At 52.6% G+C, this 59,199-nt stretch overlaps 1 protein-coding gene across 1 annotated transcript; it reads right to left on the bottom strand.

Annotated features, from left to right (window-relative positions):
- Positions 1-4,413: 4,413 nt before the first annotated feature.
- Positions 4,414-54,034, bottom strand: HTRA1 (HtrA serine peptidase 1). The gene is given in 10 exon segments (XM_082722703.1): positions 4,414-5,117; positions 6,460-6,555; positions 7,908-7,965; positions 9,045-9,159; positions 10,527-10,559; positions 11,570-11,764; positions 26,774-26,978; positions 27,395-27,494; positions 53,387-53,930; positions 53,933-54,034. Coding segments are annotated over 10 exon segments (1,566 nt in total). The 5' UTR covers positions 53,984-54,034; the 3' UTR covers positions 4,414-4,948.
- Between the last annotated feature and the right edge of the window lie 5,165 nt (positions 54,035-59,199).

Here is a 59,199-nt window from a genome sequence, read left to right as displayed (position 1 = left end):
CCTCGTGGTGAGAAGTGAGGATTCCGGAGCTAGAAGCCCGAGCTCCGACTCGACAGCTTCACCTCCCTCCTCTCTGTGACCCCCGGCTGGCTACTTGATGCTCTGGGCCTCAGTGTCCTCGTCTGTAAAATGGGGATTGGAGCAACAACGGCCTCCTCAGGGGGCTGGGAAGCGAGACGCATACGGCAGAGTCCTGTGGCAGGTGGGGTCAGGGTGGCAGTGAAGACCGTGGGGGTGCACGAGGAGGGGGGGCAGGAGCAGGAGGAGGGGGAGGGGACGGCCTGACCGGGGAGCAGGCAGCGTGTGCATAAGAGCTTACCGGGCTCAGTGAGACCCATTTAACAGAAACCCGTTTCCATCAAGAGTCCGAGTTGCTTTGTATTTGTTTTTAACTAAAAATGCTGTCATTAGTGTTTACTTCATCTGGCCTTAGCTGCTTCTTGGCAGGCACCACACCGAGGCCACCACTTTGAAAAGGGCTAAGAAAACCCCTGCCCGATGGCAGGAAGGCCACGCTGTGCTCTCCACCTGCGGGGTGATGGAAGGGCCGAGGGCCACGGCCAGCCCCCTGGGGGAGCCCGTGTGGGCAGCCATGAGTCTGCCCAACCGGGCCCCGGATGCAGGACACATACAGTATTGGTGGCTTGTGTGGCTCCTGTGGCTCCTGCGGGACTGGGCCTCGCGCCCTGCAAAGCCCCGGGCCCTCTGGTCAGAGCTTCTAACAGGCAGGCATTGCTTGATTCCAAGAACTGGCCTCCTGCTTAGCAGCCAGACTCCCCTCCATGAGCTGTAGCTGAGCGCATGGGGGTGGGGGACGGACAGGGACATGTTGGGGGTGCCAGGGGGTGCTCTGAAATGCAGCCCACAACACACAGCGTGTGTTTTAAAACAGGGGCCTGGCTCTACAAGCCAGCATCCTGATGGTCCTCTCAGATCCCAGGTGGCAGTCACGTCTCCTGACTCAGTTGGAGCGAGAGTTCTTTAGAACTGGGTGGGCTCTGGCCCTAGCAGGAGGGCTGAGGAAGGGCGTGCGGCCGACGCTGGCCTTGGGAGCCAGCTGCAGAGGTGAGCATGGAGGCCAGGAGGTCTCAGGGTGAGGAGGAGCTGCCTGGAGGTGAGGGGCATAGGGCAGAGAGCAACTGGGAGAGCAAGCTCACCCTCCAGCCATTCCCCAGGATGGTCCAGGGTGACACCCAGACACAGGCCTTACCGCCTGCTCAGCCCAGGGCTGCGGGCAGCTCCTCCCCATTGCCCCACACTGGCAGAACACAGTAGAAACTTCTGTGCCATCCCGGTGCTGTCCTACCTCTCACCTTGCCTGGAACCACCTTCAAGGAGAGGCCAGCTTTCTAATAGTGACCTTGAACCTGCACTGGGCCATTTGCCCATACATACACGCCTTTTTGCACTGACTCAGGCCAGCTCCCTTTAGAGATGTTTGCTGAAATGGGCCAATGACCTCGCTAGCCAGTCAACATACCACTGCCCAAGTCTCGGGCCCGTTGGAGGTCCTGACTGGGTGAAGACAAGCACGGCGCACGTTCTACTAAAAACGTGGCTGCTCCTCCCCCCACCCACCAGACGTGAGCCTTCCTCAAAATTTGCAGATGCCGAAATGGAGCCAGAAAAGACTAGGACACTGTATGGTTTCTGGGCACAGCACCTGCTCAGCTGGGCCCCAGAAGATATGGCAAGGAGCCCCCTTCGTGCTGCGGCCTCTCTCCTGGCCCACGCATCTAGAGAAGCATCTGGTAGGGCTGGATGGGGGACCTGCCAAGCCATGCACATGTGCCGACTGGTGTCACTCAAGGTCTCACAAAAGCTGGAAGCAGGGACTGGAGCCGTGGAGCCGAGACTGGGAGAAGTGTGGGTGAGCAGGAGTTCTGCGGGAGACAGAGAAGGGGCCGCTGGCCGCCCCCCGCCAAGCCCTGCACCAGCTATGGATGCATCTGAAAGGGTCTGGAGGAACCCCACACTGGGCAGGCTGCAGGCCCCCATAACCAGCTTCTTGAAGTGGGGATGGACCGAGACTGGCTCAGAGGTGGACAGGCTGGGAGTTATCACCCTGCAAGAGGGGCTGCCAGCCCTGCACACGGACCAGGCGCTCAGACCGCATGGGCTGATGTCCCAGCCCCCGCTTATCAGCTCCGTGACTTGAGCAAGATGCTTAATTTTTGAGCATCAGTTTCTTCACCTGTCAAAGGGGATAAATATAGCATCCAGCTCAGGGCTGATCAGAGAATGGAACAGCGAATACATGTAAAACGCTAGGCGTGACCTCTGACGTGCGGCAAGGCCCCACAGGTGTTCCTATTGAGCCTGCCAGCGGAGGAATGAGGACAGGCTGATAACAGCAGAAACAATGCAGCTGCACGTCTCTCCAGCCTGCGCCCTCGGGGTCAGCCTTCACAGCTCCAGGGCAAGGGGGGACACTTATCAGTCCCTCTTTTACTGAGGGGGAAACTGAGGCTCAAAGACGTCAGTGAACATCCATGTCACTAATGTTTATCAAATGCTCACCACACGCCGTGTATTAACTCATTCACTCTCTGCAACAGCCCTAAGAAGCAGATGGAAAACAGGCACAGAGAAGTTAATTAACTTGTTCAAAGGTCGCACAGCCAGTAAGATGCAGGCCATGTTTTGGGTTTTGTTTTGTTTTGTTTTGTTTTTAGGGTGGGAGGGAGACAGAGAGAGGGAGAGAGAGAATCCCATACGGGTTTGGGTCCCACACCCACTGCAGAACCCGACGCGGGGCTCGTGAGCCAACATCGAAGAGTCAGATGCTTAACTCACAGAGCAGCCCAGGTGCCCGCAGACCATGGACTTGAACCCCTGTGTGTCTAACTCCAAAAGGTATGCTTTCAACTCAAGTCTGCCTCCAGGCTGTGAGGCTCCTTTATATTGCAAAAGTCTCCATCAGAACCCAAAGCAAGAAGAGGAAACAATGGTCCTAAGACGGCCTGAGAGAACCTGCCGTGGGAGCGTGGGGTGCAGCCAGCTCAGGACCCTGGGTGCCACAGGTCAGGGTGGCCATGGCACCAAACACAGTGTATCAACGTGTGCCAAGCTTCCATCTTCGTGGTCTTGCGTGCGACCCCACATGCAGGCAAAACCCCAGGCCCCCCGGAGCCCCGCGCCCCACAGGAGGAAAGGATGCTGAGTGTTTACGGAAGGCTGAGCCTGTGATCTCCAGGCTGCCGGCTGCCAGCAGAGCCTTCCGTGATCTCCCAACTGGATGACAGCTGGAGCCAGATGGGCTCTGGCCGGGGCTGCCTCTGACCTCAATGCCTCCCGGTGCTCCCTCCCCACCTGGGCCAGCACCTCGGCCCCGAGAACCACCAGAGCAGCAGGCCCACGGGGAAAATGTCTCAGGATGGAGCCATTCTCTGAGTCATCACCTTTGGTGGAGAGGAAAGCCATGCAAAACCCAGGCCCCGAGTGGAAGGAACTGGCTTCTCCCACCTTTCCGAGATCATCTAAGCAGAGAGCAAAGGGAAGCAGCAGGCATGCCAGGCCCCCAGCTGCTGTGAGGGCCTCGCTTAACTGGATGTCCCCTACCCTGAATTTGGGCTTTTGTCCACAGCCTCTTCAGTTAGGAACTGGACCTTGGCGATCTACTGGTCAAGGAAGGATTAAGCTCTCAGTCTAGAAAACTGTAACGCACCCCCGACCCAAGGCCCCCCTTTTTCCTCAAACATGTGAAAAGCTTTCCCCTCTGCTCCTGGTGTAGGGCCTCCTCTCCGGTGTGTGCTCCCCACAGGGACAAAGGCCTGCGCTGACCTTCAGGCTAAGTTTCTGCAACAATCTAGCTGGGTCCAGCCTCCCAGACTCCTGGAAGCTTTTACAGAGACCAGGGTATCTCCAGCTGCTTAAAGCCGCACCTGACTGAGGGCATGCCAAGGGGAGCCCTGCCCTAACCTCCCCCTCAAGACTTAAGGTCTGGTTCTGATGTCAGAACCCAGGACAACAGGACTCATCTTCAGCCTGTGCTTTCTGGGAACTCAGGACAGGAGAGCTCTTGGGTCACAGAGGGCCTGGCTCCATCCTGTCCTGCACTGACCCTTCTAGACTCAGCACCAGGTCTGGCACAGAACCGAGGGTCAGGAAATCTTTGTTGACTGACTGCATGATGTATGGGGTCAACACACTCTCTTCAGTTTGTAAAGTTCCAGATGCAAGGGCAACTGTCCTCAAACCCTATTGTATGAAGCCAGAATGGGCGAGTACAGTAGTTACGAGCACTGGTAAAACCCCACGTGATGATTTTGAAACAACTGGTAAGTCCTTAGGCTTAACCCCGCACCGACACTGTGGCTTAATGAGGAACTGCTGCTGACCTTGTAATCATTTCACAAGGTGGCGACAAGCTATTCTCAGGGAACGGGGAAAGAAGCACACCAGGAAGCAGAGTATGAAGAAGTATTTTAATAGCTCAAACTCAAAGTCATTGTGCTCCCCATTCTGAAGAGCTTCCTAAAAGCGGCAACTCTGGCCATTTTGAAAGCCAACGTTCACCCACCCATGGTCTCCGGCCTCAGCCTCCTCTGGGTGCCCACTGGGAGGAAAAGCATAAATGTGCCCAGACCCATCCTGGCTCCTATGGGACCTTCCTCCATCTTTGCGCTCTACCGACTGCCTTAGTCAGACTAAGATGATGACTCGGTAAAAGGAAGAGACAGTTGTTGACTGTCTAAGCAGGAACAGTCCAAGCTGGCGAGGAAAAGCATACATAGGATACAGAAGGGCGAGCTTCTGCCTGCGGATCTACATTACATTTGTTTTGCTGCAAACTATCAAGAAGGATTCTGTTGGCCAGGTGTTTCTGCTGGACAAGCAACATGGTGGTCCAAAGTCCTGGCTGTCCCGTGCCACCAGCCCAGAGTCATCATGTGTCGTCCACTGGAGAGTCTTTGAGAGAAACATGAAAGCCAGCTCATGCCTCTACCTATGGGTCGATTTCTTCAGGGATCACGGTGATCATGATGTCTTCATTGCCCCTGCGGACAACCATGTTCAGGGTGTTTTCCTTTTTAATGACATCGCTGACATCACTGGCAGAGACCACAGACTGGCCGTTGATGCTGATGATGATATCATTTTCCTTGAGCCCCCCTCTGCAACACAAAGGGAAACACACATTTAATGCTTCCATGCCTCCTGGTCTAACTGCCCTGGGAGGTTCTCGACTGGAGGTAGACAGAGACACAGCTTAGAACCTAGAATCCCCAGGGCCAATCAGTGGGATGACGTAGTTAACTTATGCGGGGAGGCTCGAAATGCCAATGGATTGTACTATTTCCTTTGAGAGTTTTAGGCCAAGTCATCCAACATGTCCAGTGCAGAAATCCTTCCCAGAACTGGTATGGTCAGATGACAGACTGACCCCAACGGAGGCAAGGATGTGCCATGTGTCACCTACGGTGGACCATGACCGTGGCCAGCCTGCCTGTAACAGGTGTCACAAGTCAGAGGGCAGGTCCCAGAGGAGCAGGTAGAATCGTTCTATTATGAGGCCTTCCTTTGTGTTATTATGGCCATAACTTCCGCTCTCATATAGGACAGTGTCTAATAAGCTATTATGGTCCTTGATGGTCTAGCCCAGGACCAGCAAACTTTAAGGGCCAGATAGGAAATACTTGGGGCTTTGCAGGCCGTAGGGCATCCTTCACAACTCAGCCCACTGTGGGCTGTGTAGGACTATTGAGCATGGCCCCGTTTACTGGCTGGACTCCAGTCAACTTCAGTTATGGACACTGAAATGTCAATTTCATATCATTTTTATATATCATAAAAAACTACTCTTATTTAAAATTTTTTCAACTGTTCAAAAATGAAAGGCTAGTCTTAGCCCGTGGTCATATAAAATTATAGCGGGCGGTGGGCCGGACCCAGACTCCAGGGAAGGGTCTGCAGGTCCCTGGTCTGGCTCTCCTCTCGGCACAGTATGTCAGTCGAGGTAACAAACGCGGCTGCTGGTTGAGCTCCTTCCTTCCGTGTTCCTTGGATGTTACCTGGGTTATTTTCTGGAGGTGTGGACAGGTATGGCCTGACTGACAACAGACAGAATTACAGAAGGCTTCTTTGGGGGGATATATGTCCATCGGGGGGCCTAGAATGGGACCACTGTCCAAGTTATCAGGGACACAGCTCCTTAAACCCTCTATCGCCAGCCAGGCCTGCCCCAGAGATCCATGAAGAGTTTGATAATCACTCTTTCCACCTGAATGACTCCTCATGAAGTGAGGACTTTTGAAGACAGGAAGCACCCTTTTGCTGTTGAGTCCTGAGCTGAAGGAGGTGAGAAGGCCTGGCTGATGAGACTGCCCAAGGGTGTCCAACCATGTCATCAGGGATCTCCACATCCACCTGAGCCGATGTGAAAAGAACACAGCCTCCTCCCCACGATCCACAAGAATCACAAGGACATCAGGGAAAGGGAAGATAATTCTAACTCACGCTTCTGCTGGGGTATCAGGAATGACTTCAATGATATACGCTCCCGAAAGCACATCTGGGAAGTCTCGGTGGCGGTCCTTCAACTCTTTGGCTTTGCTGCTTGGGAAGAAACACACTGACTTCAACATTAAGTGAACAAGGGGACTCGCTCCGCTGAGACTCTCACCCAGCTTCTCCTCCTGTCCCGGATTCGAACAGAAAATGCCTCCAGGAGCTTTGATTCTGCTTTTAATTGCCTTGACACACATTCAGTCACCTGGCCCTCGCCACACACCCAAATGCCTGCACTGTTATCCTTGTCTTAGAGCAGGGAAACTGAGGCACAGAGGTCAAGTCATTCCCAAGGTCATAAGCCAGGAAGTAGCAGAGCTGGGAGAAGAACTCAGGAAGCCAGATGCCAGGGCCTAGATTCCTTCTCCTTACCTCCATCTCCCTCGGTTCCAAGACAAGTAACTGATTCACATTTTAGTCTTGGCAGTTCAGTGTATATTCAGGAGGGCCAAAAATTTAATATGCATCTAAATCACAGTAATATAGTCACAACTGATTAATAATAAAGTAATTGATAATGAATATAGTAACACCTATGTTATATGTTAATATGTTCTACTCTTTGCTGACATGACCTATAAGCCTTTCAATCATGCCCTTAGTCACCAGGACTCATGTGATGATACCGGACTTTTTCACCAAGGTTAAAACACCGGTAAGCTACGAGGCGGGCAGCCACACGCCGCACCTTCCACTAGCTCGGGGAAAACAAGCCCATCCGTCATCAAGGCCTGACCCGACATTCCGGTAGCTGCAGCCCACAGGCGGCAAGGCTTAGGAACGGCAGGGCGCTCTGGGCTGGAGGAGGTGCTTGGGGCACTCCTGGAATGTGCGTTTCAACAGAACAAGTGGTGAAAGTAAGGCATGAGGGAGAGTGACCAACACGCCCCACTATTCAGGGCTGCCTTCAAAAAGGAGGGCAGAATCTTCTAGAAGGAAGGAGCCACTCCAAACACACACACACACACACACACACACACACACACACACACGCACACAAAGAAGGATAAAACCAGAGGCCTAGGTTCATGGCCCTTCCTCTCTTTCCTGATGTTTCTCAATTTTATTTATTTGTTTTATTTTTTGAAGACTTTATTTATCTGAGAGAGAGCACGAGAGCAGGGGGGAGGGGAAGCAGGAAAGGGAGAAGCAGACTACCCCCGAGCAAGGAACCCGATGCAGGGCTCCATCCCACGACTCTGGGATCATGACCTGTGCCACAGGCAAATGCTGAACTGACTGAGCCACCCAAGTGCCGGTTAAAATTTCTTAATTTTAACCAGAAACTGAGATGCTTAAGGCAGCATAAGGTTTCTCTGTCAAGGGGCCAGTGGGAGCCTTCCAAAGTTCAGGTTTATTCGAATCTAAGACAGAGACACGAAGTTCTGCTTACCCACCTGGATGTGAGTGACGTCATTCGGATGCCGATATACTTCTTCTTGGTAATGGCTTTGCCTGGTGTGGCAGCAAAAGGACAAGAGGTCAGCTCAGGGGGCCATTGTCCTGGGGACACCAGGAGCTACAAGAGTCCACCCCTCAGTTGGCAGTGTAAAGCTGGGCCCATCGGGGTACCCTGAGGCTGTGGCTCGTATCTTGTTCAGAACCCCACCTGCCGCGGGACCTGGGAAAGTCCTGTCCTTTCCGTGAAGGGCTGAGAACCTGATTCCTCTGTCCTTGTCCTGACATCTGATGAGGGTTCTATCCCTCCTAAAAATCCCTCCTAAAATCCCTCCTAAAAATCCATCCCACGCTGGTGTGCATGGCTGGGAGAGCCTCTTCCCCAGTCCCACAGCTCCCACGCAGCCCCTCCGGCAGTGTCCACCCACCACGAGACACGCTTCTCAAAGACATCCACCAGACCACGAACTTGTCTGTTCCCTGTCGCACATGTGGACATGTGCCCTAAGGCCTTCACTTTGGCCACTGTGACCCCGGCTGACCTCTTTCCACATCCGTCGGTGCAGCTCAGCACGTTCCCGCACACCAGACACAAGACCCACCCGGGGGGAGAGGGGCCTTGAGGCTGTGACTCCTGGGTCTGGAATGCCAGCCCCACAACCCCGTCACTCCCCAGCTCGCCACCTGCTTCACTTGCAGGAAAACATCACTGGTTTCTGAAATCCGGCCCGTTTGTCTGCCGCCGGCAGAAGGTGAATGTCACACAGGCCCCCGCGGAGCCACGGGACCCCCAGCCTCACCCCAAGCAGATGGATCAATAGCCGTTTGGGGCATGAATGATCTCCCTGAATCTCAGTCTCCTCATCAGAGAAATGGGACCGATACTTTCCACCTGACAGGGCAAAGGAACTTAATGAAGTAAAACGATGTCTAGAAATCACCCCCAATCCCACCTGGTACGTGTTAGACTAAACCATATGAAACGTTCACAGTCAAGGGTCCGACACCTGTGACCCAATACCAGGGGCCTAACACCGTGCACCCCATCTCCCTTTCCGATCTGAAAGCCTTGACTCATGTTCAGGTGTGTGGCCTCCCCCGTCGGAACCTTCCCGGCAGGAAGAGCTGTGTTTTACCTTTGGCCTGCCGGTCGTGGGACTCAGTGAGGAACTTCTTAATCTTATCAGATGGGATTGCGAAGGAGATGCCGGCGGTCACCTTCAGAGTGTTAATCCCAATCACTTCGCCGTCCTGAAAAGCGAGATGGAAACAGCCTTCTGAATGCACCAAGGTTTAGCAGAAGATGAAGAGGTCGTCAGTGTGAAGGAAGTCTCTGAGCTCCTGAATGAGTTGAGGGGGGTAGTGGCAGGGGGGTCCCCAGCGCCGGAGCAGGGAGGTATCACGCGGGCAGCAGGACCCACCCTTAGCAAGGGGAGACCTGACACAAAGTAGGCTCAGTCCCCGGGGACCGCCATGCCGTAAAAGCAGCCTGAAGCAGGTAGTTTCAAGGTGCCCCTCCACTCCTTCCACAGGGAGCAGGTCTCAGAGTCCTTCAGGTGGCTGTCTACACCCTCCTGCTTCTTCCGTTTTCAGTGATCTTAACAGGCCTCTGCCCACAGCACAGAGGACAACCTTAGCGCTTAGAGTTCCCAGGAAAATGGCAGGAGCAGCCATGGGTGCTGCCGGGGCTGCGGGGTACGCACCCCTCCCCTCCTCTGTGTGTCACAGACCAGCCTGAAATCCCCGAGCAAGCCAGTCTGCGGGGACAGGCTTCGGTTCAAGACAGACTCACAGGTTCAGTGAACGCTACTCACGAAGGCACAGACTCCCTTCACGCTGGTCAACCATCATTTTAACCCTCCTGTTACATGGTTTGTTCGGCGCAGGCTGAGAAGGGCAAACTGCCTAGGGAGCATCAGTCCCTTCCTGGTACCTCCTGCGAGCCCTGGGAATTTGGTCCCCAACATCCAGAACCTTCCAGGAGGCACTGCTGCCTTGGGCTTTGCTAAAGACGGCCTCAATTTCGTTGAGGGACCTGAGAATAGAGCTAGGTGACCCCTGAACTGTGCGGACCTCACTCGGACAAATTCTCAGGCTTCCCTTCTGATGCATATGTATTTAAATACAGACAGAAGTGACATCTGGGGGGGGGGGGGCGAGGAGTGCGAAGGGCGGGGGGAATCAGGGGGTGTAACTCCTCATTCCAGCCAGGTCTTGAGGGAGGGCCTCTGGCCAAGACAAAGACTGTGGAGGAGCCAAGCCAGCTCCTGCAGCGGCCTGGAGACCTCCTCTGAGGCCACGACTTTCTATAACAGGCCGGAAGTGCTGACACCTTCAAAATAAAGGCCTCCTCCTCCCGCTACTCCCAGATAGGCCCTGAATTCCACCGCCCTGATTTATAACCCTGAAACAGGAGCGTGTCCTCAGGCAGACTCCAGGGGCCTTGCTCTTTTCAGAAAAGATAAGAAGGGTAATTTGCAAAGATAGAATACATTCACAGATTTCACTTTAAAAGAATTAGATAATGTGCTTTGGCAAGTTCAAGTCTGAAAAGAAAGCAAAAAATAAAAAAAAATAGCATATACAAGTATTTTAAAAGAAAAAAAAAAAGGCCTTACCAGGTTTACTAATGGGCCTCCTGAGTTTCCATACTGAAATTAAGCAAAAATTAAAAGGTTATGAGTTCCTATCTTTACATATTCCAAAGTATTTCCCTGCCTGGCATGCCCCTGGGTTCAGGTTTTCTCAGATTTGTTGCTGTCAACCTAATATTTTGCTGAAAAAAGGGATCTTAAAATTTTTCAGGGAGTTTCAGATGTGCTATAAATGAGATGTTTTGGGGGGGGGTGCGGCTCCGAAGCCCAGAGGCCAACTCTGACCTCCCGACGGCGCCCCGCACTACTTCCTTCTCTTGGCGACAGCCCGGCTGCCAACTGGCTCAAGGATTTCCAGACTTCACCGCCTCCCAGCTCTGCGACCCCTGCTTCGCTGCTGGGGCTGGAAACCTGCACGGTTTGTTCTTTTTCCATGACTTCATGCAGATCGCAGGAAAGTTTGGGAATAAAACCTACTCGAGGCAGCAAGTGCGTAAAACGCGAGGCAGCAAGTGCGTAAAACGCGTTTCGTCTTATCTATTAAACAGATGTGGGGGGTGGAGCATTACTCTTTAGAAACACCTACCCCGTGAGATGACTGCCGAAGGGAAAAAAAGGTGACTTTAAAAAAGATCCCATTGATGAGACGGTGTGGAGCAAAGCCCGGCCTCCTTAGACATCCGTCAGTAAGAGCCTAAGGCTCAGACGGTGCCCCAAGGCAGAGCGAACACCTGGGGGGGCCGGGGGGAGGGGCAGCAGTGTCCATGCCTGCATGAGCATCCCTTCTGCACAAAGCCTCGAAAGCAGCTCCGCCAAAGGGCCTAGAAGCAGAGGAGCCGTGGCCTCTGCCATGGGATGGAAGCTCCTCTGGGCTACGGACCTTGGCGTATCTGAAGGCCCCTTCACAGGAGCCCCTGGAGATGGCAAAGGCTGAGGACGGCCCCTCGGCCTCATCTGCTCTAGGGGTTCCACGGGAACTCCCTGCCCGGCACCTGGAGGGCCCTGACTCCACCCCTGTTCCCCAAGCCCAGCTTCCCGAGCGCCCGGCCCGACCCCGCAGGGCTCACGTTGATGATGGCGTCCGTCTGGATGTAGTCCATGTCCGAGTTCCGGAGCCCCAGCTCTTTGCCGCCTCGCTGGGTGGTGCTGACGATCCCGGTGGTGACTGTGTTTTGAAGGGAAAACGGGCTTCCGATGGCGACCACGAACTCTCCTGGCCTCAGCTCAGAGGAGCGGCCAAGCAGCAGGACCGGCAGCCGTCCCTGGAACCACAAGGTGGGCGTCGCTGCGGTCAGTGAACAGCACGGACCGATGCGCCACGCGGCGACAGGCGTTGCGGGAAAGCGAGGTCAGGCCCGCCATCCCTTCCAGGCCGAGGCCACACGGCCCCTCCCACCCACTGCCACCAGCATGTTGCAAGCTGTCGCGGGGCCAAGGAAAACACAGAAGGTCACGGGAGGCCGTCTCGGGGTCACACATCTTGAAGCTATCAGCACCGACTTAATGAAACCTTGAGACTAGGAGACACAGTCTGGATTCGGGGCCCGGCTGCCTACGGCCGTCTTAGAGAGTGAAGATGCGTGGAGGGATCCTGAGCTCACACCCCCCAGGGTGCAAAGGATCAGTTCCCACTATCAGAGGCACATCTGTCCAGAGTCCTGTGGAGCCAGAGGCCCTGAGGGCGGGAACTGCACAGTCCCCACTGGGTGAGGCTCCACACTGAGTACAGGGCAATTCCGGTGACAGGCAGAGGGGGCATTGGGGTGACAAGGCATCGAACCCCCCCGCCACCTCTCCACTAGCACCAAGACCCAAGATGTAGGCTCTCCCCTCGCCTGAAAAGACCCTCCATGAACCACCTCTGCTCCCTGGCCCTAGTGAACTCACTAATCCAACAAGCCCCTTCCCCGATGCCCTCGGAGGCCAGGCACAGTCAGAGGCTCCACACCAGTCTTCAGACCGGATCTAGCCAGCTGGAGCGGCCGGGGCTGAGGCGTCCATGAGGAAGGTGAGGCCCTCCCCTTCCTTTCCTTCCAGAGCCAAGCAAACCTCCCGAGTTCCTCTCGCCTTCGTTCCCCAACAAGAGGAGCAGCTGCCCCCCAACAACCAGGCCCAGGCCCAGGAGGCCAAGACCCCGCCCTGACCTCCTGCAAATAGCACTTCCAGTCCTCCTGTTTGTCCACCTCAAAAAAGAAAGGAAGAGGTGGGGGGCGGGGCAGGAAGGTGGGGTGAGTCGAAATGAGCCGTTACTTTCGCGGCTGCCCTGAGAGGGATAGAGCAGACACCCTGAAAGCAGATGAGGTGAGGTGAGGTGATCACTGGGCCCGTTTCACAGATGAAAAAATTAAGGCTCCAAGAGACTGGGTGACTTGAGACAGAGCAGAGACTCGCACCTGGGACTGTGACCCTGAACCCAGACCCATCGGCTCCACAGCACTGTGCCACAAAGACCCCTCCCCACCCCAAATAAGAAAGGTACTGGGCCAGAAAGTGCGTGGAGGAAGGAACGTTGAAGAAGGGATCTAAGACTGGCTTTGAACAGGAACGCCTCTCAGAGCACAGCCAGGGAGGGGCCCAGGAGAGCTGTGAAGAGCAGAGACCCCCGGCCAGGCTGCCTGATTAGATCCTGGCCCGAGTTTACAACCACTCGGGTCTCAGTATTCGCATCTGGAAAATGGGACTACCACGCACGGCACACCGCTCTCATGAGTTGGTTGTGAGAAGGAGGTGACAAGACCCCAACAGCCCTTGAATATCGCCTGGCTCGTGTGACGCATCCTGTCAGTGGGACAGGTAAGCGTCCCAGAAGTGATGGTGATTGTTGCTGCCTTGGAGATCTGTGCAGACCTAGTGAGGGAACCCCACCCACTAAACTCCCACAAGCTAGCCCGTGTCACCCAGCCTTCCACCCAGGAAAAGGCTGGCGGCACCGGGCTACCCTAACAGTGACCCCTGGGGTCACCTGAGGCCACAGTGCCGGTGCTGCTCTGGAAGGGGCAGGCCTGCCGCTCCACACTCCCCGAGCTCCGGCGTCCAGCGGCACGCTGGCGAGCTCAGCTCGGCCTGTTTACCCTGGGCCCATGCCAGCCACCCCTGCCAGCAATGATTTCATCCAACAGTCACAGCGGGTGGGCGAAGGGGGCCCGTGATGTGCACCAAGCCAGTCTGGGGGAGGCCTACTGGGGACCCAGTTGCTCCTTCAGGGCTGGGCAGAGGGACATGGCAAGAAAGACTCCTGGGGCTGGGTATGTCTGGCTTTTCACCAACTTCAAGGCAAGAGATCAAGTTCAAACAGAGAGGTGGGCCCAGCCCACATCAGCTCAGCCGCAATCTGGGAACCACATCAGAAAGTCCCGTGGGGCAGGGCTGTGGAGATCCTAATTAGTCCTCGCCTACCCTGGGAAGGTGCAGAGCAGGCTCCTGGTTCTCGGAATTCAGAAGCAGGGGAGCCTCAAGACAGCACCCCCAGAGCTCTTCTTTCCCAAGTCTGAGCTCAGGCCCCGCGGACGAGGCAGGGAGGCAAACATGGAAGCTGTGAGGACGAAGGAGCGACACCCCACTGAGGGGAGAGTCCCCGGGGCCCGCGAGCAGCTCTGCTGCGCTCATTGGGGAGGGGTTGGGACCCTCAGACCACTGTGAAGGTGTCACACTCAAGGGACTACATGGGCCTGGACAGGTGGACACCAGGGAGTCTCCCCAAAAACCAGTTCTCACTTAAACAAAATAGGGGACGTCTGGGTCCCAAGTGGCCAGTCAGATGCGCACCGATGGACCCCATGGGCAACATCAGATCTGCCTCGCATAAGTTTTATTCCCTCAAGTATCCCCTACATCATGAAGGACGATCAGAGACAGAAATAAGCAAGTGGACATATCCCAAGGGGGTGGGGCTTTTAATAGGAAAACTTGGTGGATGTGAAAGGAAGGCGCCTTTCGCCTCCCGGCGGGCAAAGCCTTTCATGGCCGACCGGAGGTGGGGGTGGGGTGGGGAGGGTGGGCATTAGGGCAGGTGTTCCCCATTTTACAGAAGTGAAAACCGGGACTCCGAGACAGGGCGACCCCTCCCAGCTAAGGAGCAGCCTGGCTAGAGAAGAGAACAGGCCTCCTCACGGGCCGACCTGCACTCCAGGTCCGTGTTAACCTGGAACCCAACTGTCGGCAGAAACCCTTGCAAGGGGGTGACATGGGATGGTCGTGTGGGTCAGGCCAGACTTAGAGCTCTCCAGGAAGCCGCCAGGTCTCCTCGCGGCCATCTGCCCCCTGCTCCGCACAGGGGCTGCCGGCCCCACCAGCATCAGGCCCTCCGGCTGCCCCAGGTCGGAGTGGGGTTCCTCTGGGTTTCAGTCCTCACCACGGCTCTGTCTGCTCAACGCAGCTACCCCTCTGCTGGCCAGACTCCTACTCGGTAACTGAGCATCCGACTCCATAGCTGTCTAGACACGAGCTCTGCGGGGGGCCTGGGGGACACGAAACGCAGACAGGTCTCGCGCTTGACCTCCGGATGGGGAACATGGGTCCGCGCACTCCCGGCTCCCCTCCGCAGCGCCGACCGAAGGCTGGTCCCCACGCCACCCACATCAGAGGCGCCCCAAGGCTCGCGGAGCAGACACTCTGCCCGAGTCTCCTTGTGAAGCGCCCCTCTCCTGACAGCCACTTCCCACACCCCAGCCCCTCGGTGGAGCCTGGCTCGCAGCACGCCCGTGAGGCAAACCCAGACATCTCTCCTCCACGTGGCAGGAAGCAAGGGGGTGAGCGGATCCCACTCCCACGTCAGCCTCTCGAACCACCAGGGGCCTGACAACGTGAACCGCGTGTGCACACCACGGCGGTGGGCTGGGAGAGCTCGTAAATGCCCACAGGAAATCCCCAAGGCTCCACAATGGAGAGCATGGGGCCCGAGACTGGCCCAAGTCCTCCGAGATGTTTCCGTTGTGCTGCTCGTTTTCAAGGCCACGCTCATGCCGACGAGAGCAGGGGTGGCTCTCTGAGACGGGACTCACTAACGCTAAAGGACGTCCTCACGCCACCACCGCAGAGAGCGGCTTTAAGAAAACATGACTCCCCCATCACCTAGGTTTCCAGCCCACTACCACCCGGGCCGGTGGAGGAAGACTTCGCCCAGGGGAGGGTGGGAGGTGTCAGAAGTCCTGGGTGCGGACTCCAGACTTACCACGTCTGTGTTAAATGACTACATACTACCCATAGGCAGGATACTAATTGTGCGGTAGATTTAATGCGAAAACTTGGAAGAGGATGGTGCACAGTGTGATTAAAGAAGGTTCTCCCATTCATTTAATTACAACAAACAACCAGCAGGCCTGGCAGCACCGCTCCCGTGAAACACCACCAACATGAAACAGAACTTTCTCGACAAACATCCACTGAGTGTCTCTGACAAGCCGGGCCCAGTGAACACAGAGAAGATCAATCAATCCATCTGTGCCTCTAGGCCTACTGTCTGATGGGTTGGAGTCACATGGTAGTAAAAAGAGACAAAGTCCCAATCTCCATTGCCATGGTCAGCTCAGTCCAGAATGTTCCGTAAGAACTAAATAGAGATCAGAACTAAAAATGATTTGGGTGTATACTGAGGGCGTTTTTAGCTGCAAGTAACTGAAAACCCAACTCAAAGGGAATAAACGTCCAGCTGTTCAAGGGCAGGGTTGTGCGAGGGCCAGTCACATCAAAGACTTGTGGACATCTTTCCTTAGGTGGGATCAACTTAAGCCACCTCCATTCCGGGCGTTATATAAAGACAGGACTATGCCCAGTGGCAGGAAAGGATGTCTTCTCCCCTATGAGTCTCTTTCGAAGAGCAAAGAATGTGGGGCCTAGCACCTTCTTCCTCCTGGGTCATCGGCCAGAAAGTAGTCATAAGGCTACCCCCAACCATTCTTTGGCAAGGGGAACATGGCCCCCACGATGGCCTTACCCTCCCCAGGATTCGGCTGTGTTAGGAATGAGTGGACGGACCAGGGCTGTACCAGCAGTCTGCTGTGGGTGAAGGCTGCAGAGCAGCGGCCACCAGCGGCCACCAAAGCTTGGGGCAAAGTGGTTCATTTTAGAGCAGCAATCCTAATACCTAACTGTGTTTGGGAAGGGCTCTGATAAGTAGATGCTCCTTCATGCAGGTTTTTATGGGGTAGAGATGGGAGCAAGAGGAAAAATCCTCATCGGAAAACCGTAACGGTCACAAGGGGTGCCTGGGTGGCACAGTCAGTTGGCTGTCCCATGTTTGGTTTTAGCTCAGGTTATGATCTCAGGTCATGGATCAAGCCCCATGTCAGGTTCTAAAAAAAACTGGTATTGGCCTGAGTGTTATTATTCCAATGACCCAGTATTCTCACTAAAATAAATAAATGAATTTTTAGGGGAAAAAAAAAAAGTAACAGTGAAGAAATTTTTGTGTTCATCAGTGCACGACACAAGTGATCCAAGCAGAGCCTGGCCAAACCCACCCCTCGTCCATGTGCCCTACGGGCCTCCTGCTCTGTCATTCCCCCTGCTGTTAGAGCCGGCTGCTCCGTGGGACCAATCCTCCGGCCTGTTCTGCTGCTCACGTTCCCCCAGTTAGGTGGTGGCAGTACCAGGACTAGAGTCCTCCCCATGCCCCCACCCAGGTGTCCTCTCCAGCCTCCCCTGCTCGCTGTCCGGATGCTCAGAGCACAGGACCTTTGCACAGCGGCAGGTGAGGGCAGCAGAGATGACACACAACGAGTAGTTGGGGAGTCGAAGGACAACCAGCACGGAAACCAGCCAGAGGAGGCCGAGTTCACGAGTCCCCAGGGTGAGGGCCTGGGCCGTGTTGCTTCTCCCATGCTGGGAGCCTGAATTATCCTCAGAGAAGCCCAGACTGGGGCTAGAGGCAGGCCTGTGCGGTACCACCTGCTTCGAGGACTCTGCATGGGATCCGGACTCACGCTGAAAGTGAATCACAAGCCCTGGAGCCCCTCAGGAAGAAAATCTGGGTGTGTGCTGAGTAAGGTCCCCGGGTGATGGCCTGCTTCAGGCTTCTTCTCCAGTAGCAGCCAAGGCTGGTGCAGAAGAGACGACTCAGACAAAGTCACACACATACCATATGCACACGCAGACGCATACACACACACATGCACCCAGGCACAACCATATATGCCACTTCAGCCCCTGCAGACCCCAAGAGCACCACGTCCCAGGCAGCAGGACAGCTGGGCTTGGACTTTGCCTTGTAGTAGATCATGCCATGACCTTGGGCCATTTGATTGGCTTCTTTGAGTCCTGGTTTTACCACTTCTAAAATAAGATTATTGAGGATGATGATGTCCAAGGTCATCTCAGCTCTGACAATTAAGGTCCTTTCCAAAAGACCTGGATGATTTCCAAAAAACCTATTAGCAGACGATGGTTAAATTGGTGAGATCAGAAGAGGCACCACAGTCCTTAATAGATCTCTTTTCATACAACCCCCCAGTGGAGTCAGATGAGCCTGCAAGCTCGGGCCACAAGCGGAGAGGGGACTCTTGGAATTCTCCAGATGCCGGCTCAGCCAGGAGTCGGCTAGAGAGGCTCTAACAGCGAAGGCCCATCAGTCTTGCAGCTTCTGGCCACACTGGTTTGGCCTAATAGGCCTTGAGTCCCCACTCCAGTGCTCCCTCCTTCCCCAAAGCTTGCAGAGAAGGGCAATGAAACAAACGAATAAAGCTAAAGGGAAAAAAAAAATTTTTTTTTTAGCCTAATGAGGCAAGTGAACTACTTCTTTTTCTTCCTTGGAAAGTATAAAGTACTCCTGTTACAAAAATATTTTCTGTTGCCGAATCTGCAGGAGCCACGGCCTCCGCCAGCCACCCAGCAGGCCCATTTTCAAGGGCCCGGGGCTTCCAGGCTGGTCCTGGGTGTCGCTTGAAGCTTGCTTCAAAGGCTAATGTTGCAGCAGTTGGCAGGGACTCAACCGAGTGATTCAACGTGCTTTCTGGAAACAGTTATGCTAACCTTTCATTTTCTTTTAAAAATATGTGATGGAGAAAATAGCACATCCCCCATACCCAGCAAGAAGCAGAGCTCTAGAACCTGCTTGCTTCCCTCGGAAAAGCAGACTAAGCTGGGCATCAGCATCTAAGGCTGTTCCACCGATGGCTGTGGGGGAGACAGGAGAAGTGGGGAGTCCGGGGGAGAGAGAAAGAGGAACAGAGTCTGATCGTGTACAAGCAGAAAGAGAAAAGGCAAACACGACCACCTTCGTCCTCCCTGTTTACATAACCCACCGTAATATTTCTCCTGCCAGCTAACTGTAACCAGAAACATGAGCATCTTGAAAATTCCCTTACGCTTGTTGTTTAAACCACAAAATGTCAACAGTTCTATGCAGAAGCCCAGCGGCCGGTGACTGTACAAATTCTGTGGCACCCAGAGGAGGCAAACCATGGTCTCCATCAAGAGTCACTCTGGTTTTCGTATACACCGGCCCCTCTGATCCCTCCACTTTTATCCACGGACTTCAGCTTCATGGATGCTGCTCCAAGAGATTTTGGCCAATAAATACTGGTTTTTTAAAAACTGGTGAATATGAAAATGGAAAAGGAAAGAATGAACAAGCCAGATTTTAAAAGTGCCTTCCAGAAGGGAAGGGCAGTGGTCTCTCTCTGGTCAATTCAGGGCACAATGCACAGCAACGACCCAGTTGAGATGGTCGGTGACACAGGCCTATTCTATTAAATTAATTAACATATATTTGTGGCATAAAATGGGGTCATAGAGAATATTCTCACCACAAAACCAATGGTTTCTATGAGCTGCCCAGTGGCCAAAACAAAGAGGGAAATACCATGAGTCACACACTCTTGTTATCAGATTCTGGTGCCTTAAATAACAAGAGTGACTTGATAAGCATTACTAAATGCTAATGTATTAATGCATTAAATAATCAGTTCTCAATTCACCAGAATGTCTTATTTCTCCCACGCCACAGAAGGTGGCCATGGTGATTGCAGGAAGCCAGATTTGCGAAATTGCATCTATACTGCTATGAAAAGAGCAGTTCATACAAAGCCTTTGCACCTACAGATTCTCAAGAGATTGACATAAAAAACTGGAGCTTTCCAGAATATGACCAGGAATCCCCAAGAACAAGGCCAGTAAGAAATGTAGACAATATGCACAGAAACCAGCTAATAACCGGAAACAGTAGCTTGGGCTCTGAAGGGCTCTAATAAACTCACTGAGAAATAAGTTTGCGCTTGATTCAGGGTCCAGCCTTGCCCCCTAATCTTCCCCTAGGTTGGCTCTGTCCTTCCTGTCACCCCAGACATAAGCTTCCTGCCTACACTACCTACAGAGGCCTCCCCAGCCCTCCGTGCCTCCTGCCTCTTCTGTTTGTTCCTTTTCTGTACTTGTTACACTAATATCCCATTTTTTCTGTTTCCCCCGCTTGCCTGTCGTCCCAGGGTCACGTGGCTCTTGTGCGTGGCTAATACGTGCTCAGGGCCTAATACAGTGTTTTCCCAAGACAGTGGTTCAGTAAAGCCTTACAGAATCCATGAATGAATAAACAGTAACTGAAGAAAATGAACCACCGAGACCTTAAAAGATCTTTTGGATTTGGAATTGGATAATCATTTTCAAAACATCTTGGAATTCTACTGAAAATGCAGAGAAATGAGTAAACACAAAGCTTCTCTGCTTAATCCACCAAAAGCGATGCAGCAGCAGCAGCAGCAAAGAAACACAGTTTGAGCACACGCACATGTACATGCACACATGCACACACACACGTGCATGCATGCACACATGCACCAGCCCCAAGAGACAGAGCAAGTGAATTCAGCCTCTCTGTGCTCTGCCCTTTGGTCACCTAGAGCTTGGGTCTTATGAGCGTATTTGGCCTCTAGAACACTCAGCTCCTCTAGGACAAGGTGTTAATTGTCTCACACTGGGGTTGGCAAACTTCATCTATGAAAGGCCCAAAAGTAAGTATTCTCGGCTTCATGGGCCATGTGGTCTCCATCCTAACGACTCCACTCTGCTGATACAGCACAAAAGCAGCCACAGACTCTAAATCACGGGCATGGCTCTTTCGCAATAAAACTTTATTTACAAAAACAGATGGAGGGCCAGATGTGGCCTGCAAGCCACAGGTGACCAGCCCTGGGCTCTCCCGCATTGTTACGTACTCGCTAACCTGTCCAACGGAAGCAGTGTATGTCTGTATGTCCCCGCTCCCCGCTCAGTGATGGAGACGGGAGACATTCCGGACGCAGCACCTACATGTTCAGTCCCAACAACCCGGGAACCGCTTTGTCAGAACCATAAATAAGAGTCTTAACCTAATTCCCTGACGAGAGAGCGCCAAAGTGAAAAAAGGCATTACCATATTAAGAGAAAAACACAGCCAAAGAATTTCCTTAACAATCAGCTAACTTCTTGAACCCAGGCCAGAGAACACACACGGGCTCCGGTTTTGATAGTTTGGGGAACTGAAACATTTCCACATTCCAGAAGGAGCTGCAGTCCCAGCAGAAGGGGCCACGTCCCCATCGGCCTCTGGACAAAGGCCGCGCAGAGGAATGAGGGCCGCCGCTCCGCTGCCTGGTTTACATTCCCTGATGAAATATTGATTCCCACGCCCTGAAAATGGTAAAAATCAATACAGTAACAGAAGCCTTGTAACATCAACAGGGGCCTGGGCGCCGGCAGCAAATTCAAGGGCAGCCCTCGAAGCTCCGGCACCCAGAGCACGAGACCACAGATGACCCGCACAGAGGCAGCGGGGGAAAGAACCCGAAATGGAAAAACACAGAAACGAAGTTAGAGGGTGACTACGGCAGTGCCATCGCAGCCCAGGCTCCCAGTCGCTTTACGAGGCTGCGGGACAGACTCCAGGAGATGCGAAGCCGTCTCAGCCCGGCCTCTGTGTTATCTGATTCACTCCTGGACGGCTCCAGCGGCTGAGTCAGCGGCTTCCGACAATCAGGTTGTCTAAGGAGAACGGGCCGGCGGCGGGCATGAGTCACGCCGAGCGCCGCCCCACCCCCGCCCTCGCCACCGTCCCGGGGGCCACCCGGACCCTCCTCGCTGAGGACTCGGGACAGAGTCACGGCGCACCGGGCCAGACCTTGAGACACAGGCCTGGAGGAGACAGAGCCCGCTGAGCAGCTGCTGGCACCTGCACTTCGAAGGCCCAGGGCCACCACGCCCCCAGCCCCCCGGCCCCGAGTGACCCCTGTCCTGAGCTTCAGGGATCAGAAGTGGGCTCAGCAGTAAGAGGACCCTGTGTAAACAGAGCAGCCCCCCGCCCCGCAGTCTTCCTCTTCAGCCACTTCAAACGGCTCTGGCCTGTAGGTGGCCGGCGGCCCGAAGGTGGCCGGGGACGGATGCAGGCCTGGGTGGGGAGGGAAGAAAAATACCTCACAGGCCTCAACCTGGCGGCCTGCACACGTCTCCCTGCCTGCTGGCGTCAGGGGGAGCGCCCACAGGAAACCTCCCTGCCTCGGCCGCACTCCAATTGCCCGAGACCACAGGGCTGCCGGAGCCCGGGCGAGGCCGGGTGTCCGTCCAAAGCGGGCAGCCCCGGGGATCGGATGAGGCCTGGCTGCGGAGTGTGGGCCGGGGAGGTGGGGTGGCAGCCGGCCCCCTGCGCCATCAGGCCCTCATCAGAGAAGGGGCCCCGGGCCTCCCCACTCAGCCATGCCTCAGAGCCGTGGGCCTCACTTCCTCCTGATCAGAGAGTGCTGGGGCCGGTCCTGGGACCCCGCTGTCCCGCAGCGACCACCTGACAAGTGCATCAGGCCGGCGTGTCCCTCCCACTCCAGCAGCGCCCAGAGACCTAAATCAGCAAGTAAGACAACCATCGACTGGGCTAAGTAGATGGGGGTTGGTGGTGAAGAGTGAAATGCGACTGTCCTCAGAGTGGCCGTCCAGTCCGGCGTGGGGATGTGGGGAGCTGCCCTGGGCAGTCGGGGGAAGGGCTGTCCAGGGCAGAATTTCCGGCAGGACCCGAAGAATGGGAAGGGCGGCTCTGGAACAGCTGTGGGGACACAGCCCGGGAGCCATGGCCTGGACCCCAGGAGAGCAGCTCTGGCGCCGGGAGGCCAGAGAGGAGGGGAGGCCAGGCAGAGTGGGAGAGGGGAGGAGGGAGATGAGGCTGGGAAGAGGGGTGCAGGGGTGCCCCATCAGGCCGGGCCCCCAAGGACGTGTGTGAAGGGCAGACAGCACAGGGTCCAAAAGCTGGACTCAGCAAGGGAAGCAGAGGCTTTTCTGCTGGTGCTTCCTCAGGGACACAGCTGGGGCACCCCGCTAACAAACGTGGCTTTCCCCGCTCACCGTCTTCAGCACATGCCCGTACTTCTGTCCTGGAGTCCGGCCTAGAGAGACCAAGTCCCTCTCCTTTGACCCCCCTCTCTCCTTCTCTATCTCTCTCCCTCTCACCCTCTCTTCGAGAACTACTGGGGGGGGGGGGCTGCACAGACAAAATGCTGCCTTTGGATAAAATTTCTGAATGTTCTGCAAACACGGCCCGTGTCATGTTGAACACATTTGGAAACAGTTTGTATCTGAAGCTGAACTCGTCTGCCCTCGAAGCTGCTTTCTATTAAAATGTTTGCATGCACACTGTCCCTGCTTCCTGGCACTGGCATTCCCTCCCCTCTTCCCACAGCGGCTAGCCCCAGGAAAGAGGAGGTGCAAATCCTAGGGCAGGAGCACAGAATGGGCTGTGGGTGAGGGGATGGGCCTACAGGGGGCACCCTCTTCCCCCAACTTGGGATGTGGAGGACAAGGGGACAGACTAGGCCGCTCTGCTGGCGAGCCTCCTTCTGAAAGCTCTTCCGTCTCCAAACTCAGCAGGGAAAGTAAGTGCACATGTGTCTTCTCAGCAGTGAGAAGCAAAAACAGAGTTCTTTGGTCCCCAGCCCAGACATGTCGCTGGCAATCTCAGGCCAAGGGGGGCGGGGGTTCACTGGAGACACGAGGGGAGTTCCAAGAATGGAAAGAAAAGTAGACAGATCACAGAAAGGGAACCCAGCGCCCCGGCGGGGGAGGGGAGGCTGCTCAGCCGCAGGGGCTCTACCAGCATTGCCCATGGGCCCAGGCAGGTTTTGTGAGGCCTCCGAGGGGAAGGCCAGCTGGATCCAGAGGTCCTGTGTCCTGTGTCCACCCCCTGGCCCCAGGAGGGTGGGGCACCATGACTACTGGTCCCACCAAGACTGTCCAGTGGGGGAGACGTAGCCCCCAGTGTAAATGCTAGCTGCTGTTCTCAGGAGACAGGGGTGCTGAATGACAAGGAAGCATGACAACAGATGTCCAGGGTAATTTCTATTCCTTAACAACATCAAGGGACCTCTAGGTGGCTTAGTCAGTTAAGCATCCGACTCTTGACTTCAGCTTAGGTCACCGTCTCAGGGTCCTGGGATCAAGCCCTGAGTCCTAAAATAAATTTTAGAAAGAATCTTAAATTTTATTTCTAAAATAAATTTTAGAAAGAATCTTAAAAAAAAAAAAAAAGTATTGAGAATACCACCCTCAGGAAGGACAATAGCTCTTAAAGTAAGGGACAGCCTCCGAATGAAATCACGACGGTGGGGGCAGGAAACGCGCCCAGGCTAGGAGCCACCAAGTTAGCCACTGAGCTCGCGGACGTGGTGGACAGTCCCGTCAATTTCCTTGGGTTATTAGAAAACAGACTGGGAGGCTGGGTCACAGCCTCATGCGGCAAGGCAGCATTTGGAATGATTTTCGATCCTCAGGCCCAATTTTGTTGGTTCTGTTTGGGCTGCTCTGAGTCGTCCCCCACCGCCCCTTAGCTGTTCCCGAGAGTGACCCAGCGCAAGGCACGCGCACAGCCCGTCCCCAGCCTGCGGTTTATTCGTCCCTGTGCTCAGGCGGACTCAGATCTGCTGGGAGGAGAGGCTCCTTCCATACTGAGCCTCGTTCCAAGCCAGCCTCCGCCCCCTCCTCATAATCAATCATCAAACAAAAGGGAAAGAGCTGGAAGAGATGGTTTTACTCTACCCCCCACCACTTTCCAACCACTATCAGCAAAAAAAAGCAGTTTAGTCAGTGGAAACCAGTCTCTTGTGTGGGTGTCTGCAATTTAATATCCATTCATTTCCGATTCCTTTTTGAAAAGCCACATTTAATTCAACTTTTCAATGTTAAGCATCTTTTTCTCGAGCTAGAAACAGCCCTCAAATACCATGCAGCCGGCACAGGGCTGGCCTCCCGCGGGCAGCAAGGGTCGGGACAGAAACACGGCCAAGATGGTCCACTGAGATCTTTCTTGCCCTGCCTGGACATGTCGGGGATGACACCAAGACCGTCTCCACCTTGGCTCACAATCTGAAAAGAATCTCCCCCCTGGCCAGCGGCGCATTACTGCCCACGCATTCCAAACACAGAATTACTCAGTGGCAGCAGCTCACGCAGATTCTGGGCCAGCGCCGTGCCTGCAGAGAGCCCCACTGCTGGCTGCCTTCCAGGGGCTCGGAATGGGGGGGAGCTGAAAAGTCCTGTGTTTGGCCACAGGATGTGCTATTCTGGCTAGCCTCCTTCCGGTGAGACTACCACATCCTGGACACTTCCTAGCGGCAGGTTCCTAAACAGAGAAGCACCAGCCTTCCCGGCGAGCTATTTAAAGTCCAGCCAGCCCATCCCACCAAAAGGCCAGGTTGCATCCATCCAGTAAGGGCCATGGCCTTGGGGACTTGAGGGTCAGAGGCAGGTTCATTTCCCCACAGCACAGCTGTGTGACTTCGGGCAGGTTACTTAAGCTCTCTGAGCCCCTATTTCGTCCTCTATAAAATGCGGATGATAGAGCCGTCTTGCTGATTAGGTGGACATTACAAATGAAGGCAGAGGCTGGGTCAGGCGGTTGGAGCTCATCAAGCAGAAGTTATTATGATTATGTCATGACCAATAGACACATTTTCAAAGATAGTTATTGCTAGAAATTCCACAGTTACCTAATAGAAGTAATATCTGACTGAGACCTTGCAGAAGGCCAGTTTCCTACACCAACCGCGGAGCCCGTTGCTGTCCTGATGAAGAGCAGACAGAGAAAAAAACAGCCCGTGGGCTCCTACGGTGGTCTGCCTTCACGGTCCACATCCAAGCGAAGGTGTGTAAAGATCTGGTCAAAAGACCCCTCGTGGCTCTCAGTCTAGGATCTTTCCCTGGGCCCACAAGAAGATTCCAGCCTACCGGAAGTCTTCCTTCCTTCCACAGGAAGTCCCGAAAATTACAAGGACATGAAGAAACCAAAAAATGCGACCTCACTGCAAACCAAACCTTGCCTACCGACATCTACCGACAAGTGGGAATTGTTGATGGTCTGGTAGGAACTGGATTTAATTTCAGGTATGAAGTCTTCACTACACAAATCAAACAGGGCAAACATGACTACAAGGAGAACGTTTAAATAAAAAGCAAACCATTTTCAAATACAGCATTTCTCAGATTGAATTCACTGTGTCTCAGTTTAAAAAAAAAAAAAAAAAGGTTTCAAGCACAGATGCTTATCACCTGGGGTGTACACCCTTTCGTGGGAGAGAGCTGTGCACATTAGCATATCAAAAGTTCTGAGAAAGTCTCCAAGAAAGAAATCCATTAGCTCTGCTTTAATTCAAGGTTTCCAAAACTTTTTGAAGAAGGGAGCATTGTTAACACGTCTAGAGGGGCGCCTAGATGGCTCAGTGGGTTAAGGGTCCGACTCTTGGTTTCAGCTCGGGCCATGATCTCAGGGTCGTGGGATCGAGCCCTGCGACTGGCTCTCTGCTCAGTGGAGGGTCTGCTTGGGCTTCTCTCTCTCCCTCCCCCCATCCCTTCCCTTCTCCCTCTCTCAAATCACAGATAAAGCCTACACACACACACACACACACACACACACACGCATGCATGCACACACATCCAGTAACCCTGAAAAACCCCAATTTGGGAGACATGGCTTGTTTTCAAACCCAGTGAAACACATGAATGAATAAAAATGAACACAAAAGAACAAGAGTTGCCTCAGGAATGGAAGGGAGACTCAATATTCACTGCTTACCTACTAATTTCTTTATAAAACTATTGCTTTCTTTTATAAAAATATAAGCTTCCATTTTTAAAACTCGGATCTTACAGCCTGCTTCTTAAAGATGCTTCCACAGGTCCCCCCGCTTTCCCTCACCAGAAGCCACACTCAGTATCTCCCAAATGCTCTCCTCTTGGGGTCCAGTCTTGACTGGTTCTCGGGAATCAGGGTGCTCTAACTTCTCTCAGGCTTTGCCACCTGGAAGCTCCGGTCTGCAGGCAGGGAGCGGACTTACCTCGTGGTCAATTTTGATAAGTGCAATGTCTGCTTTCTCATCCACATCCTTGATTTTGGCTTCGTAGGTTGCACCGTTCTTCAGCTCAACCTTGACCCGATGCTTGTTGGTCACCACGTGGGCGTTTGTCACAATCAGTCCATCTTCAGACACGATAAAGCCAGACCCACTGGCCACCGGCACCTCCCTCTTAGAAAAAGGAAGCCTAGAACCCAGAGGACAGCCCAGTTAAGCCCCAAACACCTTCAGATCAACTGTTCAACGTACTGATTCAGCAACACACATCTAGGAATTTACTTTACATGCCGGGTCTATTTAACCTTCAAAACAACGGAAGGCTACTGATTTTTGCAAGCATCCAAAAATTCCACTTACAAAATATTCTTAGGGACTCTATTCAGAGCTAGAGGTTCTTAAGTGATCTAGAAGGGTCAGAAGGTATATTCAAACAGTCTAAGGGGAAAGCATACTAAGGGTGAAATGTTATCTTCCCGTAGGAACATATTTGGTGGCTCTTGGACATTTCAAAGGGCCCCAGAAACAGCCCTAATGCTTTGCTAATGGCAGCGCGTTCCAGCGGTAGCCTCAGAGGCCATGGGAAAACATGAAGGCCCTCTTTACTTGCGAAACAGCTCAATGTGAACCACGGCAGGAGCGATCTTCTCCACCACGTCGGCAATGAAGTTGTATTTATGGCGCAGACTGTTGGGGTCCTCCGGGCCTGAGAACAAAGCAAAGACAGGACACATCAAGACGCGGTGCTCTGTGCTGTGGCTCCTGAGAAAGACATGGGTGAGAAGGGGCCAAAATACACACCCGGACCTTTGGAACCCCGGACAAGTGAGAACAAAACCCCAGACCTGCACTCCGTTGCAAAGGTTCTCGGGGCTCACAAGGGAACTTCCACTCACGTAAGAGGTAACACCCATCAGAGATGACCTCTTTGCTCTGCTTCTCTCCTCCCAATGGTTTCACTGCAAAAATGCTGACCCAGAGGCACCAGCTGATACCTGGACCTCCTAGCGGCTCCTCGGCAAAGGTGGTGAGGCAAGGGGTCATGGTCACGGTCATGGCACCACCCTCCGCCATGCCCCTGCCAGTTCCCACAGTGCCACAGAGAAGCAGCCACTCCCAGCATGCCACTGCTACCACCACCACCGAGCGGAGAGCTGAGGTGGCTTTGAGGGGATGCCCACTAGACATTACAGACTGAAAAGGCATTAGGGCAAAGGCACAGATCCTGTCTTCCCACTGATCCCACAAGGTGAACAGAGGCCACTGTCCGTCCCCAGAGCAGTTGTCCACTATGCCTTGTTTATTCCAGCCCCCTGGGACATCCCAGGCCAGAAGGCACAAGAGGTGCCTTGATACTATTGGGGGGAGAAAAGAAAGAGAGGGAAATCAAATGACCATAATTTCTATATAAACATACACACAAGTAATTAGCAAACCCCCATTTCAAAGCTACTTTTAGACACAGAAATCCCACATCCCAGTGTAGGACTCTCACCCAGCAAGGCCAAAAAATGGCTTCCACCCACCAGATGCACACACCACGGCATCTGGTTCAGAAACGAGCTTCTGGGAACTCAGGTCCCAGGACACCCATTCTGCGGGCATAGGTGGCAGCAGGGGCCAGTGTGGCCCCCGCAAGTGCAACCCGAGCTTGCAGTCCTGGTCCCAAATCCGTGCCACCTGCACACATCCCTCAACACATCTCTCTCTGCCTTCACAGGCCAGAGGGGTTCTAGGCTAGTCTGCAGCAGAGAACGCACACGCCCTTTCCTTTCTCTCTCCTTGTCTCCCTTGGCCCAGTCGCCTCGCTTAAAGCCACAAAAAGCAGGCTCCAGGGAGGCAGGCTCTGCCCGCCCCGCTACCCATTGGTCCCCCGCAGACACTGGCAGGAAGCTTCCAGAAACTGTTAGAGCAATTTCACAGAGTCCTCTTCTGTCTGTTGCATCGAAAGATTTTAAACTGGGGTTTATATTTTGTGCCTTTCTTATGACATCTTGGTAGGAATTCATTTCTAGCATGTTGTAATTGAGCCATAATGAATAGGAAATAAAGGAAATCTGTTCCTTTGCCACAGATGGTCTAAGGAGCACTGATCTGTCCCCCGCCCCTGTCGCTCCCTGCCACAGCTCACCCGGAAGGATTCACAGCACAACTTTGCAGTTTAAAAAGAAACCACTGGCCTACAAAACTGCCCCTGACTCCCCTAAGGGCATTTGCTCCCCAACCCCAACACGCATGTGCAGAGGTGTACACAAACACACACCCACACTTACACGCTCAGTTGTGAGCATGCACACGTATGTACATGTACACAGGCACGCACACACAGACGTTGTCTCTCTCACACACATACATGTGCATATATATACTCTCCCACTCACATACACACTTGCGCACATGCATGTACACACACTCACATATATGTGTAGGCTCACATGTGTGTACTCTTACACGTGTGCACTCATACACACAGAGCTGCACACACACTCACACACACACTCATATATATACATGCACTAACACACACTTACACTCATACACACACATATCTATATTCACAGACACTTAGAGAGACTCACACCCCAACACGCCTCCCTCCCTGTGGGCCTCTGCCCGGGCTCGGGGCCAGCTGTCAAAGCTGTGACCCTTTCAAGTCCTCTGTGGCCCTCAAAGCTGCATATCCACAGACTTCCATGGCGGCCCCACAGCAGCTGTCCAGATTTTTCCCTCGGTCCCTGCCACGGCTGTGTGACCCCACCAGAGACATCAGCAATGCGACTCATACCACTGGACCCCAGGACATCTCAGGGACGAGCCTGCCTCTCCCAAGCCTTTCCTCTGGGAAGTGAGAGGCCATCCACAAGCAAAGGGCCCCTCTCCGTCCTGGCTACCGGGCTCTCGGCTGCTTTCCTTCCGGGTTGGAATCCCTCTCTTTTTGCCGAGCACGGTTTTCTAAGGTCAGAAAAAGATCAGCACCTACTAGACCAAGAAAACTAATTCGACAAGTTCACAGTAGCATCATCTTATTAGTTTTGCTTTCAAAGTCCTTTCATACAGGATCCTATTTTATTTTCTTCCTTCAGATATCGTGCTTGTATTATATTTAGGGAAACTGAAACTCATAGACCCTAAATGACTTCTCCATAGATACTAAATTTTCTTAATAAAGAGTATAAGTAATAAGAATATCTGGGCAGATCTACCACTTTTCTTCTTAATCCTGGCCCCAGACATACTACCACCATCCTAGGTTTCTATTAATTAGCCTGTTTCCCCAAGTGCACCGAAGGGAGCTATAAAGAAGGTGATAGAAATATTCCCTCTGGCCACAAAACCTGGTGAGCCTCACCCCGAGACAGCTGTAAACACACGCATCTGGGCTTCCTCAGACCAGCTTCCTGGGAAAGGCCAAAAGGAGGTTTAATGCCCAAAGGCCAGAACCTGCAAGGCCGCATGGAGTATCAGAGACTCTCTCAAGCAGGGCCATTACCAGAGTCTTACCAACATTAACTCACTTCCTCTCTCTGACTTCCCAAAGCAGGCATAGGAGAATTTGCCCGCAGTAGGAGTAAAAATGAACATGGTTTTATCCAGCTAGTGCGAGAACCACTTGCTCTCTCACACAAACTAGCGAGAGAGCCTCCAGGACCTGTGCACCCCGGGAAAGCAAGATGGGAGAGCAGGGAAGACACTGGCCTGGGCACCGGAAGACCCAGGGCCCGTCCTGTCTGCCGATGGTCTCCATTTCCCCATCTGTAAAATGGGGCCAGGTGCCTCTAGAATGAGCCGCAAAGTCCATCCGGTCTAGATCCAACATGCTATGATCGAATCCCCTTCCTCTCAGCAAGCTGAAGCAAGATGAAGAGTTTGTGGAATCGGAGACTGGGCGCAGGACTCCGCAGACTGCAGATGAGTAAACAGAAAGGAGAAGCAGGAGGACAGACCATAATGAAAAGCCCAACTGACAAGCCTGAATTGTGCAGCTTAGATGAAAAGCAACCAGGGACCTCCATTACCACCACTGAGTGGACCAGCACCAACAGGAACATGAAATAGAGCAGAAACGAGGAACATAAGGAACAGCAACTAATTGTTCAAACATGGGCAAGATGTCAAACCAAAGAAGTGTTTGGCTTTTCAAAATCCTACTTCAGAACAAGGGATGAACATCTTTCAAGAGCAGCGTGGCTCCGTGTCAGAATCCCGCTCCATGTAAAAGGTTGTCTGTCAAGCTAAAGGACACTGCCACTGCCCCCTAGTCTTTACAAGACCTGGCTGACTCCATGTGCTCTGATCTCAACTGCCGGCCAACTGTCTTCCTTCCAGAGGGGTCAGCCGAGGTGGAGAATCCCCAGAGGTGGACCCAGACTGGCTCTGGCTCTTGATTTATGGATAAGGTGGACCCAGTGTCTAAGTGATGCAGACAGACAGCAGGTTGCGGCATCCAGGCTGCTCAGTACGGGGACAACGGCTGAGAGCACAGACGTGGTATCAAACAGATCAGGGTATGACTCTCCACACAACACTTACCTGCTGTGGGACCGACCCTAGGTATGTCACCTGACTCCCCCAAGAGTTCTCCTCTTGTCCATAAAATGTAATGACAATAACACCTACGGAGTGGTTTTGATGCTGATTTTATAAGGTTCTGTATATGAAGTGCTTGGCCAAGTCATGCCATACAGTTGAAAATTAAAAATAAAAAGAAAATAGATAAAGGTGCCATCCAGTAGGCCGCTCTGGACAGGTGTGAGTGCCACACAGCTCAGTGATACATTAGGGACAGAACTACTCTCCCGACCTTGGCAAATTTGTGTAGGTCCTGGAAACTCCTCCTAACAGAGCCATCGTGGCCACCCCCACAGAGGCAGAGATCAAGGGGAAGCTGTGCAGCAGGCCCATTTTTCTGGCTTTGAGGTTTACCTGTGTTCCCCTGTGTACAAGGCTAACCCACAGCCACTGCAGAAGGGAAACAGGGCACTGGGTCAGCAGAATAATCTGACCTGACATGCAGCGTATCTGTACTTTCAAACTCACAAGCAGCAACTAGCTTGCACCAGAAGACAAATGTAACTCCCTCTACAAAGTGAGGGCCTTGCTTAATTAGGCCAAACCAATGTGGCAGAAGGTAATGAAAATGGGAAGCCTCATGCAGGGTCAAGGTCTGACCCTTCTAACTGTTCTCATTGCTCCATTATGGTACAGAAGCTGGAATTGCTTGGAGTTCATTGACAGCCCACCGTTTACAGAAAGCTGGTGATTCAGAATTCAGAAACATGGGGGTAAAGTGTTTTTTTACATTCCTGATTAATGAAAACAACAGGAAAGACAAAATGACCAATATCATGAATCAAAGAGGAAGCATCACTATAGATCCTACAGACATTAAAAGTATGATATGGAAATACTCTGGACAAAATTGTGCACATAAATTCTACAACTTGGGGAAATGAACAGGTTTCTTTAAAAGACTTCATTTACCAAAGCTCATTCAAGAAAATATAGTTAACCCAAACAAGAAATTGTCTTCGCAGTTAAAGACCTTCCCACAAAGAAAGTTTCATGCTCATGACTCCATGCGTGAATTCTACCAAACATTTAGGAAAGAAAAAATACTAACACTTCACAGATGCTTTCCAAAAATAGAATAGGGAAAACACTACCCAGCTTATTTTATAAACCCGACATTACTCTGACATAAAGCCAGACAAAAGACATTATAAGAAAACTACAGACTAATATCCAACATGAACACAGACCAAATATCATGAAAATGTTTAGTAAACAGAATTCAGCAATTTAGAAAAAAAAAAAAAGAATTCAGCAATTTAGCAAGAAGAATAATATGTCATGACCAGTCAGGATTTATTCCAGGAAAGGATAAATAAGGTTTAACATGAGGCACCTGGGTGGTTCAGTCAGTTGAGTGTCCACGCTTGGCTTTGGCTCAGGTCCTGATTTCATGGGTTATGGGATAGACCCAGGACTCTGCTTGGATATTCTCTCCCTCTGCCCCTTCCCCTGCTCTTGCGCTCTCTCTCTCACTCAAATAAATAAATATGTTTTAAAATAAATACACAAATAAGGTTTAACATTGGAATATAATACTAAGAAAACCCAAACAATTATCCAACAGAGGCAAAAAGATGTGACAAAAATTGAACACTCATTCACAATAAAAACACTCAACAAACTAGAAAAAGAACTTCCTCAACCTGATAAAAGGGATCAATAAGAAACCTAAAACTAATCTCATACTTCATAGCGAAAGATCGAATACTTTCTCTCTAAAACTGAGAATAAGACAAGAACATCCGCTCTTACAACTTCTATTCAGTATTTTACTGACGTCCTGGCTGGAATAATTAAGCTAGAAGAGGAAATCAAAAGCATAAAGGTTAGGAAGGAGACTGTAATACTCTTAGTATTTGAAGATGACGTAATAGTGCATATGGAAGTTGCTTAGGAATCTGTAAATATGCTGCTAGAATAAGTGAGTTTTTCATTGTCACAGGCTAACAGGTCACTATACACAAAACCGTAGTTCTATATTTTAATAATTAACCCTTGGAAAAATTGACATTTTTAAAATATCAATTACAATAGCATCAAAACATTAAATAGGTAGGTAACTATTTAATAAAGTATGTGTAAAACACTGCTGAAATAAATTGTATTTTATTTTATTTTTTCATTTATATGTTAGGCAGTTAACAAACATTACAGTACTGGTTTCTGGAGCAGAATTCAGTGATTTGTTACTTACATACAATACCATGCTCACCACAACAGGTGCCCTCCTTAATACCCATCACCTATCTAGCCCATCCCCTGCCCACCTTTCTCCATCAACCCTCAGTTTGTTCTCCATCGTTAAGTGTCTCTTATGGTTTGTTTCCCTGTCTCCTACTTGCTGAAATAAATTTTAAAAGATCTAAGTAAATCAAGAGATACCCCCTACTCATGAGTCAGAAGTCTCACGATTACGAAGTTACCGATTTTCCCAAAATTGACCTACAGATTCAGCATATTCCCAATGAAAATCCCAGCAGGTGTTTGTGTAGAAATTGATAAGCTATTTCTGAAACTTATGGGGAAAGCAAAAAATATGGGATATCCAAAACAATTCTCAAAAAGAGAAAATCAAATGACTGCCACTATGTGATTTTATTTTAGACTGAAAAACTCTGAATAACTAGGATTAGTAGAATGATGAGTCACAACATTTTACAGGACAGGCCTTTCCATTTAGCTAATAAATATTTATCATTACTGATTTTTAACACAACAAATGACCCACTAAGAGTAGCCAACATTTCTTATAATTTAACGAGTTTTACAATTGCCAGGATTTCATCCAAAAATAACAAATGATTCCTGTCTCCTCTTTATAAACTACTAGGAAAGCACACAACTCCATAAATATTACTTCCTTGGAACCCATGTTCCATGGAGTTTTACAGATAATACTTCTTTAACTATTTTCAACAACTTCCTTACAGGAGGAAAAAGAGATACAGTGTTGCTAAGTTTCATTAATTAGTACCAAAATTAGCATAACAGACACTTCCATTATTAAGTGTTTGCCAAAAAGAGCCCAGCACTAAGTTAAATATTTGACATACATTATCACAGTGAAGAGAATGTGTTGCAGCGGAAATGAAAATCTACAAGGTGGGGACTACGAGTCAACAGATAAACTTTATTTGTGTTTCTAGGAAAAACTTCAACACAAAATCGGGTATGTGCTTTAAAAACATCAAAAGGTGTGCTTTTTTTAAATAGTTAAGGTAAAAATGTCAGATAAAGATTAGATGTGGTGCAGAAAGAAGAGAGAAGTGTTTATGTTTCTAATGCCATAGTTCTCAAACTCTGCCCCAAGGCACCCCGGAGTGCCACAGCAAACTCACAGGATAGTTTAAGTTTTCTGCAGAAACACTGTGCTACTTGATGCCTGCAGGATGAGCTAGTTCTCAGTTTCAAGATCAGACTGCACTATGATCCTTCGGATGATTTTTGTATCTTTGTCACTTTGGAGGCTGGTGGTCACTGTGATTAAAAGCAAATACTGTACAAAAATCAATGTTGAATTTGGAAATGGGCGTGGCAGTGTCCAAGCTAATTTTAAGGCTTAAGAGGCTCTATGGAACCCAGCAGTACACCTAGCCCATCCACAAACAGGTGTGGTTATTGAGTAACAAAATTAAAATTCCATTTTTCCTTTATTTTCTTTGCAAGTGACAATTATACTGCAAAGACACTAACACATATTTATTTCTTGGGACTTAATTACTTGATGAATAAAACCATTAGGTATTTCTTTTGGCTGAGGAGGTACCACGAAAAGATTACTGAAACACTAAGGGTGTCACGAACCATGAAAATCTGGGGACCTCTGCCTGACGCCTCTGGGCTCTCTCCAGCAGAGGGTCCCAAATCCCAACACAGTTGCAATAATTCAGAGCAAAAGTGGATTTACAGTGAAGGGTAAAGGTAAACACTGGCCCTGCGAGGGGCCCTAGCAAAGCATTCAGTTGTCAGATACTTTTTGGAAAATAATTAATAAATAACAAAAAAAATTTATAAAAATATTTAAACTGTAGTTGGTTGAGGTGACTGTCTCCTTCTCTCTGCCACACATCTCCTGTCCTATCAGAGCAATTGTAGCATTTGGGGATGGGCCTAAACAGTCAAACTGTAGAGTCATTTTGCTTGGGTTTCATTAGATACACTTATGTGCTTTGAAGTCACTTCTGCATTTCTATCCTGGCTCCTAGTACAAGCCAGAGATTGTACAGGGTATGGTGTCCTGGCCTGGAAGTACATAGTAGTGGGGAAATATACCAGAGGAAAGACTAAATTAATAATAATAATAATAATAAATCTTTCTATTCTCTCCCTAGGAAATACAAACTCACTGTCCTATGAAAAGATGGTTGAGTCTATAGCCCCAAAAATATATAGGGAAGGGAAGGTATTTTATTTTTTTAATTTAAAAAAAAAAGATTTTATTTATTTATTTATTTATTTATTTATTTATTTGACAAGGAGAGAAAGAGTATAAGCAAGGGGAGCAGCAGCAGACACAGAGGGAGAAGCAGGCTCCCCGCTGAACAAGGAGACTGATATGGGGCTGACCTGAGCCAAAGGCAGATGCTTAATCTTCTGAGCCCCCCAGGTGCCCCGGGAGGGAAAATGTTTTAAAGGTGAAAGTATGTTTGGCATTTAATGACAACATCATGACATTTTTCTGGGTTTTTGGAGTCTGTAGGATTTTCTTATTTTGAAAAACTTGTAATTTAGGGCAGTTTGTTTTTTCAATCTAAATAAAGATCATGTCCATGCCTAATGTTATATTTATAGTTTGGAATTTTTTTCCAAAGAGGGTCCCCCAAACTGTATGCCTTTCAGACCCCATAAAACCCAGACCTGCCAACAGAAAGGCAGGAGTGCCAACCCTACCCAAGTAGCAGGCCTGAGTCCCACAGGTTCCCAGGTCTCAGGCCCTCTGGAGCTCATGACAGCTGGCAATGTAAGGGGGTGGGGGGACCCCTGACCTACACTTACAGGGTGCACTGCCTCGGCCACCAGGACTCTCAGTCACCGACCAGAGAGCATGGCCAGCATGGGAAGCATCCGCTTTAGAAGGACCAAGGGAGCCCTCCAGGCCCTCTCTGGCAGTCCCAGGAGAACCCCAGGGCCACCCCGGCTGGGGGCAGCTGCCTCAGACCTGGCTCCAGGAATCCTAGCAATGGATCCTGGACACCTTGTCCCTGTTCTGGGCTCCATCCTGCCTTCTCCAGACAGACCCCGCCACCCCGATCTGACACTTGGAGTGTCAGGGATGGATGGAATGCCAGGCAAAGCTCCAACCCCAGTAGATTCCTAGCAGGGTCAGCGAGGCTGGGAAAGGTCCCAAGGCTCCCATTGGTGCCAGGATGACGCCTGAGCCAGACTGGGCCTCTCAGATCCTGATTCTGCCCCTTCACAGCCGTGTTACTTCACACAGTGACCCTGTCTGAGCCTCAGTCTCCTGTTCTGCAAGATGGAAATAATACCACCTCCTCCAGGCCGTGCCGAGTCCTAAGGGAGAGAACGCACACAAAGCCTGGCCTCAAGGCCATGATCACCTCCCCGCTCTCACAAGGTGTGCCACTGTCCAGGTGCATTTCAAGGCTCCGAGGGCCTCTTCCCACACTTCTCAGGCCTCTCAGAATCCCGTTTCAGCATTCTAATTCAGGCACACCTGACCCATTTTCAGGTGTCTCCCCAAAACGATAGTTATGACCTGGGGTGCATGAACTTATTCAGGACCCCCAGGCTGGTCTCCATCACATGGGCACAGCTCCCTCCTCCAGAGGGGGCTCTGATTCCCCAACTCTCTGTCCCATGACTTCTTGATGTACACTCTCCATTGCCTCAAACTTCTCACTGGCCTCCAAGACACCACGCACCACCCGACCTGCCTGCACTCACCCTGTTTGTCTTCCTGCCTGGATCCTCGTTCTCCCAGACAGCTCGCCAATTCCTACCCAACCCGCAATGTTGGCAATCAAATAATAAAACCATAATCTTACTCATTTATTGAGCATCTACTATGTGTCAAGCCCAACGCCAGGCACTCCGTAAACATTACCTCTAGTTATTCCTGCAGCCTGAAGGAGGATCTTATGCCCAGTCTACAGAAAGATGGAAAAATGGAAGAATCAGAGAAGTAAGGCAGAGGAGTGGAACATGTGACTCGTGTCCTCGGAGCCGGCAAGTGGCACAGGTGGGAGGCTACCCCTCCACTCTGCAGCCGGAGCCTCCCCTCCAGGTCCTTCCCTCGGCCGCCAGCCCCCTGCAGCCCCCGCAGCTGTAGGAAAATGCCTCCCACTTCCATGCCTGAGAGCTCAGGGCCGGAACTCAAGATTCACAATCCAACCTTGGCTTCCAACAAGAACAATCGTGCCTTCCAGTTTCTCAACAGAATCGAGAAGTAGAGCTAATTTGGAAAACAGAACACAGTGTCTTCGAGGGAAAAGAAATGAATCCCCCTTTATTCACAGGGTACGGCATGTTCCCAAAATTTAAATCAGTTGCAAGAGCAGATTGATCAAATCACTGGCATTTTAATGCGCTGTTCAGGACGGGAGAGATGATTTGCAGGGCCCCGTGCAAAACAAAAACGCAGGGGCTCCTTGTTCCAGAGTACGGAGAAATCCAAGAGGGGGACAGCAGAGCGTTAACCCGGGTATGGGGTCCTTCTGAGCACGGACTGCACGGACTGCACACCTGCGTTTCAATTTCATTTGATTTAAAAGCCGAGGGGCGGATGAAGTACTGGAAGGCAGCACGTGCTGCTGACCGGGATGCTGAATCCGGCCAAGCCCAGGAGCCCGCAGGCAGTCTTCAGGAGCTGATGGACACTCCACGCGCCAGGAGCCCCCCACCCCCTACCCCGCCCTCCATGGTCCAAAGCTCGGGCACTGCTCACACACGCGGGAGGCACATGACCTCGCAAGCCCCTTGGGCTGAAGGTTTCTCAACTTTAAAATAAGGAGGCTCGATGGGGTGGCTTCCCAGATCCCCCCCCCCCACACCAACTCTCAAAGAAAAAGAAAGACATCACTTGTAATGTTTCACCTAATTGCTACAACTTTAAGTGCCACTGAAGCTATGGGCCCTTTTCGCGCCTACAAATCATAGCGCAGCCCAGTTCCCACAGTCGGCAGGATGCGGGGGGGAAGGACAAGAAACATGAAGGAAGAAACTCAGCCAAAAAGGCCAGAGTCAGCCAGGGCCTGCTGGCCATGGGACCACAGGAGGGCGGCTGGGGACAACTCGCCCTCCTCTCGCCCCGGCCCCCATGCTGCCATTCCAGCCGCCTCTTCCTTCTGTCGCATGGGCACAAGTGACAAAAGAAATAAGATCCCTTCAAAGGCAAAGGCACAAAATGCAGTGCACAGAATTTGGACATGAAGGCCAATGGACAAAATGTCCCCGTTTTCACCTGCAGGGCCAGGAGCCCACCACCCCCTACCCTGTGGTGATGGAGAGAGGTAACCATCCCTGAGATGCCAGCTTGGACCACTGCTCTAGACTCAAGGTCCAGCCCAAAAGCTTTCCCCAGACTGCCGGCAAAAGCACAGCCAGCCGGGCTCCCCCCGACTCAGCAACTATAACCAAAGAAACAACCACAGCATGTCCCAAGCCGGGTGTCCTAAAGTATTTAGTCTTTCAGAAGGGCTCACTTGCTTGAGGGGTCTGGGACACACTCCTGAGCAGTCATCAGCCACCTGCACACAGCCCCCACACCCAGAACATGAGCCCCCCATGTGAGGTCCTGCTTCTGGAGCTCCAAGTACCAGCTTCAGTTCAGGGCACAGGCCACTGAGACCCCGGAACGTATGTCCACAGGGGTGCGTACTGGAGGCCGTCCTCTTTCTCATCATTAGATGGTCCAAGGGGCACATCTAACGTTTCCTTGTCCCTAGCATGGCCAAATTAAAAATAACTACCAACAGGCTACTTGCTGGGTAAGTAGATTTGGGCCCAAATCCAGGGGGGATCTCCAAGAGAAACTGACACCCCCAGCCCATGACCTGCTCTCCCACCTGCCCTGTTCTGCTCAGTCTGGCACCTTCACAGAGAAGCCAAGGGAGCCCCGCAGGGGGAGAGGGGCTGGGTCCAATGCTTTGCGCTCCGATGCTCCTCCTACTTCCCCAGCACGGCACTGTCCTGAGCCCAAGGTCCCCACACTTCTGGGGGTGCAACAGCAGAGAGACAAATCAGAGAATGCGAGGGCAGCAGGCCGAGGCCAACCAATAGGGAGCGCCCACCCTGGCCCATAGCTATGACGGCAAGAACAGCATGCTTTCGCACAGTAACGGGTTTCCCCCGCCCTGCTTGCCACCTCAGGCCTTTTTTTAAAAAAAAGATTTATTTATTTGACAGAGAGATCACAAGTAGAGAGAAAGAGAGAGAGAGAGAGAAGCAGACTCCCTGCTGAGCAGAGAGCCCGACTCGGGACTCGATCCCAGGACTCCGAGATCATGACCTAAGCCGAAGGCAGCGGCTTAACCCACTGAGCCACCCAGGAGCCCCACCTCAGACCTTTTGATGTCAGAACTGGAGCTGGGCTCCACAACTCTGCAGGCACAGGCATCCGAAGCCGGAGCAGGACACCGGTCCCACCTGTGCAGGTGCGTGGGGAAGGGAACAAGAAGCAGGCAGTTAACTAACCTGACACCGTGCAGCTGGGAGGGAAGCCGGTCCACATTCAGGGAGGGCGAGGGGGATGGTTTTTCACTAAGAAAAGCTCTCTTTGTGAGGTTGCATGATGAATTCGAGAATGACCGTGAGAGGGGCGGGGGCAGGGCAGCCAAGGCGGGTAGAAAGAGAGGCAGGCATGAACCAGACGGCAGGAAAACAGAATGCTTCCTCCTCTAACGGAGAACTTTCATGACTTTCTCCCTAAGGGTCAGCAGAGAAATCCATTTAAACAGGTTCCTAATGGGTAAGGGGTCATGACGTGCAAAGAGGCTGAGGCCTTGAGTCTGCAAGAGTGGTTGCCTGTGGGGCGGGGGGGAGAAGCAGAACCCCGTGAAAGCAGCAAAGATGCCCCAGTTTCTCCATGTTTTCAGTTTGAGGGGCTGCATTCCGTCTGTCCCACGCAGTCCCATTCCAAGGACACTTGTCAGTCACGGCTCCAACCCAGGGGCTGGCCCAGCGCTGGTCTGGCTGTGGAGGCAGCCGAAACAGAAGCGAGACTTTGCACATTCCGGGAAACCAGACCCCCATTCTAATCAGTGCTGTGGCTGCAAATTCCAGGGCCCCGGGGGGCCCCGTGCAATGAGGTTTCTCTGAACCTTGCAGAGAAAAGGCACAGGAGGGACAGAGAGGCATCACTTGGCTGTGGCAAAGGCAAGAGGCTGAGTTCTAGAATAAACCTGAAAATCCCGTGCATCAAGTGCACCAACGGGAGCACCAGGCAGCAAATCGGAAGACACCGTCGGGGAGTCAGACTTCCCAAGGCCAAAGGCTCTTGGACCTCTTCTTGTTAAAATAAACTGAATTCACAAGTAGCAACTGTTCCTTTATCTTTTTTTTTAAGATTCGAAATTGGAGGAGGGACTCCCAGACTCTCTGTCTTCTGCACAGAAATAAAGAAAGAAAATTCAGGAGGGCTCTGTGTGACCTATTTCTTGCCTCATCGTGAATAAAGGAGGAAGAGGAGGCGGAGCCCCGGAGCCTGGCCTCGATTTCCAGCCCACACTGGCACTTCTGAGCGCTGGCAGCCCCTCTCTTTCCGGAGCAGGCTCCCAGACGGCTGAGAGTGGGAAAAGCTCGTCTGACGCCAGACCTCAGCCTGCGAATCCGTCCCCCGTGTCCACGGTGCCCTGAGCGCCGAGCCGTCCGCCGAGCCGTCCGCCGAGGCCAGGCCGAGGCCGCAGCAGATGGTGCTGGAAAGACCAGGGCAGGTGAAACGAAGGAGCACAAACCCTGACTCTGACCCAAACAAGGCTGGGACAGGTCTCTCCCGACCCCCTGCTGGCTTTCGGGGGCGCCCGGCCAGTTGGCTGCAAAGCCCTACAAATTCAGCCACAAGCATGGCTCAGCTTCAATGGTAAAATGTGCCTTTTCCAGAACAATGTGTCTATGTTTAATGGTGCCTGTCATTGCTAATCACTTTGCAGTTTCATTGCCCCCCCGCCGCCGCCTCCCAGATAAAGTCCTTCCTTGCACACCACAGTGAGGGCCTGGGTTTGGTCAGTATTGTTGCCTTGGACATTCTTTCCTGACCTATTGTATGTATTAGGAAAAAAAGTCTCCAATCCATTCCCTCACACAATTTTTCCTTTTCCCGAAGTCTCCGGAATGCCCAGTATGTGTGTCTTTTATTACCATCAGGGAAACAGCTGACTGCTCCGTTCACAAAAACACTATTAGCGTTCCCCTTGATAAGCATCTGGCTCCGGTCTGGACCTTCCCAGATTTCTCATCTGGGTTCTCTTCCTGCTCCCACTGCTCCTGGTTGTGATGTCTGGAGGGGCCGGGAAGGTTCAGGCTCCGTAAGCCGCAGGCTGGGAGGAGATGGTTGAGTTGCTCAAGGGGCCTGGGAGACTGGGAGACACCCTCCTCGGCTGTCCTGGGTCCCTTCCCACAGCCCCCTGGTGGCGGGGGGGTGGGGGGGTGGGGAGGGGGGTGGCTGGGATTGGTTGGAGGAACAGGAAGGGACAGGGAGGGATGTGACCAGAGAACCACCGCCCCCCCACGCCCATCCAGGAAGGGGACAGGTCCTCCTGAGACGTGCCCCACACCCATTCGTGATGAACGCGACCCTCCGGATCCGAGGAGGAGAATGAAGGTAACTTGTAAAACTGACAGAAGCCAGAAGGAATCTTTGGCTCGAGAAAGACGTGAGACGTGGGCCCTGAGACCCTCCAGACAAGCCGCTTCCTCTCTCCGGGCCCCCGTTACCTCAGCGCTGAGATGATGAGGGGCTAGGCCACACCATTTCCGACATCCTTTCCAGCTCCCAAAAAAGGTATATGATCTAATAAACCTGAAAAACGCATTCCCTGATCTTTTCCTTTTAGCATATTAATTCCAGCCATATAGAATATTCCTGCTTTCAACACTGGCTTCCCGTGTCCCATGCTCGGGTTTCTTCCGACAGAACAAGCCAGGGCCGCTGCCTGAGTTCAGACTTTTCAACGTGACCTTCCCGGCTGGGATTAGAATCTGCCGTCAGGAAGAGGAGATACAATAAAAAGTCTGGCCTTCCCCTGTCGGGACAACAGAACATGAGGCAGTCATAAAACGGAGTGCTCAGGAACGCCACATGAATGGACCTTGAAAACAACACGCTAAGTGAAACAAACCAGCCACCAAAAACCACATATTGTGTGACTCCGTTAACATAAGATGTCCAGAACAGGCAAATCCACAGGGAGGGAAAGCAGATTAGTGGGTGCCCAGGGCTGGGCAGGGGGGGATGTATGGGGTACGTGCTAATGGGTACTGGGTTTCTTTGGGGAGGGATGAAAATGTTCCAGAATTAGATCGTGGTGATAGCTACACCCCTCCGTGAATATAGGGAAACTGTGAACCATACACTTTCAGAGGGTGAATTTTATGGTATGTGAATTATGTCTCAATAGAACTTGCAATAAAAAAAGAAAAAATGTCACTTGTTCCTTTTTTACTCTTTTAATGTGACTACTAGAAAGTTGGATTTTATCTATGTGGTTTATGTTATAGTTCTGTCCATGAGTACAAAAAAGTCGAATAAACATATTCTTCGCTTTTCAAAACAAACAAAAGCATTCTGGTCTCCTCCTACATCCTGGGGAGCCTTGGTATCCGGGAGGCTCAGTGTGGAAAGGCCTGGGCTGCGTGTCCTTCCAATCACTCATGTTCTCAGTCATAGTCTGGCTTGTGACGTCGGACCTTCCCATCCCCTGGCTGGTCCTGGCTCCTCACTAAACACATTAGGGAGTCTACTTCTCTCTCCTTCTTCCTCGGACTCTGTCCATTGTTCGTTCCCCAGCCCCTCTCTCTCAAATAAATAGATAATAACCTTAAAAAAGAAAAAAAAGCATCCACCTGAGAATAAAGATCAACCAGGTAATTAACTCACTAAGCAGGATGATTCCTTTTATACTTTCCTTTCTATTTGTCTTGAAGGATTTCTCTCAGGGAAATTTATTTTTGCCTGCCTCAACTATCAGTGACTTAAGAGACTGATAATTGTATAGCTGATGGCAACAAATACGGGTAAAATCCTCTTGGAAAACAACCTGGCAACATACACCAAGGGGCATCAAAAATCCATATCCGTCCATCCAGTCATCATACTTCTTTATTTTTTTTTAAGATTTTATTTATTTATTTGGCAGACATCACAAGTAGGCAGAGAGGCAGGCAGGGAGAGAGGGAGAAGCAGGCTCCCTGCTGAGCAGAGAGCCCAATGCAGGGCTCCATCCCAGGACCCTGAGATCATGACCTGAGCTGAAGACAGAGGCTCTAACGCACTGAGCCACCCAGGCGCCCCAGTCGTCATACTTCTTAAAATCTACTCAAGGGAATAACCCCAGATACAGAAGTAACAATGAACACGGAAAGGTTCATTCCAGTGTCACTGGCAGCGGCGGCCACAGATCAATGGACACGAGGCCGGGACTGGTCTACCAGACGCTGGTGATGCTCAGGACGGAGACGATGAAGCTGCCGGAATTGTGGCTCTTTTTCTGTTTTTCGTTATTTCTGATGTAATTAAACTGTATTTGCAACCTTAAGAAACTGATACAGTAAAATATGTCATCAAAAGTATGAATGCGTTTCCCAAGGTATCTACACAGGACGGTAAAAGAAACTAAAAAGAGCGTTTATGCCAAGAGAAGGGAAGCTTGGTATATTCATCTCAAAGAAAATCTAACCACAGCTTAAAAGGCACGGAAGCACCTCAGCCCTGACCTATCTGGCATGTCCACCAGGATATTTGTACTCTTTTTTCCCCGTCAGCAAGAGCACTGTAATTACGGTTCAAGGACATTAATAATATGTGCTCGGAACTCTTGAAAGGGGAAATCAGTCATTACAGGGATAGATTTTGGGTCATCTTCCAACCCAAGGAGACTGCTTGTCGGCGGGCGGGAGAGGGGGACGTTTCCTTGAGCCTCATTCCGGGAGACTAAGCAAAAGTACCCATTGTTCCTCAGCCTCATAGAAAAATCGTCTAGATTTTTCTCATCCGTGCCCTCCCATCCATCCCGCCTGCTCCAGCAGGAAGGTGTGGCGGAGGCGGGAAGGCCTCAGGGGCTCTTCCTTGGGCCTCAGCACAGAGTCTCCATGGGCTCCCCTGCTGATGGGTGGGGTTCGTTGTGAGAGGCATGCTCCCTTTGGGTGACTCCGTTTCCCCATCCGTAAAGTGAAGGGTTGGGCTGCAGGACCTGCCAGGACCTTCCACACCCAGGTTTCCAGTCCGTGGGTGAGTATGGCCAGCCACCAGCGTCACTGCAGCGAAGGCGTTGTCCTTGTCCATAGGACCCCCGAAAACAAGCAAATGGAAGTTGCTGTAGTCAGAGACCGTTGCTGAGGCACACTGATATTTTTCAGAAGATGAAGAATTATCGGGCTGGCCAGTGATGGGGACCCCAAGGGCACAGGCTGTGTATGAGCGTACTGTGTGACCCCATGTGCAGAAAGGAATCAGAGCATGTGGGTCTTTTCTAGATGATCTCACATGCTTGACCTTCCTCCTGTACCTTCTGTTATCAGATTTCTCCTACTGGGTTTTTCCAATAAGGGCGGAGCCATGTGCGGCTATATTTTTCGAGGCCAAAATGTCAAGAGAGTGAAGAAGTTCCCAGCTGGGACTAAGGAACCTCAACTTGGGCCATTCCTTGACCAGCAGTTGTTCAAAAGAAACTCAGGCTGAGAAAATAGAACGCAGACCACGGGGTCCCTAAAGACACAAGAGACGGTGGTGTGCCCTACAATAATAGTTGGGGTCCTAGCATTTTGAACCAAAGTGCCCTTCCTTTGGAGCTGATGGTAGCGGACTCTTGCCTTTGGCCTTCTGAAATAGAGGATCAGTGCTTGCAAACAATTCAGTGACCTTGGCCAAGAGCTATGGTGTCTCAGTGGGATAACATGCCCTGAAGAGACCTGTGTCTTTTTTTTTTTTTTCCGATTTTATGTATTTATCTGGGAGCCTACGATTGGTGGGGAGAGAAAGCACACATACCTGAGCCAAGGGCAGAGGGAGAGGGAGAAGGAGACTCCCGGTTGAGCAGGGAGCTCGACACGGGGCTCCATCCCAGGACCCTGAGATCACAACCTGAACCGAAGGCAGATGCTTGACCGACTGAGCTACCCAGGTGCCCCCAAGACCTGGGTCTTGACACTCAGGAAGCCTATGACTTTTTCCATCCTTCCGGCTCCACTGCTTGGTGCTGGTTCTACCAGGAGTTCCAGAGAGTCTGGAATTGCCAGTCAGAGGTCCTAACTCCTTTCAGCTCCGATGCGCCAGGACTCCCAGGTGACAAAACACCTTCCCAGCCTGACCCTCACAGTGTTCCTCTGAGGTCTCCGAGGCGGCATCCTTACCCCCACATCATAGATAAGGAAACTGAGGCTGAAGGGAGTTAGTAACTCCCCCAAAAGTTCCGAGGGGGGGCTAGAACATGTGTTTCCCAGGACACTGGCAGGTCATAGAGGAGATAGCAGATCAAGGTTTCAGAATAGACTCAGGAGACGTCAACGCCCCTCTTTCGGGAACTGACAGACCAAGCAAGTGGAGAATGAGTAAGGCCGGAGTTGACCTGAGCAACATTATCAGTCTGCCAGACCTAACTGGCATTCGCAGAACACCCCACCCAACAACAGCAGAAGATCCTGCTGTTCACAGGGAACACTCACCAAGGCAGACCACATTCCAGACCAGAACACACACCCTAACAAACTTAAAAGAACACAAATCATACGAAGTATGTTCTCAGGCCACAGTGGAACTGAACTAGAAATCAATAACAGAAAGATCGCTGGAAACCCCCCAAATACTTGGAGATTAAGTCACATGCTTCCAAATAACACTCGACACAGAGAAGTCTCAAGCCATGGTTTGGGAGTGCGGCAGGCCCGGGGCCCAATCCCGGTGCTGCCTCATCCCTCCCGGCTGGCCTTGGATGGTTACAGTCCCCTGCTGGGGAGTGGACCGCCACTCAGCCAGGCCGCAAGGACAGTGCCCCTCCCTCCCCCGGTGTGTCCAGCATGTGCCCTGAGCATGGGTGGTCACCCAGGCAGGCCCTAACTTGGGCAGCACAGCGCCCCCTCCCGGAGAGCACCTAGTGGCCGTAGCTGTTCGGGTCATTGTTCTGCCGGAGCTGTTCCCCAACCCCCCTGCCTGTCATACTGCCCTCCCCTGGGTCCCCCCCCACCCCGGCTGGTTCGCTCTGCCAGAGAAAAGCAGATGCGTCCGCTCTACACTGAGGCTTCTCTTCTCTCCATCCGTTTGGCGGCCACCTGCCTGGGCATCCCCGCCAGGCGGAGCTCTCTGTGTCCATCCATCCCCAACAAGCGGCGGACGCCACTCGGAATACTGACACCAAAGACGGGGCTCTCCTAGCCATGGGGAGAGGGATGACTCAAGTGCTAGATGAGCCAGGGAAATCTCACCCGAAACTGTGTGAAAGGGAACTCTACTGCACATCTCGCCAGACCCCGAGGAAAGGAAAAAAACAAAAAACAAAAAAACAGCTCATCACACACATGCACACAGATCTACTGTCTTCTTTGCAAGATCTGATTGCATAACTCATGAAAAAGAAGTTTCCTGAGGCTTGAAAATCTTGCACAAGGCTCTGACTCATTTAGACAGGACTTACTCAAGTTTGAAACTTATCAAAAATTCCAGCCACAACAATATGCACCCCGAAACCATCCTGAGCCCAAGGAGACAGGCTTGGCCCCTGGTAAGGGACCAGCTGCTGTCACATGAGGCCATGGAGGGCTGTTTAATGTGCTTAGTTGACAATTTTGTCCCAGGAATCTCAAATCACAGGGTACCCATAGGCTCCTAGGCTTTTCTCCCCCCTTAAGATGTGACCATTCTTTCCATGGGAGGAGCTCCTAAAACATGGAAAGCAAACCAAGGATTATTCAAGAAGGTCTGGGGGCCTCCACGCTGTCTACTGCTATCCCCTGAGCATCACAGACCCCGCGGAGGGTTAACAGGTTCACACCTGTTAAATCCCAGGTGTTCCAGCTCTTCTTTCTAGGAAGTCACACACTTGTCAATGATATCTCAGCAAGGACCAGGGGTTTCAGGGAGTGACAGACAAAGTGGTGTCTGAGTCCCTGGGCCTGGAGAAACTCTCTAAACATATTTACTGGCAACTTCTAAGTCAGCCCGCAGGACACATGTCCGTTACCTAACCTTCCTTCCCTGCCAGGCCTTCTCTAACCCATCCCCAACCCTACTCCCGGTGGGGAGGGGGGCACGATCATTCTAGCACTTCCCCCACTGAGCCGAAGCCTGGTTGGATGCCTCAGTGGTGATGGCAGTTACTATGAGGACAGCTAATACTGACTGGGTTCTAGCAATACATCACATACACCCCCAAACCCTTCATCTAAGAGTTTCCACCCTCCCACAACCCCAGGAGATAATGCACGTAAGTCCTCGTGTTTTTATTATGATTTCACTGATGGGAAAACAGAGGCTTATGGAGATTAAGTCGCACTCAAGAAGTCCCACACTTAGAAAATGGAGATCTGACGCCTTCAGCCGGGTATCGCGTGACCTACGACAAGCTCCTGAAAACCATGGGCTGCCTGGCCTTATTCCCTCTGACTCCCTACATCCAGGCCTTCTGAGTACATAGTAGGGGTTCCATAAAGGCTCTGAGTACACTTAGAACTTAGGTCACTGATTCCAAGAGCTAAACTCTGGGCTCTGACTACCGCGAGCGACACGCCCCGTCTCTGTCACTCATCTCTGGCCTGTGCCATATTGTACTAGCTGGTGTTTGTCAGTGGCTCTAGACACACGTCACCCAGCAGCACTGGGTCACACCATCTTCCCTACCGCCTCTGGGAGTCTTGCCAAAAGCATTTAGAATAGCTCCACTCCTCAGGTTCTGGGCTACTATCAGTTTTCTTTTTCTTTCTTTTTTCCTTCCTTCCCTCCTATGGCAGAGAAGGTGGGAAGGAAAGATGAAATGACCGAGGAGGGATCTCACTCCAGGGACCCGTGCCCCTCAGCCTCAGAGCCCCCAGGAAGCAGCAAGAAGCACCAGGTTTGCTGGCGCTCCTGTCTTGGGGGGCGGGCCTGCCACCACAGTGGTCACCCAGGGGTTTTCCACAGCCAGAAAAAGCTGAAGTACTAGGGATCCAGGCCCAAGATGGGCCACACGCCAGATGGGCCTATGCCAACCCCAGCTTTACTCATCAATAGTTTAAGAAAAGAACTCAGCCCAGCCTTTAAAATGGGGATGAAATGACCACAATTTTCAGACTAGTTTTCTTACAAAACTCACAGACCACTCCAGCTAGAAGGGACCTCAGAGATCATCTGGCCCCAGCCCCTCATTTCCGAGGCCCTGAGACGTCGGGGGCGGGTCACCTGGTCAGGTAACCGCCTGGGAATTGACCAGCTGCCGCTGCCTCCCTCCAGCTGGCTTTCCGAGGAGCCCTCAACCACGAGCCAAACTTGATTTCTTCTTCAAACTAAGCCTCACCAGAGCTATTTATTCACTTGAAATATAAGCTCATGGAAAGTCTGATTTCTCAGTCCAAGGCACGAAACGGTGTCCAGGATCACACAACTCCAAACGGACTGAGAATCTAGCCTTGCGGTCCGGAGGCTGTCGGACGTCTGGCCACAGCTGCCTGCTGAAGGCAGTTTTTTCAGCTCTAACGCAACCTATTTACAGTTCTTCTGGACAGAATGATGCTACTCCAATGCTTGGCTTTTGATACTCTTACTAATTTTATGAAATCTTAATATTTTAACTCTTTAGCAAAACCAACAGAGAATAAAAGCAAACAGCCAACAAGAGAGCGCAAATCCTCGTAAGCTGTTGCAAGGACAGTTTCTCCACTAAGCCAGTGGTCCTTCTCCGGGAACGCACACCGGGATCCCCCTTCAAAGGCCCTCGCGCTTCAGGCGGGGAGTGGTGGTGGGGGGTTAGGGAGACAGGGGGACCAGGACCAGGATTGGGGAGAGCTCCCCGCTTGTCTAGGCTCTGTTTCGGGTGGGGAGGGCCATCCTGTCAGGGTTACTAAGAGCAGAAATGAGGATCCTTCTGCTTTGGGAAGTCTTTTTCAGCCTCTTTCCTAGCTTCTTGTCCATTTTCTGGCAAAGGTCTGCAGCGCTAGACATCCTGGCCCATTTTTTGTAATATCTGGGAATCCAGAGGGGCCTTTCTCTCCCCAGAAGCCGTTTGGGGCCTGGGACTCTGGTTTGGAAACATCTTTACTCCAGTCCCTTCTGCTCCCTTTACTTTTCTGCAGCAAGAGCTGCCCCAATGGCAAACGGGGGCAACCGTGTCCTCCAGCTCCCGTGCCTGTGGAATGAGAGCTGGGAGGTGTCCTACATTTCATCTCAAGGCCACAGCCATCTGGAGCACTGTTTATTCCAGCTATGGGCTGCAGCTTAGTGGACGTTGGCGTGTAACCTTAGCTTCTCTGTCAACAGCACAGCATGGTGATTATGAATGGGCCCTGGACCAGACACACGGGTTCAAGTCCTGGACAAGGAACTTCTCGGTGACTCTGTCTCCCAGCTGTGACACAGGGAAGATTCCAGAACACCCCTCCTATGATTCTAGGAGTGTCCAATGAGTTAACATATGCCTGGCACGGAGTAAGCACTAAACGTATGTTGGCCTTTATTCTTAAACTATTATATTCATTGCAATTCCTTTCTTTGTTATTATTTCCTGAGAGTAGAGAGTTTTTTGCTTTAAACTAATCCAAACGGCTAATGGTGGAAGAGGAGAGATCTTTGTTCTCTAGTGTAATTGGACCCTTGCCTGTCCAAACCCTGACAACAGCACTGATTTCTGAAATAGAGGATCTGCCTTCATTTCCAGAACCATTTTTAAGAGAGGTTATCTGAAGTTTTCATTAAACGGTGTACAGATGAAAGTGCTTTCTTTTCTTTTATCCTTTTTTTTTTTTTAAGATTGTATTTACTTATTTGAGAAAGAGCACACAAGTGGTGGGGAGGGACAGAGGGAGGGAGAGAGAAGCAGACGACCTGCTGAGTGCAGAGCCCAACGCAGGACTCGATCCCAGGACCCTGAGATCGTGACTTGAGCCAAAGTCAGACGCTCCACGGTGACCGAGCCCCCCAGACGCCCCCAAAGTGCTTTCTTTTAAATGGTGGCATGTTCCGCCATCCCAAGATCTACCATGACCACAAAGACCCGCTCACCTGCCCAGGGCCTCTGGTCCTCAGCCATTTCCAATTTCCTGCTCCCTTCCCCTTGCTCTCTGCCCCGGGCAAACCACCCCCCCCAGGAACTTGGACATGATGGAGCCCACTCCTGTCCCGGGAGCTCCTTCCGCACATCCTTGCATGGCTCATTCCAGCTCCAGGCCTCCCGCGTCCGCCCCAGCACAAACAGCATCCCTGCCAACCCTCTTGCCAGAGCCAGCAGCCAATTCACCTCATTTAACAATGACGTCAAGTGACCTGCTCACGGGCCGGGCTGCGACCGAATGAAGTCTTGGCTCCCAGGCTCTGGCCCTCAGAGGTACCTCTGGGAAGTCGAGGGTGGAGTGCGAGATGAGAGAGGGGGCGGGGCCGGGGGCAAAAGCAAAGCCTTCCGTGGAGGGAAGTCGGGCTGGCCCCGTGTCTCTGGTTTCTGGTCATTCATCAGCTATCCACAGAGCGATCATGTGGCTCCTGGGGGCCAGGCAGACAGAGAAACACACAGTGTCTGACACCCTGCGGCGCTCAGTAAATATTTTCAGAGAGAGGAAAGGGTGAGAACAGCCTTGCCCCTCTGTCTCGGTCTCTCCTCTCAGCTGCCCCGCTCACTCTCCCGCAGCTGTCCCCTCACTGGCTCTCTGGGGGCCTGCTGTGGGCCTGATGGCTAATGGGCAAGGACCTGTGTCTCTCCCCACAGCGACAAGGAATGCCTCTGCCAAGTCCGAAGCTCACAGAGTGACTCCACCTCGTGGGCAATAAACTAGGAGCCAGACGGTGCCAGTTAGTTACTCAGGACCCGGTGCAGCAAGACGACACACATGTAACAACAATATGCAATATGTTCTCCCGCTGCAGTCACCTCACACCCAGATGACCATGGGCGCCGAAACGCCACACCTGGTGTGCTCTGCGCTCGGCCACTGCGTGAGTCCTGCCCTGGGATTTCTCGGAGCTGCCCAGTCCGAGAACCTCTGAGATCAGAGCACAGCTGGCCTCCTTGGGCCGGCGACTCTGTGCCACCAGCCTGGGTCACTCTCGCTGCCCTCCCCAAATGTCCCCAGCCACACCAATCTATTCGCCAGCTCCCAAGCAAGCCTCAGGCTTTGCCCAGACTGTTCCCGGCCCTCCGGAAACTTCCTTTACCCTGCCTGACCTCTTCTCCTCAGCCTTGGGTTGAGCACAAGGCTGGCTGGGAAGAAGGCTGTCTGGGTTCCAGTTCCAGCTGAGTGGCCTTGGGCAAGTCACTGAACCTCAGTTCCCCTAACTGTGAAGGGGGATAATAGCAGAAGCCCCTGTCCTCATGAGGCTGTGAAGCCGAGTGAAGTCACATGGGTGACACGTGTGGCCCCCAGGGCTGGGGCACAGAGTGCACCCACATACCTGTGCATTGTCAACCAATGGATCATTTCTCTCCAAGATAAGTCTCCTGCACCGCCTGTCTAGGCTCTTTCCTGAGGGCAGCAGCCCGGCTCCCTGTTCCTGTGTTGCTGGAATTTCTCCTGCACAGCGCTGGCACCTTGCTCTCCCTGTGGGCCAACCTGTACCAGGCTTTCCTTGGTCATGCTGGACCCTGTTCTGACTACGAAAATCTAGACCAGCTCCTGGCGCTGGGTTCCCCCTCTCTACCTCTCCGTGCACGGCCCCGCAGCAGGAGGCAGCGGCCAAGAGCACTGCCAAGCGAGGCTGGCCCGTCCCTCCACCGCTGGATTGGCCGCAGCCGAACTCCGTACTGGTTTTCCACATGGTCTCTCCGATTGGAGACCAGAAGCATCCCCTGGAAGGCACCGCGAGAGAGACAGTATCTCCACCCTTCGCCCCATCCCCGCCGCCCCCCTACCAAGCCGGGTCCTGTCGAAGATACCGAAAAGACGCGAAAGAGGAGAAGGGGTTCACGTCTTCATCCCTAACCCGCCTCCTACCCGCTGCCTCAGATTCCGCCCTCCGGAGTCCAGTTCAGCTTATTCCCAAAAACCACTTTCGTTTTTGTAGGGTTGGCTGCAAACACGGGAAGCGGGCAGGCAGCGAGAGCGCTGCGGAGTCTGCGCGGCTCCCCCCGCGCCCGGCCCGCGGGGACCATCGCGGGAACCGCCGAGCCGCGGGCAACGCCGTTCCTTTCAAATACCGAGTTACCTCAAGTTTCCGCGCACGGGGTCCGTAAGAAAACGAACGCCTGGTTAACTCCAGAGGCTCGGGGAGGGATGGCGGAGGTGGGGCGCGGGGAAGTAAAGGGAAGCAAAGCGACCGAAATGAGTCCTTGTGGTCCCAACGCCTCCGGCACAAAGCACCTTTCCAGTCCCTCTCAACTCCCGCGCACACGCCGTCTCGTTTGTCCCCGCTCCGTGGCGCGCTCGGGCGCCCCGCGGGGCACCCCCAGGCCAGCACCGGGCGGGACGCCCCGCCATCCCGGCCGGGGGCCGCGGGGCAGAGCTCGGGGCAGAGCGCGCGGGGCGCCCCGCCGGGCGCGGAACCAGCCCCTGGCTGGGCGCAAAGCTGGGTTCCGAGGGGGACCCCCCGCGGAACGCTGCTCCCCGAGGGCCGGTGCCCGCCCTTTCCCGGCGAGCGGGAGCCCTGAGCGCCCCGCGACGCTTCGCCGCCCCTCGGCTCGCCCGGCCGGCCCGTCGGGACCCGTCGAGGCGGGATGGCGAGACCCGGGAGCTCGGGCGCGCGGGTACCTTGGCCGCAGGCGCCGCGCTGCAGGACGATGACCGGCGGCTGGTGCAGCCTCTCGGAGCGGCGGCTGGCGGCGCGCAGCTGGCACAGGTTGGCGTAGGTGTTGGCGTCGCTGCCGCACACCGGTTCGCTGCTGGTGCACACGCAGAGGCCGGCCTGCGAGCGCCGCCGCACCGTGGCCGAGGCGGGCACCCCGAAGGGCACCACGCACTGCAGCCCCTCGCCGCACGGGCCCTCCTGCAGGCCGCACGCCGCCCCCTCGGGCGCGCCGCACACCTCGCAGCAGCCGCACGCGTCGCGGACGCGGCCGCCTTCGCAGTGATCCGGCGGCGGCGGGCAGCGCACGGGCTCGCAGCGCTCCGGGCACCCGGCGGCGGGAGGCGCCGAGCGTCCCGGCCGGGACGGCAGCGCCTGAGCGGGCGCCGCGAGGAGCAGCAGCAGCGGCAGCAGCGGGAGGCACGAGGAGCGCGGGGGCTGCATGGCGGCTCCGACGGCGGCGGCAGCGGGCTGGGCGAGGACCGGAGAGCGGCGCCGGGGAGAGCGCGGGAGGGACTAGGGGGAGCGGGTGCGAGTGCGCGCGACCGTGCGGCCCAGCCCATTGGCCTCGCGGCGGTGACGAGCCGCCTTGGGGACGGGCACGGCGGCCGGGCTGGGGGGGGCGAGGGGGGGGCCGGCCGGATGGCGGCGCGGGGGGGCGGACGGCTGGAGCGGGGACTGCCCGCGGCAGGGGCAGGGCGGGGGCTGGGCGGGCGCGCCCGGGCACGGCGCGGCCGGGGTGGGGGGGCGCGGGCGGGGCAGCGCGCGGGTCCGCCCTCTCGCGGGGCCCGGGCTTACGGTCTGCGCGTCGCTCCTCTCCGCGGATCGCGGCTTCTCTCGCGCCCCTCGCGAGCCAAAGACTCTGCGAGGGGGATCCTGCGGCGGCCCCGAGCGTACGGGCCCCAGAAACTTCCCCCAAATTACTGGGGACCCGCTACCCGGACCACGGGCGGTGGTGCCACCGCGGACTCTGGTCACGCGCTCCAGAGGAGGGGGAACGGGCGCCTCTCTGGCATTGACCCCCGTGTCCCGCAAGCGCGACCGTGACCATAGTCCCTGTGCAGCATACAAAAAAGGTGGCGCCCGCGGGGCCGGCGGAAAGCCAACGCCCAGACCCACGGTTACATGAAAAAATAAAAGAGCAGAAGTAATCAGAATATAATCATTCGTGTCAGATTCCTTTAAAAAGTTGTTTCGGGTGGGATGTGTGCTTGTGCCCAAACAGTAACTCCGGAGCGAGACTCCAGCGGCTGGTAATGCGCCGGGGCGGGGACAGGGGGAGTCTGGGTGAGACCCGGGCTTTGTACCGCTGCATTTTTCACCACGTGCATGAGCGTCCCAAAACGTTGTTGTTAAATAAACGAGTTCATCTCTGATCTTCCACTTGAGTCTTCAACGCATCCTTGGGGACAGATGCAAGTCCGGACGTCACCTGGAGGGGTACGGGGGACTCCGGAGGTGGATCTAGGTGCACTGGTGGCGCCAGGCCCCCGGCTGAGGCCTCCAGGCCAATGCTGAGCAGATAGACAAAGCTGACGCCTGAGGACCCAGGAGGAGATAGGTTCACACAGGCCCTGCCCAGGCAGAGACGCCCAAGGGTGGGTGGGCTGGGCCCGTGAACCTTGGGTGGAGTAGGTGTGGGAGGGTGCACAGGAGGCTTAGTGATTTTGCACTTTTTTTCCCCCCTATTTGGATGGTTCCCTCGTGCACACGATATTTTTCCAATAAAAATAGTTTTAAAAAGTAAAATCCAAATATTTATAACCACTCTTGCCCAAAGCAGGTTCCAAATGTGAGCCATGCTAGAGGGTGGAGAAGAGTGCCTGGGACCAAGAGTTGGGAAACAGGAGGTTCAGCAGGGGTGAGCTGGAGGAAGACAAAGACGTTAGGGAAGTATTTCAAAGCCAGAACCTCATCCTTGTGGAAAGCGAGACCTTGACCCAGAATTCACTCAGCCCTGGATACAGGAGAGGAGTCACCTCCACTGACTCGGGGCGCTGAGTGCCTGGCTAGCTGTGATTACCCCAAAAAGCAGGGTGCCTAAGGGTGATGGAAGTAATTAACAAAGCTCATCAGCCAGTAATGAGGGTCCCCACTGCGGTCCAGGGGACAGATCAATTAAGCAGGGCTTGTGGTGAAAACTTCTGTCGAGTCCTCTTATCTTACAGATGAGAAAGCTAAGGGTCAGGAAGGATAAGTGACTCCCTCAGGGTCCCACTACCAGTTAAGAGTGGGACCCCACCCTCCACCTTTCAGCCAAGCTACTGCTGTGAAATAGCAGATTAAAAATATAACTATCTGCTGGGTGGGTCTCCTGGCTTTTTCCCTAACAGAGGACAAGTTGCTGATGGTTTCACGGAGTCCCCCTCCCTGCCTGCCCCTCCCTCCATGTTCCCTCTCATCTTCCTGATGAAGTCCCGGAACCTAAGTCAGGTTCGGTGGGGTGAGGAGGTTCGGAGCCGACGACTAAAGAAAGAATTCTTAAGACGTCATTGGTGCAAAATGGTGGTTTATTAAAGCACGGGGACAGGGCCCGTGGGCAGGCAGAGATGCGGCTGCCGCCCCGGGTTGTTAGGAGTGGTTGGTTATATACGCAGGAGTTGGGTAGGTGAGGACAAAGGGGTGTTTAGAAGGGCTATTGGGGCAAATAATACTATCAGGATATTGAAGGCTTAGTTGCTATCAAGTAAAGACAATTAGGAGTCTGGTGGAATGTTACATTCCTGCTATCAAGCATCCTTGTTAATGAGATTTAGGTTTAGAAGAAATTTAACTTTATTTACTTTTCCTTCCACCTCCGCCTCCTTAGGTTTTATGGAGGGGAGGGTGACATTTGGCTTGAGAAACTGAGTTCTGTGTCCTTGGAAATTGGGCTATTGATAAGGTAACTTCTTTGTTGTAATCTCAAAGAAATTTGCAAACCAAGGGAGACTCCTGTCTTGCAGGATTGTGATCTCAGCAAGTTAACTATTTATCACTTTATGGCAGTCAGGGGTGCCTGAGGAATGCTACACCTGTGGAGGGGAGCGGATGAAGAAAAAAGGGGGGCGGTTGCAAGGCGCCAGCTCTTGCTTTGTCCTCAGCCAGCCTCCTGCTCCCTCATCATTCCCACTGCACACACTTTACTCCCCCAGTGCTGAATAGCTTGCATTTTCTGGAACATACCCTCTCCTGTCAAAAGCCTTTATTTTTTTGCTCATGCTCTCCCCTCCTCCTGAAATGCCCTTCCTCCTCTCCAGGGTGATTTAGTGTGACCTAGTGAAGCTGCCAGGAGACACGTCATCTGATGGGCTCAGGAGTCAAACTCCAGCTTCTGGCCCTTCATTCTGTGACTTTCGGTAAGTTTAAGAACCTCGGACACCTTCACCAGGAATGTGGTGGTCACTGCACATCTAGTGACTGAAAAGGGTGTTTTGTGGCCACAAAACCACTCCTGTGTTGGTTCACAACCCAAAAGGGGTGTTTGCAATGGCGATGACCAGGAAATGCAAGTCACAGAGGCCACATGGCTCTTCGGCCATGTGGAAGGAAGAAGGCATCGTGCCGCCCCTGGGACCCATGCTGGCGGTGGCATCAAGGAGTCAGCGGAGGGACGCATGGAAGACGGAGCCATTCCCAACAAGCAGAACTCACAATGCCCATGGTTTTAGAAAGACCGTGATCACATCACATCATGTCCCAGGCATGACCGCAGCTCCCCCACCCTGGCCCCCGCCCTTACTTAACAGGGATCACTGCAAAGCCAGCCCATCGGAGGGCCCCACCCCCAAGCCCTTCAACGTGGAGATGGAGAAATTAAAGTCCCACCTGAAGGGTTAGGGAGATCCTGAACAGTCCACTCAGGAGGGGTGTGTGTGTGTGTGTGTGTGTGTGTGTGTGTCTGCCTATGTCCATGTGAGGGCATCCATGGAAGGACACAGAATAATTCAATTGAAACCTAGCATCAAGAGCCCGCCATTGATTGCTCATCCTTTAATCCTAGCGTTTCCTTTTCTAGAAGTAATGCTTTGGGTCTGAAAAGGCAAGTCTTTCTTTTCTTTCTGACCCCTCTATTGCCATTTATAAAGACCGTTTCTTACGAGATGCATATTTTTGATACATCATGAAAACTCATTTCTCACTAGGTCTTGGCACAGATTCCTAGAGAAGATTTTTTTCCAGGGGAAAGGGGGTAGTTCCAAACCACAAGGGTGAGTTCCCTGCCATTTTCTCTGCAGCCCAAATTTGCAGTTAAGTTTGGACAAAGTCAAGCCTATTCATGAATAATAAACAATAAAACATCACGGCTGACAAAGCCTGTTAGGAAGTGAGGTTTCTGAGCTGGAACAGAGCGACCCTGTCTGTGCTGCCCCCGAAGAGAAAGATCTTCCACTCGGGGCCACTATCGTCTCCAAAGCAAGAAGGACCCAGAATTCTTGGGGACTCACATTGCCTTTCCTAATCCAAAGAACCTAAAACCTGAGAAGCTGGAGTAATAATTGTAGCTCTTTCTATAATCTTAGAGTTGTCCTACTCAGTGAACTTCGGGAACTGACAATCCCGGTAAAAAGAAGTCTAGACTTCTCAACCTGACATCCAGAATTCTCCATGTCACCTAAACGGCCTTTCAAGCCCGATTGTCTTCTGCATTCAGGGTGGCCGACATCTATCCCCCAGTCGCTCCTCATGTCCATTTTCCCCCTCTCCATAGTAACAGAACCTCGGCTGGGGACTGGCTGCCCAAGTAAAAGATGACTTCTGAGCCAGTGTTGATTCCCTTCCCTCAGAGAACCAGGCACATTCCCATTATTCCCATTGGAAAGTATCATCTCCTTTGACAAAGTGCACACCGTGCTCCTGCAAGTCACCAGGCGGACAGGAGTGGGCGGCGCACAGGTGGGGGGTCGACACTGTGCGTCCACTCAGTTGGGGAAATTGCCAGCTGTCCAGTGTGGTTGGAGGCAGGAAAGGGGTCTCTGTGGGCAGAAGAGGCAGCTGGAGGGGAACACCAGGTTGTGAAGGGCTCCCGCTGCCCTCCTGAGGAATTTGGGCTTTATCCTGGTGCTGATGCAGAGCTCCCCAGGGCTTGGAAGGAGCTGCATTTTGGGCGAATCACCTTGCAGTGTGGATTCAGCAACAGACATTTTTAAACGGAGCTACATTATTAGAGTTTAGGTTAAGAAGCACTTTGAGTTAAGCTGAAGATGCAGCTAACGTAACTTAATCAGACAAGAAGTGAAGAGATTCCAATAGCTTGGTAACATGTTAGTAACTCATTTCGGCGTGACCTCTTCGATGTAATCCCCTCCTCCAAAAATATTGCAAATGGTGAGGATGCTTAAAATATTTGGGGGGAACTTTAGAGGCACTTTGGGAATATTAGCATTTCTAATATCAAATCACAAAACGTTCCTGTCCTGTAATTAAAGGAGGACCCGTGGGAACAAAACCTGGCCTGGCTGCTGTTTCATGCTTCCTGACAAGCCTCCAAGATCTATAATTCAGATCTTTCATTAATTTAGACTAACCTGTCCCCTAAATCAATTGCAGAAGACCTGCCGTCTGTGTTTGCATTAATCGGCTCTTTCCAACATATTTGCTCTAGAAAACTAAAAGTGCATGCCATATGACCAAATGTTTCCAGTCTCCTTGACCAACTGGATCAGACAGACCCAAGTTCAAATAGAACCACAGGCAGCAAGCAAAGTGTAACAAATGACAGCTTGTCAATTTTCTGTGACTCGGGAGCAGCATAAAAAGCTGGCCAAGGTCACGTATAGAATGTGCTGCCTTTGGGCGG

This window comes from Mustela nivalis (genome assembly GCF_964662115.1).
Source record: "Mustela nivalis genome assembly, chromosome: 2".
Lineage (NCBI taxonomy): Eukaryota > Metazoa > Chordata > Mammalia > Carnivora > Mustelidae > Mustela > Mustela nivalis.
This window is presented reverse-complemented; position numbering and strand designations above follow the sequence as displayed.